This window comes from Mustelus asterias, chromosome 19 (genome assembly GCF_964213995.1).
Source record: "Mustelus asterias chromosome 19, sMusAst1.hap1.1, whole genome shotgun sequence".
In the NCBI taxonomy this organism is placed as follows: domain Eukaryota; kingdom Metazoa; phylum Chordata; class Chondrichthyes; order Carcharhiniformes; family Triakidae; genus Mustelus; species Mustelus asterias.
Genome location: NC_135819.1, coordinates 22,736,084 through 22,808,172, shown reverse-complemented (window position 1 = coordinate 22,808,172; position 72,089 = coordinate 22,736,084).

The window sequence follows — 72,089 nt, the reverse complement described above, 5'->3', positions numbered from 1 at the left end:
GTGGATTAGCCATGCTAAATTGCCCCTTCATGTCCAAAGATGTGCAGGTTAGGTGGATTGGCCATGCTAAATTGCCCCTTAGTGTTCAAAGATGTGTAGGTTGGGTGGATTGGCCATGCTAAATTGCCATTTAGTGTCCAAATTATGTAGGTTAGGGGCATTAGTGGGGTAAAAAAGTGGGGTTATGGGATCGGGCCTGGGTAAGATAAAAAGGTGGTTTGGTACAGACGCAATGGGCCGAATCACCTCCTTCTGCACTGTAGGGATTCTATGATTCTATAAATTTTAATGTAACATGCATGACAATTCCTGCCAGACAAATTGAAAATCCAGTTTGCATTCCCAAAAAACATCAGAGGCAGTCCAAAGGAGTTAATTCTGGGGATGAGGGGGTTGTCCTATCAAGAGAGACTAAATCGTCTGGGTCTGTGTTCCTTGGAGTTTCGATGAGTGAGGGGTGAACTCATTCAAACATATTGGGCCTGGGTGGGATTGTTGTCAGCGCAGGTTCGATGGGCTGAATGGTCTTCTTCTGTAGGTAGGTCCATTCAAAAGTCTGATGGCAGCAGGGAAGAAGCTGTTCTTGAGTCGGTTGGTCCGTGACCTCAGACTTTTGTCACTTTTTCCCGATGGAAGAAGGTGGAAGAGAGAATGTCCGGGGTGCGTGGGGTCCTTGATTATGCCGGCTGCTTTGCCGAGGCAGCGGGAAGTGTAGACAGAGTCAATGGATGGGAGGCTGGTTCGCGTGATGGACTGGGCTGCGTTCACAACCTTTTGTAGTTTCTTGCAGTCTTGGGCAGAGCAGGAGCCCATACCAAGCTGTGATACAACCAGAAAGAATGCTTTCTATGGTGCATCTGTAAAAACTGATGAGAGTTGTAGCGGACATGCTGAATTTCCTTAGTCTTCTGAGAAAGTAGAAGCATTGGTGGGCTTTCTTAACTATAGTGTCAGCATGGGGGGACCAGGACAGGCTGTTGGTGATCTGGACACCTAGGAAGTTGAAGCTCTCGACCCATTCTACTTCGTCCCCGTTGATGTAGATTTTTTGCTATTCCTTAAAAAGAACAGGTGAGCGCGATTGGAAAACCGAGGCCAAGCCTAAGCATCTTGCTCAACCTCAGCACCTCTCAAAACTCACTGCAATTCTTCGGAGCAAGCCCTGAGTTAAAGTTCAAAGTTTATTCATTAGTGTCACAAATAGGCTTACATTAACTGCAATGAAGTTACTGTGAACATCCCCTTGTCGCCACACTCTGGCGCCTGTTCGGGTACACTGAGGGAGAATTTAGCACGGCCAATGCACCCAACCAGCACGTCTTTCAGACTGCGGGAGGAAACTGGAGCACCCGGAGGGAACCCACACAGACACGGGGAGAACGTGCAAACTCCACACAGACAGTGACCCAAGTTAGGAATCGAACCTTGGTCCCTGGCGCTGTGAGGCAGCAGTGCTAACCACTGTGCCACCATGCCACCTACATAGGAATAGATAGGAATGTAGCAAATGCAAGGTGAAGGGTTAACATCAGGAGCACCCGATACCGATGCCACGACTGATATTACGAGGATGCAATGTCGTATGGATAAGTAATTGGGATCTGGTGGGAAGCAGAAGTACAATTGTTATCGTGGTACTGGCACGTACATGAATCTATAAATAAGCAAGGTTGACATTTACAAATGGGAATGTGTACTTAGGGTAACAGGACAAGCCCCAGACACGAGCTCAAACCCACGAGCAAACAGCATTGGGGCGGCATGGTGGCACAGTGGTTAACACCGCTGCTTCACAGGGCCAGGGGCCTGGGTTCAATTCCCGGCTTGGTCACTGTCTATGTGGAGTTTGCACGTTCTCCCCGTGTCTGCATGGGTTTCCTCCGGGTGCTCCGGTTTCCTCCCACAGTCCAAAGATGTGCGGGTTAGGTTGATTGACCGTGCTAAAATTGCCCCTTAGTGTCAGCGGGATTAGTAGGGTAAATACATGGGATTGTGGGGATCGGGCCTGGGTGGGATTGTTGTGGATGCAGGCTTGATGGGCCAAATGGCCTCCTTCTGTACTGTCGGGATTCCAAGAAACATAGTCAACAGTCCAGTGTTAAACCTATTCCATTTCTCAGTGCCCCTGAGTATCTGGGCAGTCAGGCTCCATCACAGGCAGGATCACTGGCCTGAACCTGTCAGCTGTCACAGTATAACGCGTTTCACAGCTTTCAACCAGAGCCTTGGCGGGGAGCTCTATTCGGTTTCCTTCCCCTCACACTTTCGCCTGATCTAATCCCGAGCGTAAGTCATTCTATCAACTTTTACCAGGGAGTTTGGGATGAAACACAATTATTTAATAATCCAACACACACACAAAAAATGGGGACATAATCTCATTCTGGAGCTCGAAGGCAATGGACCTCAGAGGAACTCTGGAGAAATGTGCCGACAGAATTTAACCCCGTTGGCGCCTTGAATGCGTAACGCTCTGAATTATTGGGTAGCTGTTGTCAGATTCCTGCTGCCATCCCTTCACACAAGGGCACTGCTTGTGGTTAATGTCATTGGACTAGTAATCTAGGAGTCCAGAAACAAAACTGGGTGGAATTGTGAGTTGTGGGGAGGTCTCAAGGTGATTTAGGCAAGTTGAGTGAGTGGGCAAACACATGGCTGATGCAGCACAGCGTGACCCCAATGTGAAGCGGTACACTTCACTGTGAAAGCAGAAAGGAATTGTGTTACTTAAATGATGTTATTAAAGTTTATTTATTAGTCACAAGTAGTCTTACATTAACACTGCAATGAAGTGACTGTGACAATCCCCTGGTTGCCACACTCCGGCGCCTGTTCGGGTACACTGAGGGAGAATTTAGCACGGCCAATGCACCTAACCAGCACGTCTTTCAGACTGTGGGAGGAAACCGGAGCACTTGGAGGAAACCCACAGCTGGGAATCGAACCCGGGTCCCTGGTACTGTGAGGCAGCAGTGCTAACCACTGTGCCACCGTGCCTCCCATTATTTAAATTGTGTCATTTTGGGAAGTGCGGCTATCCAAAGGGATCTGGATGTCCTTGTACACCAGTCAATGGAAGTGGAAAGGGAGGTGCAGCAAGCAATTGAGAAGGCAAATGGTACTTTGGCCTTCATTGCAAGAGGATTTGAGTTCAAAAGTGGACAGCACTGTTGTCTCAGAGTGCCAGGGACCCGGGTTCGATTCCGGCCTCGGGTCACTCTCTGTGTTGAGTTTGTATGTTCTCCCCATGTCTGTGTGGGTTTCCTCCGGGTGATCCAGTTTCCTTCCACACTCCAAAGATGTGCGAGTGAGGTGGATTGGCCATGCTAAATTGCCCCTTAATGTCCAAACATGTATGGTTTAGGTGGATTGGCCATGCTGAATTACCCTTTTGTGTCCAAAGATGTTTAACTCAGGGCAATTGTCCTTGCTAAATTGCACTTTAGTGTCCAAAGATGTTTGGGTTGGGTGGATTGTCCATGCTAAATTGCTCCTTAGTGTCCAAAGAGATGCAGGTTAGGTGGATTGGCCATTCTAAATTGCTCCTTAGAGTCAGGGGGATTAGGTGGATAAATATAGGGGGTTATGGGGATAGGGCTGGGTGGGATTGTTGACAGTTCTTCTGCACTGTAGGGACTCTATAAGTCGGGACTGCAGTTGTATGGGTGCTTGGTAAGACCAAACCTGGAATATTGTGTGCAGTTTTGGTCTCCCTACCTAAGAAAGGATATCATTGCTGTAGAGGGAGTGCAGTGGAGGTTCACAGGCTGATACTGGGGTTGGCGGGACTGTCCTATGAGGAGAGATTGGTTCAACTGGGCCTGTATTCACTGAAGTTCAGAAGGATGAGAGGAGACCTGATTGAAATGTATAAAATTTGAACAGGGCTGGACAGACTAGCTGCAGGAAGGATGTTTTCCCTGGTTGGGGACATCTAGAACCAGGGGTCACAGTCAGAAGGCTGTTGGGACCAAGTCACTGAATGTATTCAAGAAAGAGATCGACAGATTTTGACAGCATCAAGGTGTATGGGGAAGGCAGGAATATGGCGTTGTGATCTCAGATCAGCGACGATCACATTGAATCGGGGAAACAGGCTCGAAGGGCCAAATGGTCTACTCCTGCTTTCTATGTAATGCTCTGCAGGCAATGGGTTCAAATCCCACCACGGCAGCTGGTAGAATCTGAACTTAATTAATAAATTCAATGAATTAATAAGTCTGGAATACAAAGCTAGTCCCAGTCAAAGTGACCATGAAATATCCTTCAAGCAAGCAGGCCACTTTCTCGCTTCACTCAGGATTTAGTTGGCAAGTGGTTTAAGGAAAGATTCTCCATTGTTAGATTGTGATTTATCAATTCCTTTGCTGGGGTGATGTAAAGGACGATCCCCTGTTTTTTTACAGGAACTACCTTACGTTAGAGGATATACCATACCCTATTCCACAAGATGTTGGTGTCTTTGAGCACAGAATTATGCACCAATGTATTTATAAAGTTCTCTTTGTCCATTGGGTGAATTCTGCTTTTTATTTTTTTTTATCTCATAGAATCATAGAATCCCTACAGTGCAGAAAGATGCCAAGGAGATTGTCATCGACTTCAGGAAGAGGAGAACATGCCCCTGTCTACATCAACGGGGACAAAGTAGAAAGGGTCAAGAGCTTCAGGTTTTTAGGTGTCCAGATCACCAACAACCTGTCCTGGTCCCCCCATGCCAACACTATTGTTAAGAAAACCCACCAACGCCTCTACTTTCTCAGAAGACTAAGGAAATTTGATATGTCAGCTACGACTCTCACCGATTTTTACAGATGTACCATAGAAAGCATTCTTTCTGGTTGTATCACAGCTTGGTATGGCTCCTGCTCTGCCCAAGACTGCAAGAAACTACAAAAGGTCGTGAATGTAGCCCAATCCATCACGCAAACCAACCTCCCATCCATTGACTCTGTCTACACTTCCCACTGCCTCGGCAAAGCAGCCAGCATAATCAAAGATCCCACACACCCCGGACATTCTCTATTCCACCTTCTTCCGTCGGGAAAAAGATACAAAAGTCTGACCCATTAATTTCAGATTCTACCAGCTGCCGTGGTGGGATTTGAACCCATTGCCTGCAAAGCATTACATAGAAAGCAGGAGTAGACCATTTGGCCCTTCGAATTGACAACTGACTCAAGAACAGCTTCTTCCCTGCTGCCATCAGACTTTTGAATGGACCTACCTCGCATTAAGTTGATCTTTCTCTACACCCTAGCTATGACTGTAACACTACATTCTGCACTCTCTCCTTTCCTTCTCTATGAACGGTGTGTATAGTGCGCAAGAAACAATATTTTTCACCATATACTAATACATGTGACAATAATAAATCAAATCAAATCAAATCAATTGGCCCATCAAGTCTACACTGACCACAACCCCACCCAGGCCCTATCCCTGTAACCCAATGTATTTACCCTGCTAATTCCCCTGATACGAAGGGAGAATTTAGCATGGCCAACCAACCTAATCTGCACATCATTGTACTGTGGGAGGAAACCCACGCGACACAGGGAGAACGTGCAAACTCCTCAGAAACAGTGACCCAAGCCGGGAATCGAACCTGGGTCGCTGGCGCTGTGAGGCAGCAGTGCTAACCATTGTGCCACCGTGCCGCCCCACTGTAATTTAGTTTAATCTCCTTTAGAAGAATCATTATTCTTCTTATGATGTCACATCTAGCCAGTGTCTTCTGGAGGTCGGGGGATGGAGCACAAAGCTGAAATTTCTCTTGAGACAACAAATAACCTTGTGCCACCCCAAGTCTTTCAGTCATTCGTGGGCCAGCATTTATTGCCCCCAGCCCTAACTGCCCTTGAACTGAATGGCTTGTGAGGCCAAGAGGGCATCTAAGCATCAACAACATTGTTATGGCTCTAGAGGGACGTGATACCCAGATGAGGGTGGCTCCTTCCCTCAAGGACATTAGCGAACCAGATGGATTTTTATAACAATGGCCTCATCGTCATCACTAGCCTTCTAATTCCTTCTGCTGTAGTGGGATTTGAATCTGCGTCCCCTGAGCATTATCCTGGGTCCCTGTACTACTAGTCCAATGACAATACCATTGTGCCACTGCATCCACACAGTGAAAGTGAGAGTGAGGGCGGCATGGTGGCACAGTGGTTAGCGCTGCTGCCTCACAGCGCCAGGCACCCAGGTTCGATTCCCGGTTTGGGTCACTGACTGTATGGAGTCTGCACGTTCTCCCCATGTCTGCGTGGGTTTCCTCCCACAGTCCGAAAGATGTGCTGGTTAGGGTGCATTGGCCATGCTAAATTCTCCCTCAGTGTACCCGAACAGGCGCCAGAGTGTGGCAACTAGAGGATTTTCACAGTAACTTCATTGCAATGTCAATGTAAGCCTACTTGTGACACTAATAAGTAAATAAACAAGCTTAATTGGCCATGGTAAATTGACCATTAGTGTCAGGGTGTTAACAGGGTAAATGTGTGGGGTTATGGGGGTAGGGCCTGGGTGGGATTGTGGTCGGTGCAGACTCGATGGGCTGAATGGCCACATTCTGCATTGTGGGGATTCTATGAAAACAGCAAAAAGAGTCCCTCTTCACTGGAAGTCTGAATAACCAAAAGATGTGATATAGACAGCACCTCCCCACCCCTTACCCTCTCTTTGTGGCCTTCACATATTGGATGGGATTTCACAGCCTCACTCAGGCGAGACCAGAAATTCCTGCCTGGGGTCAATGGAGATTTCCATTGTCGGTACCTCACCCGCTCCGATTCCGCGACGGGCCAGGTGGTACAGTTCCGGCCATTATTTATTTCTTTGATAGGCAGAGGGATCTGGGTGTACAGGTACACAGGTCACTGAAAGTGGCAATGCAGGTGGAGAAGGTAGTCAAGAAGGCATACGGCATGCTTGCCTTCATCGGCCGGGGCATTGAGTTTAAAAATTGGCAAGTCATGTTGACGCTTTATAGAACCTTAGTGAGGCCGCACTTGGAATATAGTGTTCAATTCTGGTCGCCACACTACCAGAAGGATGTGGAGGCTTTAGAGAGGGTACAGAAAAGATTTACCAGGATGTTGCCTGGTATGGAGGGCATTATCTATGAGGAGAGGTTGGAGAAACTTGGTTTGTTCTCACTGGAACGACGGAGGTTGAGGGGAGACCTGATAGAAGTCTACAAGATTATGAGAGGCATGGACAGAGTGAATAGTCAGAAGCTTTTTCCCAGGGTGGAAGAGTCAATTACTCGGGGGCATAGGTTTAAGGTGCGAGGGGCAAGGTTTAAAGGAGATGTACGAGGCAGATTTTATACACAGAGAGTGGTGGGTGCCTGGAACTCGCTGCCGGGGGAGGCAGTGGAAGCAGATACGATAGTGGCTTTTAAGGGGCGTCTTGACAAATACATGAATAGGATGGGAATAGAGGGATATGGTCCCCGGAAGAGTAGGGGGCTTTAGTTCATTCGGGCAGCATGGTCGGTGCAGGCTTGGAGGGCCGAAGGGCCTGTTCCTGTGCTGTAATTTTCTTTGTTCTTTGTTCTCTCTCCCTCTCCCGTTCTCTCATTCTCAACTCTCTGGAACGCATCAGTTTTCCTTCACACAGGCTTTATTTTTTAAAACAAAAACCATTGCCACTCACGGTGAGCCAATGACTCTGTTAGCTTTTCTGCCTGTTTAAAAAAAAACATATTTGGTGCATTGGACGGATAAAAAATTTAACAACGCAGTCACCTCCCCACCTGCCTCCCCTACACCCCCTTCCCGCAGCCCACCACCCCCCCAACCACCCCCCCGTGGAGTTTGAGTGCCTTCCATACATAAACAATCAAGCACAAATTGGTGCTTTAGTTAAATTCCAGGGAAACTTGCATTAATTCACCGCCGATGCAATTGAGTGCGAACGTTTCAGTGCATTCAGCATTTCCCTGCAATACATCTCTCGCCGCTCAGCTGACGAACTCATTACCCCAACCTCTAACACCTCCAAAAAAAAAGGCCTAATGCGTTCATTTATTACCATCCCGTCGGAAAATAATTAAAAGTGAATGCGCGATTGGCTCCTCCGAGCTGCCATCAGGCTAACTACCCATTGCTCAATTTTCAGCGCGGTACAAATTGGAAGCGGGCAATTAACTGTGAACTCAAATGGTCCACGTACCCGCAAAACAAGGGAGGTCGGGGAGGGGGGGAGGGGGGCGGGGGGCGGCTTTGCAGTCTCAGGAGAGGGAGGCTGGAGACGGGAAGGGTCGGGTTTAAATGTTGCTGCTTACGAGTGGCTTTGGAGGAGCGTCCCTTATTTTAACAACAACCTCTGAAAGCCCTCGACCTGGATCTGCCGCTTTCACACCTTTCATGGAAAAGCAGTGAGCGATTTCGACTGAGTTTGCACACACGCAAACCTAATCAGCGCCGTACAGTCTGGAACATTACCGTCACAGTTCAACAGGGCTACAGTCTCTCTCTGTCTCTAATGTTTTATTTTAGTTTCTGTAATTATCTGATGTCTTATTTCACCCCCCGTCAGGCGGCAGTCAAATCTCTCTCTTGACGCCAATTTTTTTTTGGTCGTCGTTTCAAGGTCAGAGGGTTCAGAATATCTAAGAATGGTTTTCCAGTCACGTTTTGTTTTGTGACCGATTTGATCCAGTCAAAACAGCAATGTTACCACGCTCAGAATGCTGCAATGTATTGGTTTGTGTGTGACTCTATGGGTATGAGAGAGAGAGAGAGAAAATGATAAACATAGAATCATACAGTAAGATAGAGGGGTGAATTTTCCCGTTCTGCCCGTCATGGGAATCGTAGTGGGCGAGGGGGGGCAGACCTTGGAAAGGTCCGTTGACCTCAGGCGGGTTTTCCAGTTTTGGGGCCAGCACAGCCGGAAAATCCCGTCCAGAGAGAGAGAGAGCTCTCACAAAGGGTTGTGAATGTAGTCGATCTGTTGACCTCGGGCGGAACATTCCGGTCTCACCCGAACAAGGCTGTAAAATCCCACCCTTAGAGTCATAAAGCAATGCAACACGGAAACAGGCCCTTCGGCCCAACCGCTCCATGGTGCCCCCCCAGCGAGTCCCATCAGGCAAACCAGCCTCCCATCCATTGACTCTGTCTGCACTTCCCGCTGCCTCGGCAAAGCAGCCGGCATAATCAAACGTACCCCGGATATTCTCTCTTCCACCTTCTTCCATTGCGATGGTAGCACAGTACACAGTGGTTAGCACTGCTGCTTCACAGCTCCAGGGACCTGGGTTCGATTCCTGGCTTGGGTCACTGTCTGTGTGGAGTTTGCACATTCTCCTCGTGTCTGCGTGGGTTTCCTCCGGGTGCTCCGGTTTCCTCCCACAGTCCAAAGATGTGCAGGTTAGGTTGATTGACCATGCTAAAAAATTGCCCCTTAGTGTCCTGAGATGTGTAGGTTAGAGGGATTAGCCGGTAAAATATGTAGGGAAGTGGGGGTAGGGCCTGGGTGGGATTGTGGTCGGTGCAGACTCGATGGGCCGAATGGCCTCTTTCTGTACTGTAGGGTTTCTATGATTTCTATGATATGAAAAGTCTGAGAACACGTACCAACCGACTCAAGAACAGCTTCTTCCCCGCTGCTGTCAGACTTTTGAATGCACCTACCTTGCATTAAGTTGACCTTTCTCTACACCCTAGCTATGACTGTAACACTACATTCTGCACTCTCTCCTTTCCTTCTCTATGAACAGTATGCTTTGTCTGTATAGCGCGCAAGAAAAATATTTACTGTATGTTAATACATGTGACAATAATAAATCAAATCAAATCAAATCAGGAGAGATAGACTGAGAAAGCAAGGGTGAGACAGAGAGAGTGAGGCAAAGAGAGTAAGGCAGGGAGATTTAGACAGAAGGGGAAAGAGTTATGCAAAGAATGAGGGGGTAAAACAGTGACTGAGAGAGGAAGACAGAAATGGAAAAAGAGGAAGACAGTGAGGGTGAGACTCGGAACATGTGGGGAGACTGGGCAGACTTGCATTGTTTTCTCTCGAGCAGAGAAGGCTGAGGGGGGACAGGATTGAGGTGGAGAAGATTATGAGGAGTCTGGACAGGATGAGTAGGGAGAAGCTGTTCCCCTTAAAGTTTATTTATTAGTCACAAGTAAGGCTTACATTAACGCTGCAATGAAGTTACTGTGAAACTCCCCTCGTCGCCACAGTCTGGCGCCTGTTCGGGTCAATGCACCCTTACCAGCACGTCTTTCAGAATGTGGGAGGAAGCCGGAGCACCCGGAGGAAACCCACGCAGACATGGGGAGAACGTGCAGACTCCACACAGACAGTGACCCAAGCTGGGAATCGAACCCGGGTCATAGAATCATAGAATCCCTACAGTACAGAAAGAGGCCATTCGGCCCATCGAGTCTGCACCGACCACAATCCCACCCAGGCCCTACCCCCATATCCCTACATATTTACCCACTAATCCCTCTAATTTACGCATCTCAGGACACTAAGGGGCAATTTTAGCATGGACAATCAACCTAACCCGCACATCTTTGGACTGTGGGAGGAAACCGGAGCACCCGGAGGAAACCCACGCAGACACAAGGAGAATGTGCAAACTCCACACAGACAGTGACCCAAGCTAGGAATCAAACCCAGGTCCCTGGAGCTGTGAAGCAGCAGTGCTAACCACTGTGCTACCATGCCGCCCCCATGATTGAGGGATCAGTCACGAAGGGGCATAGTTTTACGGTGAGGGGCCAGAGATTCAGAGGGTTTTTGAGAAGACATTTCTTTCACTCAGAGGGTGGTGGGAATCTGGAATGCGCTGCCTGGGAAGGTAGTGGAGGCTGGAAACCTTACAACCCTTAAAAAATATTTGGATGAGTTTTAAATGTCATAACACTCAAGGATATGGGACAATAGCTGGAAAATGGGATTAGTGCGACTTTAGTGGTAGTTAATATTGATGGGCTGAAGGGCCTGTTCGGCACTGTGTGACTCTGTGGCTGGAACGTTACAGTCGTTCACATAGTCTGGATTTTCCCACCCTGCTGGAGTGAACGGAGATTTGGCTGGGAGCGTGGTATGAACAGCTGGTAAGATCGCACCCTTTGCCTCTATCAAACAGAGAGAGGGGAAATAAAACACAGGGAGAGAGTGAGCGGAGTAAGTCAGAGAGAAAAAGAACACGGGGAGAGGGTGAGTCAGTAAAAGAAAGAAAAAGAGACAGAAAGTGGGACAGAGAGAGTGAAACAGGGGCGGCATTTCCCCATCTTGCCGAATGGGCGGGACACGGACCTTGCAAATGACCTCGGGCAGGATTTTCCAGCATTGCGGCGAGAGCGGGGCTGGAAAATCCCATCCAGTGAGAGAGCGCAACAGAGTGGGAGGGGGAGAAAGAGAGAGAGAGACCGAGGGAGAGAAAGACATACAGATAGAGAGAATGCAGCGGGGTGAATGATTCTTAGGCCGGAACTCTACCACCTCGCCAGCCACGGAATCGGCGCGAGCGAGGGTCCAACAACGGAAACCTCCGTTGACCTCGGGTAGAAAATTCCGGTCTTGCCTGAGCAAGGCCGTAAAATCCCGCCCATAGAGTCATAAAGCAATGCAGCATGGAAACAGGCCCTTTGGCCCAACCAGTCCATGCCAACCGCGGTGACCTCCCAGCTAGTCCCAATTGCCCGCGTTTGGCCCATATCCCTCTAATCCATTCCCATCCATGTACTTACCCGAATGCTTTTTAAATGTTGCTATCGAACCTGCCTCAAGCACCCCCTCTGGCAGCTCATTCCCTGCGGGACCTTGTCAGTGAGAGGGAAAGGAGAGAGAGGCAGGAAGAGAGCGCAACTGAATGAGAAAGAATGTGTGAGAGACAGAGAGAGAGAGAGAGTGAATGTGACAGAGAGATTGTGACAGGAAGAGAGGGAAATAGTAGGGGAAAGAAATGGAGAGAAGAGAAAGTGAGAGATAGATAGATCGATGTTAAGCATGCACAGCTGTCAACTCATGAGCAGCTGACTCGGAGGATCATACGTTGATGCAAAGGGCTTTGTATCTATGATTTGATAGCACAATGAAATGAATTTCACTTGTCTTCATCTGGTAATAATGGGATGACAGTGGCCTCAAGTGGAGTTGATAACCTTACTACTGTGGTGAACCATTGTTGGTTACCACCAGGAGTGCTGAGCCATGGTTTGGCCAGTACTATGAGTCTGTAGATATAGAACATAGAACATAGAACATTACAGCGCAGAACAGGCCCTTCGGCCCACGATGTTGCACCGACCAGTTAAAAAAAAAAACTGTGACCCTCCAACCTAAACCAATTTCTTTTCGTCCATGAACCTATCTACGGATCTCTTAAACGCCCCCAAACTAGGCGCATTTACTACTGATGCTGGCAGGGCATTCCAATCCCTCACCACCCTCTGGGTAAAGAACCTACCCCTGACATCGGTTCTATAACTACCCCCCCTCAATTTAAAGCCATGCCCCCTCGTGCTGGATTTCTCCATCAGAGGAAAAAGGCTATCACTATCCACCCTATCTAAACCTCTAATCATCTTATATGTTTCAATAAGATCCCCTCTTAGCCGCCGCCTTTCCAGCGAAAACAATCCCAAATCCCTCAGCCTCTCCTCATAGGATCTCCCCTCCATACCAGGCAACATCCTGGTAAACCTCCTCTGCACCCTCTCCAAAGCCTCCACATCCTTCCTGTAATGTGGGGACCAGAACTGCACACAGTACTCCAAGTGCGGCCGCACCAGAGTTGTGTACAGTTGCAACATAACGCTACGACTCCTAAATTCAATCCCCCTACCAATAAACGCCAAGACACCATATGCCTTCTTAACAACCTTATCTACTTGATTCCCAACTTTCAGGGATCTATGCACACATACACCTAGATCCCTCTGCTCCTCCACACTATTCAAAGTCCTCCCGTTAGCCCTATACTCAACACATCTGTTATTCCTACCAAAGTGAATTACCTCACACTTCTCCGCATTAAACTCCATCCGCCACCTCTCGGCCCAACTTTGCAACCTGTCTAAGTCTTCCTGCAAACTACGACACCCTTCCTCACTGTCTACCACACCACCGACTTTGGTGTCATCAGCAAATTTGCTAATCCACCCAACTATACCCTCATCCAGATCATTAATAAATATTACAAACAGCAGTGGCCCCAAAACAGATCCTTGAGGTACACCACTTGTAACCGCACTCCATGATGAATATTTACTATCAACCACCACCCTCTGTTTCCTATCCGCTAGCCAATTCCTGATCCAATTTCCTAGATCACCCCCAATCCCATACATCTGCATTTTCTGCAGAAGCCTACCATGGTGAACCTTATCAAACGCCTTACTAAAATCCATATATACCACGTCCACTGCCTTGCCCCCATCCACCTCCTTGGTCACTTTCTCAAAAAACTCAATAAGGTTAGTAAGGCACGACCTACCTGCCACAAAACCATGCTGACTATCACCTATCAATTCATTACTCTCCAAATAACTATAAATCCTATCCCTTATAATTTTTTCCAACATCTTGCTGTTACTGTTGGGGTTAGGGTTGGGCTGTTCTACCTGTTAATATAGTCCTATGGTACACCCCAGTTGGCTCCGCCTCCTGGGAGAGGTATAAAGGTCACTGCTCTGCCTGGTGACCCTTTAGTCTGGGATCGTAGACTGTATATAGTAGCTCTGTTATTGTTGGCAATAAAAGCCTTTATTTCCCGAGTACATCCTGCCTCTCGTGTGTTATATCGCGCATCAACTACCTGCTTAACACTAGCAACAGGCAGTGGTACTGTCACTGGGCTTGTAATCCAGAGACGCGGGAAAATGTCCTGGTGCCCCTGTTTCACCATCCCAGATGGTGAAATTTGATTTCAATAATAATCAGGAATTAAAAGTCAAATGAAACCATTATCGACTGTCATAAAAACCCACCTGGTTCACGAATATTCCTTTCAGGAAGGAAGTCTACCGTCCTTACCTGGTCTGGCCGACATGTGACTCCAGATCCACAGCAATGTGGTCAACTCTTAACTGCCCCTCCAAAATGGCCGAGCGAGACACTCGACTCAAGGGAAATTAAGGATGGGTACCAATGTCATAGAATGTCATAGAAATGTCATAGAATCCTTACAGTGCAGAAGCAATCCATCAGATCTGCACCAGCTCTTGGACAGAGCATCTTATCCAGGCCCTCTCCCTGTAACCCCACATAAATACCCGAATAATTCCACTAACCTATGCATAATGGACAATTTATCATGGCCAACCCACCAAGTATACACATCTTGGGACATGAAGGGGCAATTTAGCATGGTCAATCCATCCAACCTACAAATCTTCAGGTATGAAGGGGTAATTTAGCATGGCCAATCCACCTAAACTACACATCTTTGGACACTAAGGGGCAATTTGGCATGGTTAAACCACCTAAACTACGCATCTTTGGACACTAAGGGGCAATTTAACATGGCCAATCTACCTAACCTGCACATCTTTGGAGTGTGGGAGGAAACTGAAGCACCCGGAGCTAACCCACGCAGACACGGGGAGAACGTGCAAACTCCACACAGGCAATGACTGGCCGTGCCAAAAAAGAGTTAAAAAAATCAAAAGGTTTGAAATGCAGAAATCATAAGGCAGTGATAATGGGTGGTAGCAAAGGAATAAAAGAGGTGTACAGGTAAGGCATGAATGACGACATCGCGACAGTACGCATGCAACATGACGGAATAAAAAAAAAGAAAAGGAAACCTGACCAACCCTGAAAATAACAGAAACATATCTCGCACGAGATGCGAGCTCGGATGTAAAATTGTTGAACTCAGTGTTGAGCCCAGAAAGTTGCAGAACGCCGTGTGGAAAGATGAAGGCCGAAAACTTTCATCCCCAACTGCGGCTGGAATTCTGCAGTGCCGATGGAGGTGGACGGAGTTTTGGCTAGAACACCAAATTCTCCGTTCCCGCTCGCCGCGGGGTGGTCATGGACGAGATCAGAGAATCCCGGCTGAGATGCTTTCCTCAGCATTGAAGAAACGTTGCAATGAGATGTAAGATCATCTCAACCTGAAATTTAACTTTGGGCGGGACCTTCTGGCCGCACCAAAAGCAGAACATCTTGCCCGAGGTCAATGGTCCACAGGCCCCCCCTTCCCCCGCCTGCTACAATTCCTGTGGTGGGCGTGACAGGAAAATCCTCTCCTCTGTCTCTCTCTCTCTTCACAGATGCTGCCTGACCTTGAGTGGCACGGTGGCACAGTGGTTAGCACTGCTGCCTCACAGCACCAGGGACCCAGGTTCAATTCTGGTCTTGGGTGACTGTGTGGAGTTTGCACGTTCTCCCTGTGTCTGCGTGGGTTTCCTCCGGGTGCTCCGGTTTCCTCCCACACTTCAAAGATGTGTGGGTTAGGTGGATTGGCTAAATTGCCCCTTAGCGTCAGGGGGACTAGCAGGGTAAATACATAAGATTATGGGAATAGGGACTGTTGTCGGTACAGGCTCGATGGGCTGAATGGCCTCCTTCTGCACAGTAGTGATTCTATGACCTGCCGAGAGTTCCCCACAATATTTTTTTTGTTGTGTTTTTATTTTGGAATTCCAGCAGCTGCAGAATTTTGCTTTTATATTACTGGAGAAGCTGAGATTGTTTTGCTTGGAAAAGACAAGGGTCGGAATTCCAACCACCCTCCCCCACCTCCCCCACCCACGACAGGTTCTCCGGCAGCAGAGGTGATCTGCCATTGGTTGGCAGGTATCCCGGCAGTGCAGTCGATTGCCTTTGGCGCTACTGGAAGATCCCGTCACTGGCCAATGGCGGGCTTCCTACAGCTCCTGGGAAAACCCGCCGCAGAGGGGCAGGAGTGTCAGGATTCCAATGCAATGTTAGCATTCATGTCGAGAGGACCAAAATACAAGAGCAGGGCTGCCCTGCAGAGGCTGCAGAAGGCTTTGGTCAGACCACATTTGGAATACTGTGAGCAGTTTTGGGCCCTGTATCTAAGGAAGGATGTGCTGGCCTTGGAGAGGGTCCAGAGGAAGTTCACAAAAATGATCCCTGGAATGAAGAGCTCATTGTACAAGGAACGTTTGAAGACTCTGGGTTTGTACTCGATGGAGTTTAAAAGGATGAGATTGGGGAGGGGGGTGGGATCTCATTAAAACTTACAGAATACTGAAAGGCCTGGATAAAGTGAACGAGGGGGAAGATGTTTCCATTAGTAGGAAAGGCTAGGACCTGAGGGCACAACCTCCGAGTAAAGGGACGACCCTTTAGAACCGAGGTGAGGAGGAATTTCTTCAGCCAGTGGGTGGTGAACCTGTGGAATTCATTGCCACAAAAGGCAGTGGAGGCCGGGTCATTGAGTGTATTTAAGACAGAGATAGATAGGTTCTTGATTGGTCAGGGGATCAAAGGTTACAGGGAAAAGGCGGGAGAATGGAGTTGAGAAATATATCAGCCATGGTTAAATGGCGGAGCAGAGTTGATGGGCCGAATGGCCTATTTCTTCTCCTCTTTCTCATGGTCTTATTGGGGTTCGGGGGTAATATATCCTCACCAAAGTTACTGAAAAGTGTTAAAATTCATGGAGAGGTTTAATAAAGTGAACAACTGATTTCAAAATAAAAGATTTGCATTTATATAGCACCTTTCATGCAAACCCGCAAAACATTTTACAGCCAATGAAACACGTTTGAAACACAGGGCAGGATTTTACAGCCTCGCTTGTCCTGAACCTGGAAAATTGGGCCCGAGGTCAACGGACCTTCCCATGCTCCGCTCCTCGCCCTCTCTGATTCCTGTGACAGGTGGGATGGGAAAATTCCAGCCACAGTGACTTGCCACTCAAGTTGACCCCCTTTACCTCACGTCGTAATCTGCTTAATTATCTGGGAAGGTGTTATCTGTCCTTCATTAACGTTTCGAGATTCGTTAACATAAAGGCTTGACACTTGCTTTAAATGAAGAATTAACCAGGTTGGGTATTTAAATAACCGGGAACTTTAACTAAATGGGTAACGCATTGACTGAGGTACAATTTGACTGAAATGCTGTTTGAATAACACAAGGGCCATTCATTACTCAAAGCGGAAATAAAGGACTTCTGGTAACTCTCAAAGAAATGATACAACCAGACTTGATGGAATTCGGAATCATTCTGGCGTTCTTCTATAGTTGTCCACTGTCCATAAGCGCTGCTGGAAATTTTGCCTTTCGCTGGTGAGAGGTTGAATTATTTTTGAGACCTATGTGAAACTGGTAGAGTTGAGAATTAACTGCTCCAGCTAATTTAACCGCCCTTAACTGCCTTTAACGGCTTCAGGTGGTCTGGCCCTGCTTCTGGTTGAACTTCTGGCACAACCCCTGATGGAACTTTTGGTTCAACTCCCCTCAAGGCAGTTGTGTTCCTCTTTTATAGTCCTTATGACCTATTAACATTCCTTACTCGGATTGGATTGAGAGTGACAACAATGGTAAATTCAAATTTGATCATCGATTGTCGAAAAAGCCCATCTGGTTCATGAATGTCCTTCAGAGAAGGAAATCTGCCGTCCTTACCCGGTCTGGCCTACATGTGACTCCAGAGCCACAGCAATGTGGTTGGCTCTCAACTGCCCTCTGAAATGGCCGAGCGAGACACTCAGTTCAAGGGTAACTAGGGATGGGCAATAAATGCTGGCCCAGCCAGTGACGCCCGTGTCCCATGAATGAATGAAACAAAGCATTGGGGCGGATGTGAGAAGAGAAGGATTTTATTTTGATGGAGTAAGCTATTATGGTCTGGAACAGACTTCTGGAAAGTGCGGCAGAATGTGACTTTCAAAAGGGGACTGGATAATAACCTGGAGTGGGTCTTTGGGCTGGGCAACGAAAGTGGGATTAGTCTCAAAGAGCTGTCATGAGCCCGATGGAGCGAATGGACTCTTGCACCACTGCACGATACTCGCTGACAGTGGGTGACACAATGGGTCCAAAATTAGTTCAAGTCGAGAATGAGTCGAGTCATCAACCATCTTACTCATCAATGTTGGCACCTTGCATTTATCAGTTGAGATTAAAGTCTGTAAATTTGAATTAAGAATGAAATTCATCAGGATCTCTCCCAGTTATTAAAAAAAGTTAATTATACCCTCTGCAACTACACACTGCATATATTTCTCTGCACTTGGTCACTCTACAGGTACAGGGCGAATAGATTCCGAACAGGGGAGATGGTGACATCGTGTAAAGAACAAAGAAAATTACAGAACAGGAACAGGCCCTTCAGCCCTCCAAGCCTGCACCGACCATGCTGCCTGACTGAACTAAAACCCCCTACCCTTCCGGGGACCATATCCCTCTATTCCCATCCTATTCATGTATTTGTCAAGACGCCCTTTAAAAGTCACTATCATATCTGCTTCCACTTCCTCCCCCGGCACCAAGTTCCAGGCACCCACGACTCTCTGTAAAAAACCTGCCTCGTACATCTCCTTTAAACCTTGTGATGCGCGACAATCAAGCACGAGGTACAAGGCTTCAGCGATTGAAGGCTTTTATTGACAAACAATGGAACTATCTAAACACGAGTACACCATTCCAGACTGGAGGGGTCCCGCCTGAGCAGAGGGTCTTATACCTCTCCCAGGAGGCGGGGCCCGACCGGGATGTGCCATAACAGCATCCACCACAGGTATATTAATCCCACAGTGTAAACACCCTAGCCCAACAACAACATTATAGCAACCCCACAGTGTCAACACCCTAACCCAACAGCAACATTGGAATAACCCCACAGTGGTAACCAACGATGGTTCACCACATTCACCCCTCCTTTGAAAACAAAGGCCGGCGGGGTGCGAAAACAGATTACATATATACAAAAAAAATCTACAAGTCCAGACGGTCTGGAGGACCGCACCATCGCTGTGATCTCCTCAACACCGGTTGTGACACCGGAGCAGGTGCTTGCGGTGGCGTTCTCTCCAAAACAGCGTCCGGCTGTCCCCTCGAGGACTCACGGGCCGGTTGACCCTGGTGAAGCGGTGGTGCAGGGGATCCCGGTACCTTCTGTGGTGGCGCCGATCTCCAAGTCTCAGGCAAGCTGTACATGGGAGTATAACTGTTATGCACTGGTCCCGGTGCTGACCGCGCCACGTCCGGGGAAGAAATAAGTGATAGGGGATTCGTGACAGGGGGTATGGGAGCGACAGGAGTTGCTACGTCCCCTGCGGGCGCCAGGTCTCGAATCGAGACTGTGTCCTCTCGCCCGTCAGGATATGCCACATAGGCATACTGAGGGTTGGCGTGGAGGAGTTGGACCGGTTCGACCAAGGGGTCGGACTTGCGGGCCCTTACATGTCGCCGCAGAAGGACGGGTCCTGGGTACGTCAACCAGGCTGGTAAAGATATCCCCGAGGACGACTTCCGAGGGAATGAGAACATCCTCTCGTGGGGAGTAGCATTGGTTGCCGTACACAGGAGGGAGCGAATGGAATGAAGCGCATTTGGAAGGACCTCCTGCCAACGGGAGACTGGAAGGCCCCTGGACTTCAGCGCCAATAGGACAGCCTTCCAGACTGTAGCATTCTCTCTCTCCACCTGTCCGTTGCCCCTAGGGTTGTAACTCGTGGTTCTACTAGAGGCAATCCCGTATGAGAGCAGGAATTGCCTCAAGTCGTTACTCATGAACGACGAGCCCCTGTCGCTATGTATGTAGCAGGGGTACCCGAACAGGGTAAAAAGATCACGGAATGCCTTGATCACCGTGGCAGTCGACGTGTCCGCACAGGGGACAACAAACGGGAACCGGGAGTATTCATCTATGATATTGAGAAAGTACACATTCCGGTTCGTTGAGGGAAGGGGGCCCTTAAAATCCACACTCAGCCTCTCGAAGGGGCGAGTGGCCTTGACCAATTGTGCCCGGTCAGGTCAGTAAAAGTGCGGTTTGCATTCCACGCAAATCCGACAGCTTCTCGTTACTGACCTGACATCCTCCACCGAGTAGGGCAGGTTGCGGGCTTTGATGAAGTGGTAGAGCCGAGTGACCCCAGGATGGCACAGGTCATTATGGAGGGCGTTCAAGCGGTCCTCCTGCATGGTAGCGCATGTTCCGCGCGAGAGGGCATCCGAGGGCTCATTGAGTTTCCCTGGACGATACATAATATCGTAATTATAGGTGGAGAGCTCAATTCTCCACCGCAAGATCTTGTCAGTCTTGATCTTGCCCCTCTGCGTATTACTGAACATAAACGCCACGGATCGCTGATCCGTGATCAGGGTGAACCGCTTCCCCGCCAGGTAATGGCGCCAGTGTCTGATGGCCTCCACAATAGCCTGGGCCTCCTTCTCCACCGCTGAATGCCGAATTTCGGGACCTTGAAGGGTGCGGGAAAAAAACGCGACGGGCCTGCCTGCCTGGTTTAGTGTGGTGGCCAGGGCGAAATCCGATGCATCACTTTCCACCTGAAAAGGGATGGATTCATCCACCGCGTGCATCGTGGCTTTCGCAATGTCGCTTTTCAAAGCCTTGAAGGCCAATTGGGCCTCCGGCGTGAGTGGGAAAGTCGTGGACTTGATGAGCGGACGGGCTTTGTCCGCGTAGTTGGGGACCCACTGCGCATAATAAGAGAAGAAGCCGAGGCATCTCCTCAGTGCTTTTGCGCTAGCGGGCAAGGGAAGTTCAGTAAGGGGGCGCATACGGATCAGGGCCGATGACCCTGTTTTCCACCACGTATCCCAGGATAGCTAACCTGCGCGTACAGAATACACACTTCTCCCTGTTATAGGTCAGATTCAGGCGAGACGCAGTGCGCAAAAAGTTCTGGAGGTTTGTGTCATGGTCCTGCTGGTCATGGCCGCAGATGGTGACATTATCCAGGTACGGGAAGGTAGCCCGCAACCCGTTCTGGTCCACCATTCGGTCCATAGCACGCTGGAAGACCGAGACCCCATTGGTGACACCAAATGGAACCCTAAGAAACTGATAGACGACCATCCGCCTCAAAAGCCGTGTATTGTCGGTCCTCTGGGCGGATGGGGAGTTGGTGGTAGGCGGACTTAAGGTCTATGGTGGAGAACACCCGGTACTGCGCAATCTGATTGACCATATCAGATATGCGCGGGAGAGGATACGCATCCAGCTGCGTATAACGATTAATGGTCTGACTGTAGTCGATGACCATCCGGGGTTTGTTCCCGCTTTTAACCACCACGACCTGTGCTCTCCACGGACTAGCGCTGGGCTGTATGATCCCTTCTTTGAGGAGCCGCTGAACCTCAGATCTGATGAAGATCCGGTCTTCAGCGCTGTAACGCCTACTTTTAGTAGCGATGGGCTTGCAGCCTGGTACCAGATTCTTAAATAAAGAGGGTGTGGTGATCTTTAGTGTGGAAAGATTGCATGCGGGGCGCTTTGGACGATTTGGAGGCTGCGGCTGATTCCCTACTGCCAGCGAAGGGAGTGGCCCACCGTACTGTAGGATCACACTCTTCATGTGGACCATAAAGTTTAGTCCGAGGAGAATTGGCGCGCAAAGATGCGGCAACACAAGGAGCCTGTATTGCTCGTAAATTGTGCCCTGCACCTCCAGAGTTACCACACAACGTCCTTGGATCGGTACAGACCGGGACCGTGATGCCATAGAAATTGTCTGTTTGGCAGGTAGAACCCGGAGTCCACACCTCTTTGCAGTGTCAGGGTGAATAAAACTCTCGGTGCTCCCACTGTCAAACAGACAATACACAGTACGACCATTTACCTTGATGTTCATCATTGAACAGTCAAGCCTGTGATGCTTTGCCTGGTCCAGGGTGATCGACGCCACCGTTGGCCCTTGGACGTCACTGCAGGCAGCCGAGGTTGATGCTGAGGACCCCTGCTGGTCGCTCCTGGTCGTCGTCGACCAAGATGGCCGCCCCCATGAATCGCACGTGGGTGAGGGCGCCAAGCGTAGCGACTCCTGGTGGTCATCCTCCTCCTCCGCCAGCCACAATGGCGTCGTCCTGGGCTCGCACGTGGTCGGACCTCGTGGGTACTGCGACGCCGATGGAGATTGTCTCCGTTCTGGAGGGTTACAGGCTGCACTGCCGTTCTTGGGCTTCGATCTGCAGACTTTCGCGTAGTGCCCCTTTTTACCGCACTGACTGCAGATCACCGTTTTAGCTGGACACTGTTGCCGTGGATGCTTGGCTCCTCCGCAAAAATAGCACCGCGGGCCGCCTGGGGCTGCCGCCGTCGTCGGGTCGATATGGGAGCGCGAGCCCGTGGGGCGAGGAGGGATTTGTGCCTGCTCCTGCCACGTTGTCTCCACGTGGTCTTCTGGATACAGAGCCAAGCTTTTCGACGCCGCCTCCAGCATCTCAGCCATCTCCATCGCTTGGGTCAGGTTGAGATTCCCTTTCTCCAACAGCTTGAGCCGGATGTACGAAGACCCTACCCCTGCCACAAACGCATCTCGGGCGAGGTCGTACATGTACTGCTCAGCCGACACAGCTTTGCAGTCGCAGCCCCTGGCAAGCTGCAAGAGCTCATTGGCGTAATCCTCCATGGTTTCGCCTGACTGCCGACGTCGTGTAGCGAGGAGGTAACGAGCGTGGATCTCGTTGGGTGGTCTCGTGTATCGCTTTTTCAAGAGCTCGATGGCCCTCGGGTAAGTGGTGGCCGCACGAATCGCGAGGTAGACCGTGTCGCTTACCCTCGCATGGAGGACCTGGAGTCTGTCGTTGTCCGTAGTAACTGCTGCAGAGGCTGCCAGGTAGTCCTCGAAACACTTCAGCCAGTGGTCGAAGGTGTTAGAGGCGCCGACCGCACGGTGGGTCCAGCATCAGACGCTCTGGTTTCAGCATTTGCTCCATACTCTCTTTACTGTCGAGAGTTTCGTGTTTGTCAATAAAATTGATGCGCGACAATCAAGCACGAGGTACAAGGCTTCAGCGATTGAAGGCTTTTATTGACAAACAATGGAACTATCTAAACACGAGTACACCAATCCAGACTGGAGGGGTCCCGCCTGAGCAGAGGGTCTTATACCTCTCCCAGGAGGCGGGGCCCGACCGGGATGTGCCATAACAGCATCCACCACAGGTATATTAATCCCACAGTGTAAACACCCTAGCCCAACAACAACATTATAACAACCCCACAGTGTCAACACCCTAACCCAACAGCAACATTGGAATAACCCCACAGTGGTAACCAATGATGGTTCACCACACCTTGCCCCTCGCACCTGAAGCCTCGTAATTGGCTCTTCCACCTGGGAAAAAGCTTCTGACTATCCACTCTGTCCATGCCCCTCATAATCTTGTCGACTTCTATCAGGTCGCCCCTCAACCTCCATCATTCCAGTGAGAACAAACTAAGTTTCTCCAACCTCTCCTCATAGCTAATGCCCTCCATACTAGGCAACATCCTGGTAAATAAAGAACAAAGAAAATTGTTGCTGGACTAGTAATCCAGATACACAGGGTACTGTTCTGGGGTCCTGGGTTCGAATCCCACCATGGCAGATGGTGAAATTTGATTTTTTTTAAAAATCTGAGATTAAAAGTCCAATAATGACCCTGAAACCATTGTCGATTGTTGTAAAAACCCATCTGGTTCACTCATGTCCTTTAGGGAAGGAAATCTGCCGTCCTTACCTGGTCTGGCCTACATGTGACTCCAGAGCCACAGCAATGTCCCCTTAAATGCCCTCAGTGATTGGGCAATAAATGCTGGCCCAGCCAGTGACGCCCACATCCCATGAACGAATTTTTAAAAAAAAGGGGCAATTTAGCATGGCCAATCCATCTATCCTGCACATCTTTGGACACTAAGGGGCAATCTAGCATGGCCAATCCACCAAACCTGCACATCTTTGGACACTTAAGGGGCAATTTAGCATGGCCAATCCACCTATCCTACACATCTTTGGACTGTGGGAAGAAACCAGAGCACCCGGAGGAAACCCATGCAGACACGGGGAGAATGTGCAAACTCCCCACAGACAGTGGCCCAAGCCAGGAATCAAACTTCGGTCCCTGACCCTGTGAGACAGCAGTGCTAACCACTGTGCCACCGTGCTGCCCTTAAATGATGCTGCATTGCAACAGTCACGACACTTCGGAGACATTTCATTGGGTATGAAGCAAGACTTCTGCGATGTCACGAAGTTGTGAAGGGCGCTATATGAATGCAATTTCTTTCATCCCTTAAAGCTGACATTGGAAATGATAGGATAAGATGGCAGCTGAGACTGGGCACTCCAGAAAGGGGGACTGAACATTCATATCCCAGTGGGCCACACTCTTGTCTCCTGAGTTCGAAAGTCATGGATTCAAATCCCTCCCACTCAAGATAACAAGTGTGCAATCCAGTTGGCACTCCCTTGCGGTACTGATGGAGTCCAGCATTGTCAGGGGTGCTGTCTTTTTGATGGGATGTTAAGCAAATGTTTGCCCTCTCAGGCGTACTCAGGAAGATCCCATGGCACTATTTGAAGAAGTACACTGATGTGACCTGGCGATTATACAGTCAGTGGACAGGGTTTTACAGCCTCGCTCGAGCGAGACCAGAAATTCCCACCCGAGGTCAACGGACATTCCTGTTGTCTGCCCCTCACCCGCTCCGGGTCCGTGGTGGGCGGGGCGGGGCGGTAGCATTCTGGCATATTTCTCCCTTGACCAATGGCTGATCTGGGCAATTTTCCCTTCGCTGTTTGTGGGATCTTGTTGTGCCCGCAGTGATCGCCACCTTTCCCAGAAGAGTACCCGTGCTTCGATTATGGCGAGAAAGTGCTTGGGGATGCCTCCGGGCCATGGAAGGCGCTCTGTAGCCACAAGTCTATTGAATTTAACTATCAGCGAACATTACCTGCTCCGAAGCTTTCAACAACAGCTCCTTCAATGGATGAGGCAGTTTCACATGGAGGTGATTCCTGGCTTGGCTCACACAGCCCGTACCTTCAGGCATTCACTTGACTTTTCTAAAAGTGGAACAGGAACAGAGCTGTCAGTGAAGGAACAAGTTTCACTACACTATCGTTAAGAAAGCCCACCAACGCCTCTACTTTCTCAGAAGACTAAGGAAATTTGGCATGTCAGCTACGACTCTCACCAACTTTTACAGATGCACCATAGAAAGCATTCTTTCTGGTTGTATCACAGCTTGGTATGGCTCCTGCTCTGCCCAAGACCGCAAGAAACTACAGAAAAGCGTGAATGCAGCCCAATCCATCACGCAAACCAGCCTCTCATCCATTGACTCTGTCTACACTTCCCGCTGCCTCGGCAAAGCCACCAGCATAATTAAGGACCCCACGCACCCCAGACATTCTCTCTTCCACCTTCTTCCATTGGGAAAAAGATGCAAAAGTCTGGGGTCACTTACCAAATGACTCAAGAATAGTTTTTCCCCTGCTGCGATCAGACGATCAAAGTTTCTTGCGATCTTGGGCAGAGCAGGAGCCATACCAAGCTGTGATACAACCAGACTTTTGAATGGACCTACCTCGCACTATGTTGATCTTTCTCTACACCTACATCATAGAGGTTTACAGCATGGAAGCAGGCCCTTTGACCCAACTTGTCCATGCTGCCACTTTTCTTTAACCACTAAGCTAATCCCAATTGCCCGCATTTGGCCCATATCCCTCAATACCCATCTTACCCATGTAATTGTCTAAACACTTTTTAAAAGACAAAATTGTACCCGCCTCTACTACTACCTCTGGCAGCTCGTTCCAGACACTCACCACCCTCTGTGTGAGCGAGAAATTATTTCTCTCAAAGGGTGGTGAGTTGGTGGAATTCGTTACCTAGAGCGCGGTGGATGCTGGGACATTGAGTAAATTTAAGGAGGGGATAGACAGATTTTTAATGAGTAACAGGTTTGAAGGGTTATGGAGAATGGGCAGGAAAGTGGAGTTGAGGCCAAGATGAGGTCAGCAATGATGGTATTGAATGGCGGAGCAGGCTCGAGGGGCTGAATGGCCTACTCCTGCTCCTAGCTCTTATGGTTCTTATGAAGGATCTTTTCCTGTAGATTGTTGCCGCATATGTTGGTGTTCAGCCAAACCCTTTCATCATCTCATAGATAGTTGTTCAGATCCTTAAGGATTGGATAAGTTCCAGTTTAATTCTTGCTTCTGGACAGTTATATCCTGTTTAGATTATTGTGGGGGAGGGTTTGGAGATTTGAGATTTATACATAAACCCCTCGAATCAGAGCAATGAGGCCATTTAGCCAGCAACTGGGCACAAACTAATGGAAGCATGGACTGCACCTCCGCACCCATCTAGCAAGGCAGCAGGATGCATGGCCTATGAGCCAATGGATGGGCCGAATGGCCTAAATCTGCTCCTATATCTTATGGTCTTAGAGCGGTACAATGATTAGCACCACTGCCTCACAGCACCAGGGACTCGGGTTCGATTCATGGCTTGGGTCACTGTCTATGCAGAGTCATAGATTCACAGAACCCCTACAGTGCAGAAAGAGGTCATTCGGCCCATCGAGCCTGCACCGACCACAATCCCACCCAAGCCCTGACCCCGTAACCCCATGTATTTACCCTGCTAATCCCACGGACACTAAGAAGCAATTTAGCATGGCCAATCCACCTAAGCCGCACATGATTGGAGCAGGGGAGGAAACCGGAGCACCCGGAGGAAACCCACGCAGACACGGGGAGAATGTGCAAACTCCGCTCAGATGGTGACGTGAGGCTGGAATGGAACCCGGGTCCCTTGCGCTGTAAGGCAAAAGTGCTAAACACTGTGCCACCGTGCCGCCTCAAAGTCTGCACGTTCTCCCCGTGTCTGCGTGGGTTTCCTCCGGGTGCTCCGGTTTCCTCCCACAGTCCAAACGACCTGCTGGTTAGTGCATCGACAATGTTAAATTCTCCCTCAGTGCAGCCGAACAGGCACCGGAGTGTGGCGACTCGGGGATTTTCACAGTAACTTCATTGCAGTGTTACTGTAAGTCTCGTTGTGACACAAATAAATAAATAAACTTCAAAATTGGTCCCGCTCCCCCCATACCCTTTCCCCATCGACCTGTGATCCTGTGAGAAAGCCCACAAGCGGGCGGCTGACTTTCAGATGTGTTGGGCTCCGAGGTAACAGGTAGTTACTGCAGTTACGTTTGCTGTAGTTTCCTGGGCTACAACTTGTTATCTGCCAGGACTCGGAGATGGGCCTGTCACCAGCCTGAAAGTACAACCTTGTAAAGTGAGACATCACCCCCTCCCCCCCCACGCCCCCCCCCCCGCCCCCCCCCGACCCCGACCCCACCCACCAAACTGCGCGGCAGCCACTGACCTTTCCGTCTGGTGCTCCGATCCGAGCGTTTTGGCTGCTCACACCAGTCTGACACGAGCCTCTCTCATTAGCCTGAAATGTGGTTGGAAAAGTGGAATTAGAATTCACGCAGGCCAGTTTCCCAAATTAACTCTGAGTTAGGGCTGCAGTTCAGCATCATTAACGCAGGAATGTTCCAGAAGGGCGAAACCATTACTTAAGAATTAACATCCATTCTGTGCAATATGTAACGCAGTTGGACATGAATGTCACTGATGAGCCAATGGCCAGGAAACATGCTGTTAACCCTTCAAGGGCAGCTCCACATCTCTCGATTGTTTGCTGAAAAGGATTGCGGTGCGGTGGCCCAGTGCTTAGCACAGCTGCCTCACAGTGCCAGGGACCGGGGTTCGATTCCGGTCTTGGGTAACTGCAGAGCTTGTACATTCTCCCCGTGTCTGCGTTGGTGTGCTCCGGTTTCCTCCCACACTCCAAAGACGTGCATGTTTGGTGGATTTGCGATGCTAAGTTGCCCCACAGTATCAAGGGGATTAGCAGGGTACATATTAGGGGTTATGGGTATAGGCCGAGGTGGGATTGTGGTCCATGCAGGCTCAATGGGCCAAATGGCCTCATTCTGCACTGGAGATTCAATGATATTCTTTATTTAGTTTCCTGACTATTTTATAATATTTAAGTGATTTTTATCAAGGATTTATTTTAATGCTAGCAAATGAATCAGTATCCATGAAGCGTTCCTGAGTCAGATACAGTGCAGCTAAATACAGAGTAAAGCTCCCTCTACTCTGTCCACATCAAATACTCCCAGGACAAATACAGCATGGGGTTAGATGCAGAGTAAAGCTCCCTCTACACTGTGGCTTTTGCTACCAAATCAGCCTGTTGGACTTTAACCTGGTGTTGTTAGACTTCTTACCATCAAGCACTCCCAGGACAGGTACAGCACGGGGTTAGATACAGAGTAAAGCTCCCTCCACACTGTCCCCATCAAACACAGTAAGAAGTCTCACAACACCAGGTTAAAGTCCAACAGGTTTATTTGGTAGCAAATACCATAAGCTTTCGGAGCACAGCTCCTTCGTCAGATAGGGTGGATATCTGTTCTCCAACAGTGCACAGACACAGAAATCAAGTTACAGAATACGAATTAGAATGCAAATCTCTACAGCCAGCTCATCAAACACTGCCAGGACAGGTACAGCATGGGGTTAGATACAGAGTAAAGCTCCCTCTACACTGTCCCCATCAAACACTCGCAGGACAGATACAGCATGGGGTTAGATACAGAGTAAAGCTCCCTCTACACTGTCCCGATATCCACTCCATCTGACGAAGGAGCTGTGCTCCGAAAGCTTATGGTATTTGCTACCAAATAAACCTGTTGGACTTCTTACCATCAAACACTCCCAGGACAGATACAGCACAGGGTTAGATACAGAGTAAAGCTCCCTCTACACTGTCCCCATCAAACACTCCCAGGACAGGTACAGCACGGGGTTAGATACAGAGTAAAGCTCCCTCTACACTGTCCTCATCAAAGGGCTCAACTTTTGCCCCACTACCAAAATAGACCCCATCAGTCTACACATCTCTTTAACCTGTACTTAATGCTCCCTCCACCCACATTGTCTGTACCTTTAAGACCTGGCTGGCTGTAGGGATTCGCATTCTAATCAGTATTCTGTAACTTGATTTTGTGCACTGTTTGAGAGCAGATATCCACTCCATCTGACGAAGGAGCAGCGCTCCGAAAGCTTATGGTATTTGCTACCAAATAAACCTGTTGGACTTTAACCTGGTGTTGTGAGACTTCTTACTGTGCCCATCAAACACTCCCAGGACAGGTACAGCACGGGGTTAGATGTAGTGTAAAGCTCCCTCTACAGGGATCAGTGCTGGGACCTTTGCTTAACCTTCACTTAGTAAGGAAGTTAAAACTAGAGGACACAGTCTCAAAATAAAGGGGGGTCGGTTTAAGGCAGAGTTGAGGAGGAACTTCTTCTCCCAGAGGGTGGTGAATCTCTGGAATTCTCTGCCCACTGAGGTGGTGGAGGCTACCTCGCTGAATATGTTTAAAGCGCAGATGGATGGATTCCTGATCGGTAAGGGAATTAAGGGTTATGGGGATCAGGCGGGTAAGTGGTACTGATCCACGTCAGATCAGCCATGATCTTATTGAATGGCGGGGCAGGCTCGAGGGGCTAGATGGCCTACTCCTGCTCCTATTTCTTATGTTCTTATGTTCTTATGTAATATATATAAATGATTTGGAGGAAAATGTAACTGCTTTGATTCGTAAGTTTGCGGATGACACAAAGATTAGTGGATTTGCGGATAGTGATGAGGACCATCAGAGGATACAGCAGAATATAGATCGGTTGGAGACTTGGGCGGAGAGGTGGCAGATGGAGTTTAATCCGGACAAATGTGAGATAAGGTCAAATAGAGGTAGAAAATATACAGTAAATGGCAGAACCCTTACGAGTATTGATAGGCAAAGGGATGTGGGTGTACAGGTACACAGGTCACTGAAAGTGGCAATGCAGGTGGAGAAGGTAGTCAAGAAGGCATACGGCTGCTTGCCTTCATCGGTCGGGGTATTGAGTTTAAAAATTGGCAAGTCATGTTGCAGCTTTATAGAACCTTAGTTAGGCCGCACTTGGAAAATAGTGTTCAATTCTGGTCGCCACACTACCAGAAGGATGTGGAGGCTTTGGAGAGGGTACAGAAAAGATTTACCAGGATGTTGCCTGGTATGGAGGGCATTAGCTATGAGGAGAGGTTGGAGATACTTGGTTTGTTCTCACTGGAACGATGGAGGTTGAGGGGAGACCTGATAGAAGTCTACAAGATTATGAGAGGCATGGACAGAGAGGATAGTCAAAACCTTTTTCCCAGAGTGGAAGAGTCAATTACTAGGGGGCATAGGTTTAAGGTGCGAGGGGCAAGCTTTAAAGGAGATGTACGAGGCAGAGTTTTTACACAGAGAGTAGTGGATGCCTGGAACCCGTTGCCCGGGAAGGTAGTGGAAGCGGATATGGTCGTGACTTTTAAGGAGCATCTTGACAAATACATGAATAGGATGGGAATAAAGTGATATGATCCCTGGAAGGGTAGGGGGTTTTAGTTAAGTCAGGCAGCATGGTCGGTGCAGGCTTGGAGGGCCGAAGGGCCTGTTCCTGTGCTGTAATTTTCTTTGTTCTTTGTACACTGTCCCCATCAAACACTCCCAGATCAGGCACAGCACGGGGTTAGATACAGAGTAAAACTCCCCATCAAACACAATGTGGAGATGCTGGCATTGGACTGGGGTAAGCACAGTAAGAAGTCTCATAACACCAGGTTGAAGTCCAACAGGTTTATTTGGCAGCACTAGCTTTCGGAGTCTGAAGCTCCTTCATCAGGTGAGTGAGGACTTGTGTCCATCAAACACTCCCAGGACAAATACAACACGGGATTAGATACAAAGTGAAGTTCCTTCTACACTATTCCATTAATGACACCCTGGCGTGTATAGTAAAACTCTGTTTACACTTTACCACACTCACACCACAGGTATAGCATAAGTTATTTGCAGAATAAAATCCCACTGTCCAACCAAACACTATGTGGAGATGCCGGCGTTGGACTGGGGTAACCACAGTAAGAAGTTTAACAACACCAGGTTAAAGTCCAACAGGTTTATTTGGTAGCAAAAGCCACTACCAGTCAAACACCAGGCAAACAAAACCAAACACCACCAGGAGAGGTACAGGACTGATTAGTTATCCAGTAATGCTCCCTCTAAACTGTTCCATCATGCACTCCAATATCACACACAGTAAATCTCCATCTACGTTGGCCCTGTCAAACACTCTCTGATCACATAAAGCTCAATTCTTGTACAATGTCCTAAATATCGTGCCTTCAACTGCGCTGGTGCAATATTTGTATCCTTGCTACACCCATCATTTATGACTTGTCTCAGTATAATGGATAAGTTACAGAGAATTGGTAATGGATTGTCAACTGTCTTCATTTGGGAATCGTTGATTCTGACACTCAAGGTTAGATCTTCATCCAGATTGGAATAGACTGTCAAGAATACATGGCAGGCAGGCCCGACCTTCTTCCCATTGCTGACAGCAGTGTGGGGTAAAAGGGTAAAGGCAGTGCCTGCCGTGGCCTCTTCCTATCTCCTTTCCCACTTCGGACTTGCTACCAGTGACACCAGATGCCCAAAAATGTCTGCCTGACGCTATTTCGAATTGGCTTAGCTTTTCAAGCATTCCTGAGGTCCAAATTCGGCCCTTTGCGTGCTTTTTCCAGCCGTGGGGAGGACAAATGTTCGCCCAGGATGTAAGTGCTTCACAAGTTGCTGAGCAGGATTTAATCACGCAGCCGCTACTTGGCACTTTTGAGAGATTGCTTCCCGAGGCAACAATGAAATACAGCCGGCGATGATTATTTTTTTCATTCTCTCTTGCCTGCTGAACTGAGAATTATTCGGAGAGAAATCGGGACGGATATTTCTTCTTCCCTCCCTCGGGAGATGGAAGACTCTACGCGTCCAACCTTCAAGGAGGCAGGTTCAGAAGATATCTCTTGAGGAAGGGGGCTGAAGAATAAGCAGCTTCCCTAAGAAAAGGAAGAGCTCAGATTCATATTGCACTTTCCCTGACCTCAGGATTTCACAGATCATCCTACAGCCAGTGAAGTACTTTCGAATTATCGTCACTGCATTGTTACAGGAGCAGCCAACCACTTTCAATTAAGCAACTTCTCGTGGCTGGCAGTGCGATAATGGGTCTGGCCATCTGTTTCCAGACTTTTTGGTTGAAGGGTAGTTTTCTCAGAAGACGAAGGAAATTTGGCGTGTCAGCTACGGCTCTCAGCAACTTTTACAGATGCATCATAGAGAGCATTCTTTCTGGTTGCATCACAGCTTGGTATGGCTCCTGCTCTGCCCAAGACCGCAAGAAACTACAAAAGGTTGTGAATGTAGCCCAATCCATCACGCAAACCAGCCTCCCATCCATTGACTCTGTCTGCACTTCCCGCTGTCTCGGCAAAGCAGCCAGCATAATCAAGGACCTCACGTACCCCGGACATTCTCTCTTCCACCTTCTTCCATCAGGAAAAAGATACAAAAGCCTGAGGACCCGTACCAACCGACTCAAGAACAACTTCTTCCCTGCTGCTGTCAGACTTTTGAATGGACTTACTTTGCATTAAACTGATCTTTCTCTAGACCCGAGCTATGACTGTAACACTACATTCTGCACTCTCTCGTTTCCTTCTCTATGAATGGTATGCTCTGTCTGTATAGCGTGCAAGAAACAAATCAAATCAGGACACTGTGGAAAACTCACCTGCTTATCTTTGAAGATGGCTGAGGGAGGCCTTAGTTTAAGTCTCGATGCATTTCTGGGTTGCATGATGGCACATAAGAACATAACATAAGAACATAAGAAATAGGAGCAGGAGTAGGCCATCTAGCCCCTCGAGCCTGCCCCGCCATTCAATAAGATCATGGCTGATCTGACGTGGATCAGTACCACTTACCCGCCTGATCCCCATAACCCTTAATTCCCTTACCGATCAGGAATCCATCCATCCGCGCTTTAAACATATTCAGCGAGGTAGCCTCCACCACCTCAGTGGGCAGAGAATTCCAGAGATTCACCACCCTCTGGGAGAAGAAGTTCCTCCTCAACTCTGTCTTAAACCGACCCCCCTTTATTTTGAGGCTGTGTCCTCTAGTTTTAACTTCCTTACTAAGTGGAAAGAATCTCTCCGCCTCCACCCTATCCAGCCCCCGCATTATCTTATAAGTCTCCATAAGATCCCCCCTCACCCTTCTAAACTCCAACGAGTACAAACCCAATCTCCTCAGCCTCTCCTCATAATCCAAACCCCTCATCTCCGGTATCAACCTGGTGAACCTTCTCTGCACTCCCTCCAATGCCAATATATCCTTCCTCATATAAGGGGACCAATACTGCACACAGTATTCCAGCTGCGGCCTCACCAATGCCCTGTACAGGTGCATCAAGACATCCCTGCTTTTATATTCTATCCCCCTCGCAATATAGGCCAACATCCCATTTGCCTTCTTGATCACCTGTTGTACCTGCAGACTGGGCTTTTGCGTCTCATGCACAAGGACCCCCAGGTCCCTTTGCACGGTAGCATGTTTTAATTTGTTTCCATTGAGATAGTAATCCCATTTGTTATTATTTCCTCCAAAGTGTATAACCTCGCATTTCTCAACGTTATACTCCATTTGCCATATCCTCGCCCACTCACTCAGCCTGTCCAAATCTCTCTGCAGATCTTCTCCGTCCTCCACACGATTCACTTTTCCACTTATCTTTGTGTCGTCTGCAAACTTCGTTACCCTACACTCCGTCCCCTCCTCCAGATCATCTATATAAATGGTAAACAGTTGCGGCCCGAGTACCGATCCCTGCAGCACGCCACTAGTTACCTTCTTCCAACCGGAAAAACACCCATTTATTCCGACAGTGGGTTAGCACTGCCACCTCACAGCGCCAGGGACCCAGGTTCGATTCCCAGCTTGGGTCACTGTCTGTGTGGAGTCTGCACGTTCTCCCCGTGTCTGCGTGGGTTTCCTCCGGGTGCTCCAGTTTCCTCCCATACTCCGAAAGATATGCTGGTTAGGTACACTGGCCATGCTAAATTCTCCCTCAGTGTACCCGACTAGGAGTGCGGCCAGTAGGGGGTTTTCACAATAACTTATTTGCAGTGTTAACGTCAGCCTACTTGTGACACTAATGAAGAAACTTTAAAATTGAACTCAATCAGGGAGCTCATACTCCAAGTGACCCACCTCACGGACTTTGCTGAGGTAATTACAGATCCGTTAAGCAACCCCCAGCAGTGAGGAAATGCATGGTCGATATTCTCCGACCTCACCTGCAGCTGGGATTCTGTGCAGTGAATGGAGATTAGGCTGAGCGCTGAAGTCTCCATCCTCGCCGGCAGCGACGGCGGGGCGTGAATGGCTGGAGAGTTCCAGCCGCAGTTTTGAGATTTCCTCAATCAAGGAGTAACCTTACCGCTCCAGAACAGGAAGTGTCGGAAAGGGTCCACCGATTGGACAGTAACAAAGAGAGAAACAGAGGGCAGGATTTTCCATCGTGCGATTCGCGGCGGCAGAGATGGCCTGCCATTGGTATGAAGAGGCAGCTCCTCACGTTTACCAGGATGCTACTGGGACTTGATGGTTTGAGTAACAAGGAGAGGCTGGATAGACTGGGACTTTTTTCTCTGGAGTGTAGGAGGCTGAGGGGTGATCTTATAGAGGTCTATGAAATAATGAGGGGCACAGATCAGCTAGATAGTCAATATCTTTTCCCAAAGGTAGGGGAGTCTAAAACTAGAGGGCATAGGTTGAAGGTGAGAGGGGAGAGATACAAAAGTGTCCAGAGGGGCAAAATTTTCACACAGAGGGTGGTGAGTGTCTGGAACAAGCTGCCAGAGGAGTAGTAGAGGCGGGTACAATTTTGTCTTTTAAAAAGCATTTAGACAGTTGCATGAGTACGATGGGAATAGAACATAGAACATTGTGGTGAACCATCGTTGGTTCCCACTGTGGGGTTGTTCTAATGTTGTTGTTGGGATAGGGTGTTCACACTGTGGGATTGTTCTAATGTTGTTGTTGGGCTAGGGTGGGATTAATACACCTGTGGTTGTTACTGTTGTGGCACATCCCAGTCGGGCTCCGCCTCTTGGGAGAGGTATAAGACCCCCTGCTCGGGCGGGACCTCGTCAGTCTGGGGTGGTGTACTTACGTTCTAGTAGTTCCATTGTTAGGCAATAAAAGCCTTCAGTTACCGAAGCCTTGTGTCTTGAGTTCAATTGACGTGCATCAAACAAAGAAAACATTTGAGCACAAACAGGCCCTTCGGCCCACAAGTTGTGCTGGTCATGTCCCTACCTACCTAGGCTTATATATAGGCTTACCTATAACCCTCAATCCTATTAAGTCCCATGTATTCATCCAGGAGTCTCTTAAAAGACCCTATCGAGTTTGCCTCCACCACCACTGACGACAGCCGATTCCACTCGCCCACTACCCTCTGAGTGAAAAACTTACCCCTGACATCTCCTCTGTACCTACTTCCCAGCACCTTAAACCTGTGTCCTCTCGTAGCATAGAGGGATATGGGCCAAATGTGGGCAATTGGGACTAGCTTAGTGGTTAAACAAAAGGGGCGGCATGGACAGGTTGGGCCGAAGGGCCTGTTTCCATGCTGTAAACCTCGATGACTCCATGACTTCCCCTGGGAGAGGATAAAATCCAGATTAAAAGCCTGTGTCCAGTTTGAGAGATGAAGAGAAAGGGCTCCGATTGCTCTCTGACCCAGACCTGAACTGGAAGATGACACATTCAGGGGAGAATACTTCCTCTGATAATGGAGTCCCAAACAAAGGGAGGAGGTGGGGAGAGGGAGGGAGGTGAAAGGGGGTGGTAGGTTGAGGCAGGAATGAGCAGTGGAAACTTAAAAATAAAGATTGGCCATTCAGGATAGAAAGAAATTGCAATCTGCAAATCCCTCAGAAATCTGTAGAGACTTAGGGGGTGGGGCCAACTAAGATTGTAAAACTAAGAATAATACATTTCTGTTTGGTAAAGGTATTAGTGGTTAGCACTGCTGCCTCACAGTGCCAGAGACCTGGGTTCAATTCCCAGCTTGGGTCACTGTCGATGTGGAGTTTGCACGTTCTCCCCATGTCTGCGTGGGTTTCCTCCAGGTGCTCCGGTTTCCTCCCACAGTCCAAAGATGTGCTGGTTAGGTGGATTGGCCGTGACAAATTAACCTTAGTGCCAGGGAGATTGGAAATGCAGATATGTGGGATTACGGGAATAGGGCCTGGGTGAGATGTGGTCAGTGCAGACTCGATGGGCTGAACGACCTCCTTCTGCACTGTATGGATTCTATGATTCTCTGATATGGAAACAAGGCTTGAGGGGCTGAATGACCTCCTCCTGTTCACAGTGTTCCCATGAGTGACTTGTTTCCCCAGCTGCATTGCCTGAGGATTCCCGTCTTTGATCTGTTTGACCCTTTTTGAGAATTGATGTGTTTGGTCTGCCTGAGGATCGAGGCACATCTCGAGGCAGTTGCCACGGCAATAGAGTCGGCAGGGGATGGGAGAGGGTTGGGTGTGTTCCAGTCACCCTACATCAGGTTAATTTACCCTCGAAGCTCAGGTGTCAACGCCCCAACTTACAGCAGGTCCTGCTCAACAACCAACCTCAGGCTCACTGACCAACATTCCCTCCGAACGAAGCAACATCCTTGTTTTTAAATCCTTCCAGATCTTTTTCTATTCCGACCTCTGTAACCTCCTCCAGCCCCGAACCCCTACAAGATATCTGTGCCCCACTAACTCCGGCCTCTTGAGCACCGTTCCACTGTGCCTGGGCCCAAGGCACCTTCTTCAACTCCTCCATCTATCTCCCCTTCCTCACCACCCATCACCTGCTCCCACACCACCTCCTCTTTTACAACACACCTTAAAACATATCTCTCCGAACAATGGTGGCACGGTGCCACAGTGATTAGCACTGCTGCCTCACAGCACTAGGTATCATCGAATCATAGAATCCCTACAGTGCAGAAGGAGACCATTCGGCCCATCGAGTCTGCACCGACCACAATCCCACCCAGGCCCTATTCCCGTAACCCCACACATTTACCCTGCTAATCCCCCTGACACTAGTGTCAGTTTAGCATGGCCAGTCAACCTAACCTGCCAATCTTTGGACTGTGGGAGGAAACCGGAGCACCCGGAGGAAACCCACGCAGACATGGGGGGAATGTGCAAACTCCACACAGGCAGTGACCCAAGCTGGGAATCGAACTCAGGTCCCTGGCACTGTGAGGCAGCAATGCTAACCACTGTGCCACCATGCTGCCCCATACCCCAGTTTGATTCCCGGCTTGGGTCACTGTCTATGCAGAGTTTGCTGTGGGGGAAGGGGGGGGGGGGGGGGGGTCTGCTGCCACTCTACCTATGATCGGTGGGGGGGAAGGGGGAGGTGCCCCCAATTGATCTGGGTGGTGGAGGAGTGGGGGGATAAGGGGGTCCGTAATGTTGTGGGGGTGGGGCACTGTCTGTGGGGACCGGGGGAGGCGTTATCCTGGAGGGATGTGGCAGGGGAGTGAAGTCTATCATTTTATTTCTGCGCATGCGCAGTAGGAGGCTCCGATCGGAGCAGCGGGGCTTCAGGTGGGTTAAGCCCCGCCCACAGGCTTGCGCAGCGCGATTCAGAATCGCTGATATTATTTCAGGCAGAGTGCGTGTGGGGGCGCCTGAGAATGGGGCTAAAAGTCGGATCTGAAACACTCCCAGTTTCATGTCCGCCCAGCACTTAGAATCAGGATGGGAAAATCGGACCCTCACTTTAAGTGAGCAATCAACAATTCATTTATTTAACCAACTATCTGTGTGGAGTCTGCACATTCTCCCCGTGTCTGCGTGGGTTTCCTCTGGGTGCTCCGGTTTCCTCCAACAGGTGTGCTGATTAAGTGCATTGGCCATGTTACATTGCTCTTAATGTACCTGAACAGGCTCCGGAGTGTGGCGACTTGGGGATTTTCACAGTAACTTCATTGCAGTGTTAATGTATAGAATCATAGAAACCCTACAGTACAGAAAGAGGCCATTTGGCCCATCGAGTCTGCAACAACCACAATCCCACCCAGGCCCTACCTCCATATCCCTAAATATTTACCCTCTAATCCCTCTAAACCTACGCATCTCAGGACTCGAAGGGGCAATTTTTAGCATGGCCAATCAACCCAACCCGCACATCTTTGGACTGTGGGAGGAAACCGGAGCACCCGGAGGAAACCCACGCAGACACAAGGAGAATGTGCAGACTCCACACAGACAGTGACCCAAGCCAGGAATCGAACACAGATCCTTGGAACTGTGAAGCAGCAGTGCTAACCACTGTGCTACCGTGCCGCCCATGTAAGCCTGTTTGTGACACTAATAAACAAACTTTAAACTTTAACTTGAAACTTTTAAACTTTAATTCCAGATATTTTTTATTGAATTCAAATTTGCTTTTAAGCGGAGTGAGGGGTCTAAGGGAGGGGGAATCAACATGGGGATAGTTGGAAAAAAGGAGAAAGAGCTGTGGGAAAGATCTGGAAAACATACTTCCAAAATGAAAGGGTTACCCATAAAAATTCTCAAGAGGACAGGGCGTGCCTCTGTGTCAAATTTTAGTTGCTAACTTCCCTGTGAAGTGTACCCGGATGTTTTATTGGGTGAGGTGTATATAAATGCAAGTTATTGTTGTTTCCCAGTGAGAGGGGGGTAGTTTTCTATTTTCTCTCTTCATGCCTTCCCCACATGTTTATATTCTGAGCCCCAGTGGCCAGCGTGCAATTCTTTTTTAAAATTCATTTGTGTGACATGGGCATCGATGGCTAGGCCAGCATTTATTGCCCATCCCCGAGAGAAGGTGGTGGTGAGTTGCCTTCTTGAGCGATTGATACAGCTGAGTGGCTCACTAGACCATTTCAGAATGCAGTTGAGAGTCAGCCACATTGCTGTGGCTCTGGAGTCACATGTAGGCCAGACCGGGTAAGGACGGCAGATTTCCTTCCCTAAAGGACATTAGTGAACCAGATGGGTTTTTCCGACAATCGTTTCATGATCATCAGAAGATTCTAAATTCCAGATGTTTTTTTATTGAATTCAAATTCCGCCATCTGCTATTGCGGGATTCGATCCCGGGTCCCCAGAACATGAGCTGAGTTTCTGGGTTAATAGTCCAGTGATAATACCACTGGGCCATTGTCTCACTTTTGAATTGGCGGTTGGGGAAAGCATTTCATTGGTGGAACCCAGCCCCAGCTGTCAATGCAGGTGGGCTATTAAAGGGTGTCCTGGTGAAACTGGGAGGATCAGAGCCCCAGTATTGCTGCCCAACTCCATCACCATTGACATAGAGAGGATGATGGGGTCTTCTCAAAGTGAAACTCCACTTGTAAACATTTCTGATTACATTGGTCTCACTTTGTTCATGTGTGCGTCATTGCTATTTGTTGAACAAAGAACAAAGAACAGTACAGCACAGGAAACAGGCCCTTCGGCCCTCCAAGCCTGTGCCGCTCCTTGGTCCAACTAGACCAATCGTTTGTATCCCTCCATTCCCAGGCTGCTCATGTGACTATCCAGGTAAGTCTTAAACGATGTCAGCGTGCCTGCCTCCACCACCTTACTTGGCAGCGCATTCCAGGCCCCCACCACCCTCTGTGTAAAAAACGTCCCTCTGATGTCTGAGTTATACTTCGCCCCTCTCAGCTTGAGCCCGTGACCCCTCGTGATCGTCACCTCCGACCTGGGAAAGAGCTTCCCACTGTTCACCCTATCTATACCCTTCATAATCTTGTACACCTCTATTAGATCTCCCCTCATTCTCCGTCTTTCCAAGGAGAACAACCCCAGTCTACCCAATCTCTCCTCATAGCTAAGACCCTCCATACCAGGCAACATCCTGCTAAACCTTCTCTGCACTCTCTCCAATGCCTCCACGTCCTTCTGGTAGTGCGGCGACCAGAACTGGACGCAGTACTCCAAATGTGGCCTAACCAGCATTCTATACAGCTGCATCATCAGACTCCAGCTTTTATACTCTATACCCCGTCCTATAAAGGCAAGCATACCATATGCCTTCTTCACCACCTTCTCCACCTGTGTTGCCACCTTCAAGGATTTGTGGACTTGCACACCTAGGTCCCTCTGTGTTTCTATACTCCTGATGACTCTGCCATTTATTGTATAACTCCTCCCTACATTATTTCTTCCAAAATGCATCACTTCGCATTTATCCAGATTAAACTCCATCTGCCACCTCTCCGCCCAATTTTCCAGCCTATCTATATCCTGCTGTATTGCCCGACAATGCTCTTCGCTATCCGCAATTCCAGCCATCTTCGTGTCATCCGCAAACTTGCTGATTACAGCAGTTACACCTTCTTCCAAATCATTTATATATATCACAAATAGCAGAGGTCCCAGTACAGAGCCCTGCGGAACACCACTGGTCACAGACCTCCAGCCGGAAAAAGACCCTTCGACCACTACCCTCTGTCTCCTATGGCCAAGCCAGTTCTCCACCCATCCAGCCACGTCCCCTTGTATCCTGTGAGCCTTAACCTTCTTACCCAACCTGCCATGTGGGACTTTGTCAAATGCCTTACTGAAATCCATATAGACGACATCCACGGCCCTTCCTTCATCAACCGTTTTTGTCACTTCCTCAAAAAACTCCACCAAATTTGTAAGGCACGATCTCCCTCTTACAAAACCATGCTGTCTGTCACTAATGAGACTAGGCTCAGTCAGAGAGATTATATGTACTGGCAAGGCTCATGGTTGGCACACATTGATGGTTACAGGGACATTTCTTTGATGGTGGAGGAAACAATATTGTGTTTTTGTCTTCACTCTTCATTGAATGTTCACATTCGTGCCCAGTGTTGTGCCCACCACTCTTTGGGGCATGGCTGAACTTGCAGGCTCAGCTGGCCTTCCCGACTCTGGATTACAAAGGACATTATCATAGATTTCATATCATAAATCCTACAGTGCAGAAGGCGGCCATTCGGCCCATTGAGCCTGCACCAACCACAATCCCACCCAGGCCCTATCCCCATAGATTTACCCTAACTAGTCCCCCTGACGCTAAGAGGCAATTTAGCATGGCCAATCCACCTAACCTGCACATCTTTGGAGCGTGGGAGGAAACTGGAGCACCCGAAGGAAACCCACGCAGACGCGGGGAGAATGTGCACACTCCACACAGACTGACCAAAGGCTGGAATCAAACCCGGGCCCCTGGCGCTGTGAGGCAGCAGTGCTAACACCGTGCTGCACATTGTTTGTGATCACCCTCAGCGAGGGGCAATTGAAATGTTGTCGGAGAACTCCTGGAAGCACTCTGTCAGCCAACATCCTGTTGAGCACACATTTGGACAGTACTTTTTTTTTACTCTTTCTTGGGATGTGGGCATCGCTGGCTGGGGCAATATTTATTGATGTGGAGATGCCGGCGTTGGATATTCGGGTAAGCGTTCTCCAAGGCGGCCTTCACGACACATGACGGCGCAGAGTCGCTGAGCAGAAACTGATAGCCAAGTTCCGCACACACGAGGACGGCCGCAACCGGAATATTGGGTTCATGTCACACTATCTGTAATCCCCACAGCTTGCCTGGACTTGCAGAGTCTCACTGTCTGTCCTGTCTGGAGACAATACACATCTCTTTAACCTGTCTTAATGCTCTCTCCACTCACATTGCTTGTATTTTAAAGACTTGATTAGCTGTAAGTATTCGCATTCCACCCATTATTCTGTAAATTGAGTTTGTGTCTTTATATGCCCTGTTTGTGAACAGAATTCCCACTCACCTGAAGAAGGGGCTTAAGGGTCCGAAATCTTGTGTGGCTTTTGCTACCAAATAAACCTGTTGGACTTTAACCTGGTGTTGTTAAACTTCTTCCAATATTTATTGCCCATCCCTGAGGGTGTTTAAGAGTCAACCACATGGCAAGGCCACCTGTTCCTAATTGCCCTTGAACTGAGTTGCTTGCTCAGCCATTTCAGAGGGGCAGTTTAGAGTCACTCACATTGCTGTGGCTCTGGAGTCACATGTAGGCCAGACCGGGTAAGGACTGCAAATTTCCTTCCCTAAAGGACGTGAGTGATCCAGATCATAGAAATCATAGAAACCCTACAGTACAGAAAGAGGCCATTCGGCCCATCGAGTCTGCACCGACCACAATCCCAACCAGGCCCTACCCCCATATCCCTACGTATTTTACCCACTAGTCCCTCTAACCTACGCACCTCAGGACACTAAGGGGCAATTTTTTTTTAGCATAGCCAATCAACCTAAACCGCACATATTTGGACTGTGGGAGGAAACCGGAGCACCCGGAGAAAACCCACGCAGACACGAGGAGAATGTGCAAACTCCACACAGACAGTGACCCAAGCCGGGAATCGAAACCAGGTCTCTGGAGCTGTGAAGCAGCAGTGCTAACCACTGTGCTACTGTGCCACCCACGTTTTTCCAAAAATCGACAATGGTTTTAATGGTCATCAGTAGATTCTTATTTCCAGATTTTTATTGAATGCCAGTTTCACCATCAGCCATGGTGGTATTTGAATCTAAGTTCCCAGTGCATTACCCTGGGTCTCTGGATTCCTCGTCCAATAATAATACCACGACGCCACCACCTCCCCAAACAGGAGCCTTTAGGTCCCTCATTTTCCGACCTTGACAGACTGTCTCCATCAGCCCCCTACCACGCGCAGGTCCCAAGCCCATCCCACCTCACTCCTCCATATCACTAAACCCACCCATTATCCCCCTCTGGGATTCCAATCCTCCATGCCCCCAACACTCCACAACCCCCACCCACTCACCCTTGCCAGTTCCAAACTCCAAGGCACGCTGCCATCCAGCTGCTACGCCCGCTCCCTTGTGCCACAGACAAGGGAAATGGTTGCCCTTTCACACAACCGTACGTGACTGACAGATTCCCACCACATTTAGATGACGAGTAAACCGGCGCCATGAGGTTTTGAGACTTGCTGGGACTTTACTGAAAACATGTTCCTGTCAACAAGCATTCGTGACCTGCAAATGATCCGCGGGTGAACCTGGCACAGGCTGATATAATGCTTAATCCCGGCCTGGGACACTGTCTGTGCGGAGTTTGAACGTTCTCCCCGTGTCTGTGTCAGTTTCCTCCGGGTGCTCCGGTTTCCTCCCACAGTCCGAAGATGTTTTGTGGATTGGCCAAGCTAAATTGCCCCTTACAGTCCCAAGATATGCGGGTTAGGTGGATTGGACATGCTAAATTGCCTCTTAGTGTCCAAAGATGTGTGCATTAGATGGATTTGCCTTGCTAAATTGCCCCTTATTGTCCCAAGATGTATAATTTAGGTAGATTAGCCATGCTAAATTTCCCGTTCGTGTCCAAAAATGTGTAGATTAGGAGGATTAGCAGGGTAAATGCGTGGGGTTATGGAGATAGGGCGGGGGTGAGGGCCTGAGTATGACACTCAGTTGGTGTCGGTGGAGAGTCGATGGGCTGAATGGCCTCCTTCTGCACTGTCGGGATTCCATGAGGCACGGCACTGAACCTTCTTGCCGCATCTCGACCTGCCGCCTGGAAATCCAAATTCTGCATCCCACCTCACAATGCCATCCCTACCACCCAGGCCACATTTCCCACCCTCCCACCATCCCGCACCACCGTCATCCTCACCAACCCCCACCCCTCCCCTCCCCCCCTCCCCACATTGTACCATGAGGTAATTCCTCTGAGGCAACTGAACAGAAAGGGGTAAAAGGGGGTTGCGGGGTCAAAGTGGAGCAGCCGGAGAGAAGTGGAACTGAACCTCCAGTGACCGCTTGCTCTGTGGCCTGCGCTCACCGGGGTAGCCATGCATGGCTTCTATGTGCTTTTAGTGCAGTTGACTGCTGCATCATTGTTATGAATTAAACAGCATCCCAATGCCATTAAAGCAAGTGACGCCAGGAGCCACGGGAAGCATGTTCTCAGGCCCCTTGCGTTTGGACGGGAATCGAGTTCTGAAAGGAATATTAATATTACATGGTGCCAGTCTCCTGCACATTGCAAAGACACCAGGCAGCAGATTAAGGTTGAATAGCAAAAATGAAATGGATCTAATCAGTTAGTTACCTGAGATTCCTTTCAGATAGTAGCTACCAAAGTGCGAGGGGAGGATTAATAATGCACAACTCTCGTGCTGACTGAATCGCTCTGAGTCTTTTCTTTGCTCTCAAATCCAAAGGTTTGCTGTGTTTGATTTTGCTTCAGGTTTTGCACCTGAGTGTTTTTTTTCACCTGCAGACGGGAGCGTCAGAATTCCTGAATGGTCAACTGTGGAGTCTCAGCGGGCTTTCCCCCCCCCCCCTTTTCCCAGTGGTCACATGACCCGCGATCGGGTTATTCATTACTCAATCTATTTTTTTAAAGTTTATTTATTGCTTTCACAAGCAGGCTTACATTAACACTGCAATGAAGTCACTGTGAAAATCCCTCTAGTCGCCACACTCCGGTGCCCGTTCGGGTACACTGAGGGAGAATTTAGCACATGGGAAAAGTAGAGTGGCACGGTGGCACAGTGGTGAGCACTGCTGCCTCACAGCGCCAGAGACCCGGGTTCAATTCCCGGCTTGGGTCACTGTCTGCGTGGAGCCTGCACGTTCTCCCCGTATCCACATGGGTTTTCTTCCGGAGATCCAGTTTCCCCCCCCCACAGTCCGAAAGGTGTGCGAGTTAGGTGGATTGGCCATGCTAAATTGCCCCTTAGTGTCAGGGGGACTAGCTAGGGTAAATGCATGGGGTTATGGGGATAGGGCCTGGGTGGGATTGTTGTCGGTGCAGACTCGATGGGCCGAATGGCCTCCTTCTGCACTGTAAGATTCTGTGATTCAACACACCTTTACCAGCATGTTTTTTGGAGTGTGGGAGGAAACCCACGCAGACACGGGGACAACGTGCAGACTCCGCACAGACAGTGACCCAAGCCGGGGATGGAACCCGGGTCCCTGGCGCTGTGAGGCAGCAGTGCTAACCACTGCGCCGCCATATGTGAATGAGATGAGGCAATCTCCACTCCCGCCCTGTCGCCATGGCCCCCCCAGCACATCTTTCCAGGGTGCATTCACCTCATGTCATAGAATCATGCAACGGAATTCTACCACCCTGCCCGCCACAGATTTGGAGCGGGCGAGGAAATGTCCGTTGACCTCGAATGGGAATTTCCGGTCTCGCTCGGGCGAGGCTTTAAAATCCCACCCATAGAATTCTTCCAGTGCAGAAGGAGGCCATCGGCCCATCGAGTCTGTACCGACCACAATCCCACCCAGGCCCTTTCCCTGTAACCCCACGTATTTATCCTACTAATCCACCTAACCTCCATATCTTTGGAGTGTGGGAGGAAACCGGAGCGCCCGGGGAAAACCCACGCAGACACAAGGAGACCGTGCAGACTCCGCACCGACAGTGACCCAAGGCCGGAATCGAACCTGGGTCCCTGGAGATGTGAGGCAGCAGTGCTAACCACTGTGCCACCGTGCTGCGAGTGGGAGTTTCATATTGGAACATAAGTCGGGCTGCTTATCCGAGTTTGGGAACCCATCATGCTCCTGGAGTGGTGAGTGAGCAGCGTTTGGCTCTTCCGACTCCAATCGGAGGGGTGAAACCTGGTTAATAGGCTCCTCTCATGCCCACTCATGCCCCCCCTCCCTGCTCACTCATACCCACATGCCCCTTCCATGCCCTCTTTCAGCCACTATGATCCCTCCATGCCCCCCTCTCCCTCACTGTCTGCGGTACAACCACTCACCTAATTGGAAGGGTAACACTGCTCACTGTCGAAACAATCCCTTGCAACTGCAAACAATTAAGCCTTTTCAGTTTGCAAAAAGAGGTGGCCCTGTTTTCTTCACTACATCAGATGGTCTGTCAATCAAAGCAGTCCAGGAGCAAGTGGCTGTTTTATTTTCTTTAAAGAAATATGCAGCCAACCACATTTCCTTTCAAACCTAAAGCACTGTGGACATTAAAATTACTTTAGATCATGCCTCCAAAGCTCTGCCCACATCAGCTCTGAGTGCATAATAGCACTTGTTTCCAATGGAAATGTACTCGAATGGATCTCAGAACTTACAATATACTGGTCAATGTAATGCTTAATCTCCCTTTGCAGGACAGAGCCTTGTGATCAATCACTGCAATAAAAAAAATTCTAATTATAATGCAGCATCTAACAATAATATTTAATGTTGTGAAAATATTTAAAATCTGCCTGCCAGAATGTTTACAACTCCTCAAAATGCCTGGCCCAAGGTTTTAGAGCTCTCAAACAAAGGCAGATGTTCAGAAACTTACCAAAACCTGTTGGAAACAAAAAGGGGAGGGGAAAACCTTTCCCGACGGCTGTCATGTCAACCTCAAGGTCAAAGGGCATGTATACGAGCTTGTGGTTCAACCTTAAATCTTAACTCCTTCCTGTAATGGGAAGAGTGCGTTTGTGCATTTTTATGCGGGAAATTTTGGTGATTCCCAACACCATTCCTGACTCCAGGAGGTCACCGAAGAATGTAGCCCCACATCACAAGGCCACATCCCGAAATGCCTTTGATGTTGAAAGGAATCATTCCAAGTTGCTGATCTCTCAGTGGCTGGGGTTCCACAGGGGGTGGTGGATATCTCCAGTGCGCTGTCCAAAGAGGTCCTTGTTCACATTAACAGGTCAATTGAAGAATCAAATTGATGTGGGTGTCGCCGGCAAGGGCGTTGCCCATCACCTGTTACCCTCAGAAAACAGTGGTGGGGCTTCCCTTTAAGCTGAGGGCATTAAACAATGGTCTTAAAATCACTGGCATTCCGACTTCCTGCCACCCTGAAATGCCCGAATTTCAAAATTACCCATAGAATTGCCAAAGCTTTTCTGAAGGTGATAGGGCTCAACATGTATCTTGGACTGAATAGATTCAACCCAGGGAGGACGGATGTGATGGACTTCTATGAATTGATCACCCGGAGGTTCAGTTACAGGTCATGGTTGTTTATTCAAAGAATACAGGGAGTGCTCTGTCCTAATACGGCACTCTGCCAGATCACAAATGTTCACCTTATTTATACATCGGTGGTCACGTTCACAGAACATTGCTTATATTCCAATGTTGTTTTAATATCGGTTTATATTAAACCGGTGTCTCCAATTCCAGGTACACACCTCACCTAGCTAGATACTATTATTCATTTCCTTATTGTATCCCGTGACGGCACTTAATGAGCGCGAACTTGCCGCGGGTTTACGCCTCGCTCCTGCAGCAGCGAAGACAGAGATTTGGACGCCAAGCGAAATCTCCGGTCACTGCAGCGGAGTGGGATGGGAAAACCCCGGCGGTGCGAACGGTTGGAAAATTCCAGCCAATCTTATTAGTCTTAGCTCCTCACAGTGGCACAGTGGTTAGCACTGCCGCCTCACAGTGCCAGGGATACAGGTTCGATTCCCGGCTCGGGTCACTGACTGTGTGGAGTTTGCACGTTCTCGCCGTGTCTGCCAGGTGATCCGGTTTTCTCCCACATTCTAAAGATGTGCGGGTTGGGTGGATTGGCCATGGTAAATTGCCCATCAGTGTCTAAAGATGTGCGGGTTAGGGAGATTAGCTATGATAAATTGTCCCTTAGTGTCCAAAGATGTGCAGGTTAGGGGGATTAGCCATGCTAAATTGCCCCTTCGTGTCTCAAGATGGGCAGGTTAGGGAGATTAGCTATAATAAATTGCCCCTTCGTGTCTCAAGATGTGCAGGTTAGGGGGATTGATGGGGGAAATACATGGAGTTATTGTGGTGGGGCCTGATTGGGATGCTCGGTCAGACAGTTGGTGCAGACTCGATGGGCCGAATGGCCTCCTTCTACACTATGGGGATTCTTTGATTCTATGATAATAAGATGGATGTTGAAGCAGCTTCGGGTGCACTAAGGGCACAATAGTCTCCACACAAATGCAAATTAATTCTTTTTTCTTTCCACCCAGACACTGACTTTGCCGACGTTCCGCGCTGAGGGAATTCTCCGGAGCTTTGTAATTCCAAGGCCATCCGAGATTCCTTCAAGGGTAGGCCAGAAAGTGAAGATTAACCTTCTCCCGCAGTTTGGAACATTGCATTGCTCCAAACAGTGGTGGATCTTATCGCTGTGACACTTGCGTTATTGCTGTTCAGCTTTTGTCCATCCGTGAGTCTCAGGACATCAGTCCGTGTTGGAGGGGTAGATTCACGGTGCAGGGAGAACCAGAAATAGACTGAGGGAAAAGATAAAATAAGTATATTTAATTTGATTTGATTTATTGTGGTCGCATAGAGTCATAGAGGTTTACAGTTTTTACCACAAAGCTATTCCCAATTGCTCCCGTTTGGCCCATATCCCTCTATACCCATCGTACCCATGTAACTGTCTAAATCTTTCTAAAAGACAAAATTGTACCCGCCTCTACTACTACCTCTGGCAGCTTCTTCCAAACACTCACCACCCTCTGTGTGAAAGAATTGCCCCTCTGAACCTGATTGTAAGTTAATTTATTTGTCACAAGTAAGGCTTACATTAACGCTGCAATGAAGTTACTGAGAAATTCCCCCAGTCGCCACATTCCGACGCCTGTTTGGGTCAATGCACCCTAACCAGCACGTCTTTCAGACTGAGGGAGGAAACCGGAGCACCCGGAGGAAACCCATGCAGACACGGGGAGAACGTGCAGACTCCACACAGACAGTGACCCAAGCTGGGATTTGAGTCCAGGTCCCTGGCGCTGTGAGGCAGCAGTGCTAACCACTGTGCCACCATGCTACCCAGAATTGTCCCTCTGAACCCTTTTGTATCTCTCCCCTCTCACCTTAAACATATGCCTTTTAGTTTTAGGCTCCCCTACCTTTGGGAAAAGATGTTGAGTTATCTACATGTATTAGTATACAATGAAAAGTATTGTTTCTTGTGCGCTATGCAGACAAAGCATACCGTTCATAGAGTACATTGGGGAGAAGGAAATGAGAGGGTGCAGAATGTAATGTTACGGTCATCGCGAGAGTGTAGAGAAAGATCAGCTTAATATATGGTAGGACCATTGTAAAGTCTGACGGCAGCAGGGAAAAAGCTGTTCTTGAGTCGGTTGGTACGTGACCTCAGAATTTTTTTTTTCCTGACGGAAGAAGGTGGAAGAGAGTATGTCCGGGGAGTGTGAGATTCTTGATTAAGCTGGCTGCTTTCCCAAGGCAGCGGGAAGTGCAGACAGAGTCAATGGCTGGGAGACTGGACTGGGCTACGTTCACAACCTTTTGTAGTTTCTTGTGGTCAGAGCAGGAGCCACACCAAGCTGCGATACATCTGGAAAGAAATCAATTCAAAGTGAAGTGGCAAATGTGATATATGTATTATATTGTATGTTAGGATTTGGGGTGTGGATTGCCCCTTTAAGTGTGCCTGTCAGGTGATCCCTGGGCTTTTAGGTCCGCCCAGTAGGGACCCTGTTGGACTGTCTTAGACCTGAATGTGAATGAGTGCACACCTTCAAGAACCAGTTCCCAGTGTTCAAGTTATTAAGCCTACCTCCTGATTCACGTGCACCTTTAGTCCATAGGGGCATATTGTAATAAAGCCCTCCACCAAAATCCCTTTATTCACATGTCTGACAACAGCGTACAGAGTGCTTTCAGTTAGCTGTCTACACCTTTAACCTGGTGTTGTTAAAACTCTTACTGTGTACACTCAGAGTGCCACAGGAACTGACACTCCTACTTAAGTACAAAGCCAGAGACTCTCTGATTGGCCCATCAATTTGGCCCTTAATTAGGGAGTTCATATTCTAACAGGCCCACCTCTATTGCCTGATTAAAGTCATTGCATGGCACGGTGGCACAGTGGTTAGCACTGCTCCCTCACAGCGCCAGGGACCCGGGTTCGATTCCCGGCTTGGGTCTCTGTCTGTGTGGAGTCTGCATGTTCTCCCCGTGTCTGCGTGGGTTTCCTCCGGGTGCTCCGGTTTCCTCCCACTGTCTGAAAGACGTGCTGGTTAGGTGCATTGACCTGAGCAGGCACCGGAGTGTGGCGACTAGGGGGATTTCACAGTAACTTCATTGCAGTGTTAATGTAAGACTTACTTGTGACTAATAATAAATAAACTTTAAACTTTTAAACGTACATAAAAGCTAACATTTTGAGGGAGGGTTTAACCTCAAAAATTGGGGAGATGGTGGCCTAGTATTAGTGTCACTGGATTAATAATCTCAAGGTCCAGGTTCATACTCTGGGGACAGGTGTTCAAATCCCACAACAGCAGCTGGTGTAACTTAAATTCTATAATCAAACCTGGAATATAAAGCTAGTATCAGGAATGGTAACCATGACAGCTATTGTTAAATCTTTATTGGGTGGCACAGTGGCACAGTGGTTCGCACTGCTGCTTCACAGCACCAGGGACCCGGGTTCAATTCCCAACTCGAGTGTCTGTTTGTGTGGAGTTTGCACATTCTCCCCGTGTTGGCGTGGGTTTTCTCCGGGTGCTCCAGTTTCCTGCCACAGTTCATAGGTTAGGTGGATTGGCCAAGCTAAATTGCCCTTTAACGTCCAAAGATGTGTCGGTTAGATGGATTGGCCATGCTAAATTTTTCCTTAGTGCCCCAAGGGTGAGGGGGATTAGCAGGGTAAATACATGGGGTTATGGAGATAGGGCAGGGGCTGGGTAGGCCTGGAAAAGATGCTCTGTTGGAGAGTTGGTACAGACCCGATGGGCTAAGTGGCCTCCTTCTGCTCTGTGGGGATTCTATGATTCTATAGAACCCATCTGGTTCACTAATGTCCCTTTCGGGAAGGAAATCTGCCATTCTTCCCTACGTGTGACTCCAGGCGCCCACAGCGGTGCGATTAACTCTCACCCATCCTCAAGGGATGGGCAATAAATGTTGGCCTTGCCTGCGACACCCGCGTCTGACGTAAAACAGGGACGGTTTCGAGTCGGGAGAGGGAATCACAGAAACCTGAATCTCAAGCCAAACTCACCTCCACATCATCCACTTCACCCACAAGAGGTTTGACAATGAACAGGTGGGGGACAGAGTAAAATTCCCAGGGGTTTCGATACACAGAGGGCAGAGCGACTCTGTGATTTAATCCCTCAAAAGGCTCTGAGTTTTGTCAAAGGTTGTCCAGAGTAATGTCAGGTCAAGGTAGCAAGGGATAAAGAGTAAAGGTGGGGAAATCAATTTGGGGGATAGATCTGGCCTGAGTAAGTGGAATGCTGGGAAGGCCCCAGGGGCTAAATGGCCTGCTTCTGTCTCTATAGGCTTTAGAGTCAGTAGATTTTACCAGTCTCTCAGGCCTCTTTCCCAACTCTACTGCCATCTTATTTATTCATATTTTTTAAAAAAGGAATTATCAGTTATCTGTGGTGAACAGTAAACTCTTTCTTCAAACGCTCTCAGAAGTAGATTTGTGAAAAGTGTGCTGATGAGGGACCTGCCCCTGTGTAATAGGTCCTCGGAGGCCGAAGTCCTTTCAGCAAAGTCCCTTTATTTACAAGCCTGACAACAGCACACCGAGTGCTTTCACTTGGCAGTCGACACTCGGAGTGCCAGAGGGACTGACACTCCTGGTTAAATACAAAGCAAGAGGCTCCCATCAATTTGGCCCTTATTCAGGGAGTTCATAGTCGAACAGGCCCACCTCAATTGCCTGATTAAAGTCGCTACCACCCCGCCACCCCCCCCCGCCGCCCCCCCCCCCCCCCCCCCCCCCCGCCCCACCTTGTCAAAATGGCGGACAGGGAGTTGTTTCTCAATGCTTGATACCAAAAAAGAGGGCCTTCTTTTTACACGGAGGGTGGGTGAATGTCTGGAACGCGCCGTCTGGGGACGTGGTGGGAGCAGGTACGATAGCGGCATTTAAGGTGCAAGTAGATGAATACATGGGCGGCATGGTGGCACAGTGGTTAGCACTGCTGCCTCACAGCGTCAGGGACCAGGGTTCAATTCCCGGCTTGGATCACTGCCTGTGTGGAGTCTGCACGTCCTCCCCGTCTCTGCGCGGGTTTCCTCCGGGTGCTCCGGTTTCCTCCCACAGTCCAAAGATGTGCGGGTGAGGTGGATTAGCCGTGCCAAATTGTCTCTTAATGTCAGGGGGGCTAGCTAGGGTAAATACATGGTGTTAGGGGGATAGGGCCTGGGTGGGACTGTGGTCGGTGCAGACTCAATGAGTTTGAATGGCCTCCTTCTGCACTGTAGGGATTCTATGATACTAAGATATGAATAGGATGGGAATGGAAGGATACGGTCTCTGTAAGTGCATACGGTTTTAGTTGAGGCAGGCATTATGTTCGGCGTAGCCTTGGAGGGCCTCTTAATGTGCTGTACTGTTCTTTGTTCTTTGTTGCCCAGAACCAAAGGGACAGGCTCCGGGAGGACAAGGTAGGCCGCACACGAGCGTGTTCAGCACTGACGGGGTTAAGAGAACTGGGTTGCACCAGGGAAAATCAGCTCACTGTCACCTCCACAACCGTTCTGCAGTCTCACTAAATCCCAGAGAGCTTCCAGTGAATTATTTCCAGGGAGTATTTATTATTTATTGTGCTGGTAATGATTTTAGCGCTTCCGTTGATCTGTTAGACGGTGCCCTGTTGTTGAACTGCAGCTGATGAATATGTATGGCTCTCCCCACCCCCCACCCCCCCCTCACTCCCCCCACCCACCCACCCCCTCTCCCAACCACCCCTTTCACATTCCCTCAGCTACTTCCCAGAAGTAGACAAGAATAATAGGATCAAGTTCTCAGTGGTGTAGAAACAAGGCAGAGACAGAGAGAGAGAGCGCGAGCGAGCGAGTGAGGTAACATGGAAGCAGCGAAGGTGAGGCGGGGGGTGGGGGGGGAAGTTGGAAAGCGCTGAACAATACGAAACAGGGAATTGTAAGGAGCAGCTGGAGGTCAGAGGAGAAGGCATTCACGGGCAATGCAAAATTAATTTGGGGGGAGGTAGTGCAAACGGCCAAGAACAAATAAAATCGCAAGCGGATCACTAAACTGGGAGCATTCATGAATATTTTGAATCTGTGCTGTTGGTTAGCTCATCACCGAGAAAACAATCTGCATTTCTATAGCACCTTTCTTATCATTCCAGGACCACACAAGGCGCTTTAGACCCAATGAAATACCATAGAATCCCTACAGTGCAGAAGAAGGCCATTTGGCCCATCGAGTCTGCACCAGCAACAATCCCACCCAGGCCCTATCCCCATAACCCCACACATTTACCCCACTAATCCCCCTGACACTAAGGATCAATTTAGCATGGCCAATTCCCCCTAACCTGCACATCTTTGAACACTAAGGGGCAACTTAGCATGGCCAATCCACCTAACCTGCACATCTTTGGACACTAAGGGGCAATTTAGCATGGCCAATCCACCTAACCTGCACATCTTTGGACACTAAGGGGCAATTTAGCATGGCCAATCCACCTAACCTGCACATCTTTGGACACTAAGGGGCAATTTAGCATGGCCAATCCACCTAACCTGCACAGCTTAGGACACTAAGGGGCAATTTAGCATGGCCAATTCCCCCTAACCTGCACATCTTTGGACACTAAGGGGCAATTTAGCATGGCCAATCCACTTAACCTACACATCTTTGGACACTAAGGGGCAATTTAGCATGGCCAATCCACCTAACCTGCACATCTTTGGACACTAAGGGGCAATTTAGCATGGCCAATCCACCTAACCTACACTCTATGGGAGGTGGGAGGAAACCGGAGCACCCAGAGGAAACCCATGCAGACATGGGGAGAATGTGCAAACTCCACACAGACAGTGACCCAAGGCCGGAATCGAACCCAGGTCCCTGGAGCTGTGAGACAGCAGTGCTAACCACTGTGCCACCGTGCAGCCCAGCATCTGCAGTGTTTTGGTTTGAGGAAGATAGGAGCATAGGAATTAGGAGCGAGAGCAGGCCATCCAGCCCCTTGAGCCCACTCCGCCATTCTATATGATCATGGCTGATCTCCATCTCATCCTAACTCCACTTCCCTGCCTTTTCCCCATTGACCTTTATCCCGCTTTTGATCAAATATTTATCTATCTCTTTTAATATTTAGTTGGTTGAGGGGTAACGGTGGCACAGTGGTTAGCATTGCTGCCTCAGAGCGCCAGGGACCGGGGCTCGATTCCCGGCTTGGGTCACTGTCTGTGTGGAGTCTGCACGTTCTCCCCATGTCTGTGTGGGTTTCCTCCGGGTGCTCCGATTTCCTCCCACAGTCCGAAAGATGTGCTGGTTAGGGTGAATTGGCCGTGCTAAATTCTCCCTCAGTGTAACCCGAACAGGCACCGGAGTGTGGCGACTAGGGGATTTTCACAGTAACTTCATTGCAGTGTTAATGTAAGTCTTACTTGTGACAATAATAAATAAACTTAAAAAACTTAAATAGCGGCCGGGACACCAGGGGATCACCCGGCCCCTTCTTCGGAGATGTGCGGTGGGATCTCTAACCTTCACCTGAGCAGGCACCCCGACCTCGGTTTGGAGTCTCGCCTGATAGACGGCCGACCTCCGACAGAGCAGCTCTCCCTCGGTACTGCGCTGGGGATGGGAGGCAACAGTCAGTGTAACATGCTGTACCCTCGAGGATGGGACTGCAGTGAAGCCCAGGCTCTCCTTGCTCGGATAGCCGCAGCTGACACTCGGGGGCCGGGTTTCACAAAAATAAACACACGAGGGAAAGGTTAAAAAGAAGCCGTCCGTACATCAAGAGGAGTCTCCAGGTAGACGGGGAAAGGAGACTGACCTTTCATTTCTTTTCTGCTGTGCAGTTACTTTTCGAACCCTCACCCGGGGACTATCTCACGTTCACTCTGAAGTTGTTGATTGTGAGAGGGAGCAACTGGGGCCTAGCAACCGTGTGCCGGTACTTCTGCAATCTTAGATAAGACAATAAGACATAGGAACAGAATTAGGCCACTCGGCCCATCGAGTCTGCTCCTCCATTCAAACTGATATTTTTCTCATCCCCATTCTCCTGCCTTTTCCCCATAACCCCGGATCCCCTTATTAATCAAGAACCTATCTATCTCTGTCTTAAAGACACTCAATGACCCGGCCTCCACAGCCTTCTGCGGCAAAGAGTTCCACAGATTCACCACTCTCTGGCTGAAGAAATTCCTCCTCATCTCTGTTTTAAAGGATCGTCCCTTTAGCCTGAGGTTGTGCCCTCTGGTTCTAGTTTTTCCTACGAGTGGAAACATCCTCTCCACGTCTGCACAATCCAGGCCTCGCAGTATCCTGTAAGTTTCAATAAGATTCCCCCCCGCCCATCCTTCTAAACTCCAATGAGTACAGACCCAGAGTCCTCAACTGTTCCTCATACAACAAGCTCTTCATTCCAGGGATCATTCTTGTGAACCTGCTCTGGACCCTTTCCAACGGCAGCACATCTTTCCTTAGATATGGGGCTCAAAACTGCTCACAATACTCCAAATGGGGTCTGACCAGAGCCTTATACAGCCGAAAGGACAGATTGTCCTTTATTATTGTTATGGTCAGGTGCGGAAAGGGGAGGTTCATAAGAACATAAGAAATAGGAGCAGGAGTAGGCCATCTAGCCCCTCGAGCCTGCCCCGCCATTCAATAAGATCATGGCTGATCTAATAGTCGTTTAGTTCCACTTACCCGCCCGCTCCCCATAACCCTCAATTCCCTTATTGATCAGAAATCTATCTACCTGTGACTTAAACATATTTAACGAGGTAGCCTCCACTGCTTCAATGGGCAGAGAATTCCAGAGATTCACTACCCTCTGAGAGAAGAAGTTCCTCCTCAACTCTGTCCTAAACTGACTCCCCCTTATTTTGAGGCTGTGTCCTCTAGTTCTTGTTTCCTTTCTAAGTGGAAAGAATCTCTCTGCCTCTACCTTGTCCAGCCCCTTCATTATCTTATATGTCTCTATAAGATCTCCCTTCAGCCTTCTAAACTCCAACGAGTACAGGCCCAATCTACTCAATCTGTCCTCATAAGCTAACCCCCTCATCTCCGGTATCAACCTGGTGAACCTTCTCTGTACTCCTTCCAAGGCCAATACATCCTTCCGCAAATAAGGGGACCAAAATTGCACACAGTACTCCAGTTGCGGCCTCACCAGTACCTTGTACAATTGCAGCAAGACCTCCCTGCTTTTATATTCCATCCCCCTCGCGATAAAGGCCAACATTCCATTTGCCTTCTTGATCACCTGCTGCACCTGCAAGCTGAGTTTTTGCGATTCATGCACAAGGACCCCATTTAAGCTGCACTTATTTCTCCTCTCACCAATCGGCTATAAACAAAAAGATGTTCTGATTTGCTCATAAGTGGTGGAGTGTCCCCCAGTATTTTGGTGTGGTCGAATTTTCTACTGTTAATTTACACCAAACTCTGGCGGGATGAACTCGAAGGGTTAGTTTATTTTCATAGTGGGAAGACGATGAAAGCGTTGCCTTCTTTGCATTCATACAGTAAAAGAGAGGGATAAAGAAAAAGGGCAGAATTTTATCAGCACGTCCCCCAAGGTCCATACAATCCCACCCGAGGCCGAATGCTGTTCTCCGAGCCTCGCCCGCCCCCGAATTGGGGCGGATGTGCCTGTAAAACCCCAGCCATAGGTTTTCAGTGAAGAGACCACAGAAATAAAGTGTTGGGTAGAATTTTAGCTTGTTTTATTCCAGAGTGGGGAAAGCGTTGTCGACCACCAACATTTATGACGGCTTTCTCTTATTGCTCGGAACTTTGTATATGAAGGTTGAGAGGAACAGATCTCCTGACACTATGCTGATGGGGGGATGATGGATCTGCTTGAGTCCGTTTAGGGGCAGCAGTGTAGTACAGCGGTTAGCACTGCTGCCTCACAGTGCCAGGGTTCAATTCCCAGCTTGGGTTGCTATCTGTGTGGAGTGTGCACGTTCTCCCTATGTCTGTGCGGGTTTCCTCCAGGTTTTCTGGTTTCCTCCCAAATAGGCACCATCGGGGATTTTCATGGTAACTTCATTGCAGTGCTAATGTAAGCCTACTTGCCATATAAACCTACATCTTTAGATGTGCAGGTTAGGTGGATTGGCCACGCTAAACTGAAACCTACCTCTTCACTCACCTGATGAAGGAGCGGCCTCTGAAAGCTCGTGATTCCAAATAAACCTGTTGGACTTTAACCTGGTGTTGTGAGACTACTTACAGAATAAATCCGCCACCCCATACCCCCCCCTCTTCCCCCCAACTGAGTGGTAAAACATTCAAATATAGAACATAGAAGAATACAGCACAGGAACAGGCCCTTCGGCCCACGATGTTGTGCCGATCATGACACCAAATTAAACTAATCCCTTCTGCCTGCCCTTGCTCTGTATCCCTCTATTCCTTGTTGACCTTAGTGTGCCTTTAAGAGATGTTTTCTTTTTCAAGATCATGCAGGCCTTTCATTTGTTTTTACATGATGTTACCAGCTTGACTGGGGATGTCCTTTTTTTGCTGCTTAAACAGGGGTTTGTTTATTTTTACGGGGCTGTTTGTGACTCTGCATTGTTAGGAGTAAAGCTGGTTGGCAGGTCGGGTGGCAGGAGTTCTTTCACTTTCAGTTTGGAGTTGCAGGTTTGAGTTTTAGAAGGGGCATCAAGCTGAAAAGAAGTCTCTCTCTCTCTCTCTAGTTTTGGAAATACTGGGGCTTAGCTGAAAGCCTTCCTGGAGTAGAATATCTGCTCTTGGTGCCTTGACCAGAGTCTACCTGGGGTTCTGGGAAGCTGTTCTGACTTCAAACTGTTCTGAGTGTAATCCAGGGAACTGCAGACTTCATCTAAAGGACTCAAGTCCAGTATCACGTGAGCATTAGTCTTTGCTGTGTTAAACCTGTGAAAAGAGTCTTTTGTCCATGGGATTGGTTTGATTGGAACACATTCGATATATTTGTTAAGGGTTATGCATTACTGTGGTTGTTTTGTCTTTTGTTTGCAATTGATAAAAGTTCTTGCCAATTTTCTTACTACACATGTTAACTTAAATAAACTTTGTTTGATAACAGCTCCCTCGTGGGTCATTTGAATCATCCCTGAAGTGAACTAACTCATGCTTATCCGAGCCAAATTCAAGGTGCAGAACTGATGATCCAGGTGGGCTCCATAAAACACTTTGGAGTTTCTGAAGTAAACTTGCATGTTCATGTGCTTATCTCAAAGCCCTTTAAACGCCCCGATCGTATCTGCCTCCACCGCCAGTCCTGGCAGTGCTCCAGACACCTACCACTCTCTGTGCAAAATATTTGCCCCTCACATCTCCTTTGAACTCCCCCCGCCCCCCTCACCTTAAGCGCGTGCTCCCCAGTATTAAACATTTCAGGTGGAATTCTCTGGCCGCGTTGGTCTGAAAGCTGAAAATTCCCACCCGATGGTAATGGTGTTTCACATTCTCCGCAACCCACCCACTAAAATCCCAGTGGTGGGTGGGGGCTGGGAGAATTCCGGCATTCAACTCAAAAATTAATTGTTCCCAGCAGTGCAACCCATAGCTGTACAACAATGGTTTGAACATCACCTTCTGGTCCTCCCCATTAACAAGCTCCTCAGTGAGTTCCATTGAAGATGAGCAGGATTCTGATTATTATCCCACACCCCCCCACCCCCAACCTGTGCTCACTTTGCTAATGCCACCAACACACCTCCATGGGCGGAAGAACGTCCTGGCTATCAATTCTGTGTTTCTGTTGAGGAACATACAAATTAGGCCATCCGGCCCCTTGTGTCTAGTCCAGCGCCATTCAGTAAGATTCAGGCTGGTCCAATTTTAACCAGAACACCACATACCTGCCTACTCCGCCCTCCCGTCAACCTACTAATCAGAATCTAGCTGTCAAGGGCTATGAGCATTGTTTCATCAACAGCTTTTTGAGCAGTTAATATGATTAAAGTGTTTTAAAGGGTTGCTTTAATGGTTCTTTGTTTCTTTTGACAGATTTCTGAGCACTCGAGTGGAGTTAGTGTTCTTTTTGACATGAATTTTTAATGGCCGTGTATTTGATATAGTAAGAAGTCTCACAACACCAGGTTAAAGTCCGACAGGTTTATTTGGAATCACGAGCTTTCGGCGAACTGCTCCTTCATCAGGTGAGTTATTCCAAAGAAGCCTGTTGGACTTAAACCTGGAGTTGTGAGACTTCTCACTGTGTCCACCCTACTCCAACGCCGGCATTTCCACATTGTGTGTTTGACTGACATTGCCTCCCATCCATTGACTCCGTCTACACTTCCCGCTGCCTCAGAAAAGCAGCCAGCATAATTAAGGACCCCACGCACCCCGGACATTCCCTCTTCCATCTTCTTCCATCGGGAAAAAGATACCAAAATCTGAGGTGAGGTCACGTACCAAGTTGCTCAAGAACAGTTTCTTCCCTGCTGCCATCAGACTTTTGAATGGAATTACCTTGCATTAAGTTGATCTTTCTCGACACCCTAGCTATGACTGTAACACTACATTTTGCACTCTCTCATTTCCTTCTCTATGAACGGTAAGCTTTGTCTATATAGTGTGCAAGAAACAATACTTTTCACTGTATGTTACTACATGTGACAATAATAATTCAAATCAAATCAGTTTTATGAGCTCTTCAAAGGAACAAATCTTTTCAAGTGATTTTGAATGAGTTATTTATTTCATGAGCATTTCAAAGACTTTGAAGTCTTGTTATGAGGCTCCATAGTGGGTATGGGAGATGAATGGAGATGTGGAGGGGGTATGGGGCCATGCGGGGATAGGGAGTGGGATATACATCTGTATGGAGGGTGTATCAGGGGCATGGAGGAGACGTGGGAGATTTGAGGCGTTATGGGGGGCTGTGGTGAACATTGAGGGGTCATGGAAGATATGAGGTTAAATGGAGGGTAGATGCAGGCAAAGAGAGAGCCTGGCTGTACATTGGGTCATTGGAGGGGTGTGGGTGGGGTGATGGCTGCGGGGGGGATGCATAGCAATCATCCACAGAACTGATCCAATGTCCCAGTAAGGAATGGGCCTTCTAGCCTGCTGACATTGGCCTTCGTTCCCACCTCAAGCCTGCCTCTGGAGGTGACAACCCTGACTCCAAACTGATCCTGACTCCTCGGGGGGAAAAGAACTTGCGTACGTCGGTTCACCCAGAACTCAGGAATGTGGGCCTTGATTCTCCCTTTGCGACCCGCAACTTTTCTGGCAGGTCGCGGTGGGAGACGCGCGTCGCCGCCTTGAATCGGGATTTGTGCATGCACCGGGAACACAAGTGCATCTCCCAGAGCTGGTGAACAGTCGCCGGTTAGACCGCACTGGAAACCAACGGAAAGACACGTAAGTAATTTGAATATTTTTAAATGTATATTAAATATGTTTCAAATGTGATTATCGGGAACTTTCAGGCCCTGACTGAATCTCCCACCCCGCCAAGAGTACTTCATTCTGGCAAGCTTTAGAGTAACTCCCCACGTTCGGGGAACTAGCTGGAGACCCCGCAGGAATGAAGGGGGGGCAATCGGGGCCCCCAGGGGATTGGGTGATGGGGGGGATGGTGCTGCCTGGGCATGGGCACCCTGGCAGTGTCAGCCTGTGCACCTTGGCACTGCCGAAGGGACAAAGTGCCCATGCCCAGGGGGCACCTTGCCATTGCCCATCAACCGTCGGGCAGTGCCAAGGGGATGGGGCCTACTGTGGGTGGAGTCTAGGGGCGATTCGGTGGGGGTGGGGGTTCCCGCTGCCAATCTGCATAGGGATCGGTCTGGGGTGGAGGGAGGGCAATGATTGGGCTGGGCTGGGGAGGGAGGTGGTGTGCCACGGGGGGGGGGGGGAGGGTGGGATCTGCCTCCAGGGGGTCTGACCCTGGGGGGAGGGGGTCAGCGGGAGGGGGGGAGAGTCTGCCAGGGTGAGGGAGGGGTGGGGGGATAGCCACTGCTGTGGGGGGTGGGCTGGACATTGGGGCACTGTGGGGGGAGTCAGGGCTGGCCCGGGAATTGCTGCGGGGGCCGCAATCGGCCCATGGGGGGTCGGGGGGGGGGAGCTGGAGGGGCAGCACTGTGAGGGTCCCGGGCTGGGCAGTGATCGAGCTGTCCAGCAAATGAGGAAACTGACAGTTCAGGACCACTGTGCATGCGCAGAGTTCCTGAACTGTCAAACTCCGCCGTGAATAGGCCCCGTCCCCCTGGGTTTTCAATGAGATTCACGACTGGGACCTCTGCAGTGCGCAGAGTGCGGAGATTCGAGTCTGAAGTTGAACTGAAAAAACAATCGTGATCTAGAACAGTTTTCCCGCCAATTCAGCACTTTTGGGAGAATCGCGGCCATGGTGCGGGGAAGCGACTCGTAGATGCCCACATTGATGAGGTGTGACCTCTTCGATGTTACCTTCTCAATATCTAGACCCCATTCAGACTTCCAGTGCTATTTCCTTGAAACAACAACCCCGGAAAGGGCATGGGAAAACATGACTAGGCTTCTGTTTGATTTTAGTGCCCTCTGTTTAAGTTTCTGCTCAGACCTCAGGTGTGAGGCCCAGGAAGGCTCAGTTTGTAACCAAGGTCAGGAGGTCAGGGCAGAGGCGGGGCGAGGGGGGTGGGGGGGGAGGGGCAGGAGGTGGTGAAAGGAAGGGTAAATGGATAAAATGAACCACAAAGGACAACGTCCCAAGCCAGATCTTCCCTTGGGGCGAGCACAGTCAGGCTGGAGGTTTACTGGCACGGAGGCTTGGAGAACGGCATTCTCCGCTGGCCTGGGACGGAACCGTACGAACTCCAGGCGCTAAAATTCCGCCCTCAGTCTTGTGTGTGGGCCATTGCAACCTGGAACCCTAACGACCAGAGTTCACGCCCATCCCCATCTGATGTACACACCCTTAAGACAGTAGCCAAGAAAGGCAAACCCACCTGATCTGATTCCCCTCCAGTCTGGGGACAGGGATGCCAATTTCAGCCTTCTGACTGCCAATCTTGGCTCCCAATGCCAACATGGATTCCAACTGCCAATTCAGACTGTGACCAATTGATGCAGCACAGACTGGAAATGGAAGCTGTGTCGTTCTGGGGGAGGACAGCAAAGGTTTACCAGGCTGATTTCTGGGATAGCCAGTCCGTCATATGAGGAGAGGCTAAGTTGGTTCGGATTGTATTCACTGGAGTTCAGAAGAGTGAGAGGGGATCTCATAGAAACTCATAAAATTCCAACAGCGTTAGGCAGGGTAGATTCAGAAAGAATGTTCCTGATGCGGGGGGAGTCCACAACTAGGGGTCACAGTTTGAGGATAAGGGGTAAACCTTTTAGGACAGAGGTGAGGAGAAATTTCTTCACCCAGAGTGTGGTGAATGTGTGGAATTCACTCCCACAGAAAGTAGTTGAGGCCAAAACGTTGTGTGATTTCAAGAAGAAATTAGACATAGCTCTTGGGGCTAAAGGGATCAAGGGATATGGGGGAGGGAAGGGGGAAAGTCAGGAAATTGAATTTGATGATCAGCCATGATCAAAATGAATGGCGGAGCAGGCTTGAAGGGCCGAATGGCCTACTCTTGATTCTATCTGCTCTGTTTCTATGTTTGTAGAATGATCCAGTTCCACTTGACATTTAAGCAGTGGCATCTTCAGGGGAGCTTAGAGTGCCTTTCTTGAAATAAGTCACGGCAGTCCCACTGCAGTCAATACTGCCGAATTGATCTGTACATCATTGCGACCGACCTAAATTTATTTTGTAAAGATTGTCAACTCATTGCTATTTATTAAGCTGACTGCGGAATAGAGAGAAACACAAAGGAGAAAACAGATTAGATGAAGATCAGAAATTCTCCCGTCTGTCAGAAGTGTGAATGGGGCCTGTTCTGAGCTCAATATTCAGGGTGGGCTTGGTGGGAATGGGTTAACATGCCAGCTCCACCTGGAGGGAACATGTCACAGGGGTGGCAGCGTGGATTGGGTCAGTGAATTGAAAATGTCAATGTGTGTCGGGGTGGGGCAGGGGTGGGGAGGGGGGGTGGGGGGGGGGGGCATGTGAGAGATTGAGATAACGCACGCCAAGAGGGTCTCCATTCAAGGTTGCGGCCTAGCCCTGGAAGAGCTGGCGGAACATAGGGGCAGCTAAAAGAACCTAAAAATGCCAGGAATGGGGCGCCACGGTAGCCCAGTGATTAGCACTGCTGCCTCACAGCGCCAGGGACCTGGGTTCGATTCCCGACGCGGGTCACTGTCTGTGTGGAGTCTGCCCGTTCTCCCTGTGTCTGCGTGGGTTTCCTCCGGATGCTCCAGTTTCTTCCCACACTCCAACGATGTGCGGGTTAGGTGGATTGGCCATGGTAAATTGCCCCTTAGTGTCAGGGGTGATTAGCAGGTTAAATACATAGGGTTGTGGGGATAGGGCCCTGGTTGGGATTGAGGTTGGTGCAGGCTCGATGGGCTGAATGGCCTCCTTCTGCACTACAGGGATTCTATGATTGTAAGTCACTTTAGCCCTGAAAGCCTGTGAGAAACCTTAGCGTTATCAGAGGCCTCGGCCACTCTTTTTACTTACCGCCTGGCCACAAGCTCCTGATTGCCCGAACTATTGACCAGGGAGCGTATGAATATTTCATGCGTGTGTCTTTAATTCAAATGTCTTGCTGTGAACCTCACAAAAACCCAATGTTCTCAGCTTATGTGCCTAAACTCACAATTCTGATTTAATATTTAACAGCTCCTAAATTATTCACAATCTGTCCGCGGCTTTGACAGACTGGGGAAGGGTAGCTGATATTCTCCCAGAGCCGCGGTTGAATGGAGTTTAATTTGTTTGGGCCGTGGAACTGGAGCCGCGCTTCATCATCAAGAAGGAAGCTAGCGGCCGCACGCTGCGTCTCTTCGCCCTGGGCAAGCACGGCAGGGGGTCGTCGACAAGAACACTCGCTTTGGGCAATTGTGGTTGACTGAGTCTGTTCCTCGCCCACCCCCACTTACTCTCCCTACCAGCGCCCCCACCCCCCCCACCAGCACCCCCCTCTCCCCCCTCCCCCCCAGCACCCCCTCCCCCCTTTGCAGGCGTTTACATTTTGAGCGTGCTTCTCACGTCGCGATGTCGGTTGAAGTTAGCAGGTAGTCGGTTTAATCAGTGGGCCTGGGGCCAGGGGCACAGATCACAACAAAGGCACCCTTCTCCAGCTGTGTCGACCCACCTGGCCTGACAAGCGTGCATCCTTTTCCGCCAATCGTTCCCGAGTTGGGCTCCTGTCCATGTATGCGTGGCATCGTTCATTTCCACCTCCGTCACGTCGCCCGTTGCCACCACCCCCCCCTCCCGCCCCACCCCCACAAACTTCGACTGGGGCCGATTAGCTGTTGAAACCCTCACCAGGGCCTTTGATCCCGTTGGTGTTGGCAATTCCAATCAGCGCTCGGCTGGTCTCCCACCGCCTGCCCTCTACAAAACGTAAGCTCAACCAACACTCTGCCAAATCGGCGGCACAGTGGTTTGCGCTGCTGCCTCACAGTGCCAGGGATCTGGGTTCGATTCCCGGCTTGGGTCACCGTCTGTGTGGAGTTTGCACGTTCTCCCCGTGTCTGCGGTGGGTTTCCTCCAGGTGCTCCGGTTTCCTCCCACATTCCACAGCAGGTTAGGTTGATTGGCCATGCTTAATTATCCCTTGGTGTCCGAAGATCTGCAGGTTAGGTGGATTGGTCATGCTAAATTGCCCCTTAGTGTCCGAAGATGTGCAGGTTAGGTGGATTGGTCATGCTAAATTGCCCCTTAGTGTCCGAAGATGTGCAGGTTAGGTGGATTGGCCATGCTAAATTGCCCCTTAGTATCACAAAGATGTGTAGGATGGCAAATGCATAGGGTCACAGGGCTAGGGCTGTGGGAGTGGGCCTGGGTAAGATGCTCTTTCGAAGAGTTGGTGCAGACATGATGGGCCGAATGGCCTCCTTCTGCACTTTAGGGATTCTCTGTGGATATATCTGCTCGTTGACCAAAATTGGCCCGCAGTCAAGCAACACCCAAATTTCAAATTCTCATCTAGGTTTTCAATTCCTTCCATGGCCTCATTTGTAATCTCCTGGAGCCCCCGAACCCCCTAAGCTGTCTGCCTCCCTCCAAACGTGATATATTGAGCGCAATTTATTTCCAAATTCTTTGTCAGGCTAGGTCAACATTTGTTGTCCATCGCTAATTGCCCTTGAGCTCCAAAGATGTGTGAGTTAGGTTGATTGACCATGCAAAATTGCCCCTTAATGTTGGGGATTAGCAGGGTAAATATGTGGGGTTGCTAGGAAAGGGTCTGGGTGGGAATGTTGCCGGCCTAGGCTTGATGCACCGAATGGCCTCCTAATGCACTTCAGAAATTCTATGATTCTATCATAGAAGTATCATAGAATCCCTACAGCACAGAAGGAGGCCATTCAGCCCATGGAATCTGCACTGACAATAATCCCACTCCAGGTCCTACCCCACAACCCCACACATTTACCCCGCTAATCCCTCTAACCTACACATCCCGGGACACTAAGGAGCAATTTAACATGGCCAATGCACCTAACCCGCACATCTTTGAACTGTGGGAGGAAACCGGAGCACCCGGAGGAAACCCAAACAGACACGGGGAGAACGTGCAAACTCCACACAGACATCGACCCAAGCCGGGAATCAAACCCAGGCCCGTGGAGCTCCCCTGAGGCAGCAGTGCTAATCACTGTTCCACCATGCCACCTTTCTGTGGTTCTTTGAACTGAGTGTCTCAGTTGGCCATTTCAGAGGGCAGTGAAGAATCAACCAGATTGCTCTGGTTCTGGAGTCACATGTCGGCCAGACCGGCTAAGGATGGCAGATTTCCCTCCCGAAAAGACATTAGTGACCCAGATGGGTTTTTTACAACAATCGATGACCGTTACTGAGATGAACGAGCTTTACATTCCAGATTTTATTAATTGAATTTAAATTCAAGTTGCCATGGTGCGATTAAAATCCATGTCTCCAGGGCATTAACTGGGCCTCTGGATTACTGGTGCAGTGATATTACAACCACAAGGAACAGCAGAGATGAAGGCCTTTCGGCCCATCATGGCTGGGCCAGCCCTTTGGAAGGGCGAACCAATTTGTCTCTCTGCCTTACCCTATAGAAGGAAAAACCAGTTAAAAATTGTCAATAATTGCCATAATAGAGTGTTGTTGTTTATTGAAAGAGGAATTGATTACAAAAGTAGGGAGGTTATGCTTCAGTTGTGCAGGACATTGGTGAGGCCACATCAGGTGTATTATGTACAATATTGGCCACCTTATTTAAGGAAAGATATAAATGCTTTGGAAGCAGTTCCGAGGTTTACGAGGCTAATACCAGGATTAGGCGGGTTGCCCTATGAGGGATTGTTGGACAGGTTGGGTTTGTATCCACTAGAGTTTAGAAGAATAAGAGGCGACTTGACCAAAACCTTTAAGATGCTGAGAGGTGTTGACAGGGTGGATGTGGAGAGGATGTTTCCTCTTGTAGAAGAATCTAGAACTAGGGGTCACAGTTCAATATTAAGGTGTCGCCCATTTAAGACAGAGATGACGGGCAGGGTATAACGGCCTTGCTCATCCCAAAACCATGAAATCACGCCCAAAGTTAATGGACCTTCCCATGTTCTGCCACTCACCCGCTCCGATTCCCATGGCAGACGGGCCAGTAAAATTCCGGCTGGGGAGAATTGTTTTCCCTCGGAGGGTGGTGAGTCTCTGGAACTCTCTTCCTCAAAAAGCAGCGGGAGCAGAGTCGTTTAATATTTTTAAGTCAGAGCTCGGCAGGTTCTTGATGAATGAGGGGGGGTGAAAGGATATTGGGGGTTGGGCGGGAATGTGGTGTTGAAGCTACAACTAGATATTATTGAATGGTGGAGCAGGCTCGAGGGGCCGAATGGCCTACTCCTGCTGCTAATTTGCATGTCCATATGTTAAAAGCCAGCACCATTGGCTACTGGAGTTCCATGTTCAGCTGTACAAGGCGAGGGCATACCAGTCCTTCCCATGTTTTACTGTTTTATTGGTCTTTTCTTCCCCGTTCAAATGTTTATTCAGTTCCCTTGTTGAAAGTTTTCATCGTATCTGCTCCCACCAGGCAGTGCGTTCCAAACCACAATAACTTGCTGTGCTTGGAAAAAAAACTCTCCCCTACCCCACTCTGTTTCTCTTTTGTTAATAACCCTGTCGGTGAACTTTGATTCACAACCCTCCTGCCAATGGCAATAGTTTGGCCTCAATTATTCCACCCAAATCCCTCATAATTGCCCCGATGAAATCTCCCTCTCACCTTCCCTACTCTGCGGGAGACACAGTAACATAGACACTAGAAGCGGGAGGAGGCCATTCAGCCCTTCGAGCCTGTTCCGCCATTCATTATGATCATGGCTGATCATCGAATTCAATATCCTGATCTCTCCTTCACTTTAGCCCCAGGCGCTATATCTTATTTCTTCTCCACATGAGCGATTAATAGCGAGGGACAACTGGAGGGATGTTAGAGTGAAAGTTTTTAAGTTTATTTATTAGTATGACAAGTAGTCTGACATTAACACTGCAATGAAGTTACTGTGAAAATCCCCCAGCCGCCGCACTCCGGCGCCTGTTCGGGTTACACTGAGGGAGAATTTAGCACCAAACCAGCACGTCTTTCAGACTGTGGGAGGAAACCGGAGCACCCGGAGGAAACCCACGCAGACACGGGGAGAACGTGCAAACCCCACACAGACAGTGACCCGAGCCGGGAATCGAACCCAGGTCCCTGGCGCTGTGAGGCAGCGCTGCTAAACACTGTGCTCCTACTTGCTCTGCCGGCCTACGCAGGCTGCTGTAGCTTCAGCGGATCGAATGACCTCTCCCTGACCCGCAGGAGATGAGCCACGTCAACATTGCCACCGGCTTATTTTTTTCTTTCCCCGAGCCACTTTGACGAAAATAGACACTGATTCGGCAAGCTGCTTGCGACTAGCTGGGCGGACGATCTAATGCTTATTCCTCCCGGCCATTCCATATCAGCCAGGTCATCAATAAAAGAAAGCGTACACATGGGAGTCAATGTGAGCAAATAGACGCATGTTAAACTGTGCCTCATGAATTTCTTATTGAGTGCTGTTTGAAAGCAGGTGAACCAGAGTGCAGGACTGTCAGCCCCGCTGTTGTCTTGCTACACTTAACCATTTCGAGATAGGACAGTGAAGAGAAGATTGTTTTCCATGGCTGTCCCTTGCAGGCGGTGTCGGATCCTCGAGGTGTCCTTGAATGGGAGGTGACTGAGGTCAGAACCCCTCACTCTTCGTGGCGTGGGGCTCCATTTTGCACAGCGCCTCTCAAATGATGCCACATCTTAACCGCCCCTTAAAGGCCTCAAAGACGCCTCGCAAGAATGCCGATAAATAACAACTGACAGCCAGCCGAAGAAAGAGATATTAAAGAGGCGGATAAAAAGGCTTGGTCAAAGGAATAAGTTTTTAAGGAGTGTCTTGAAGGAGGTGAAAGGTGGTGGTGTTATGGGGTGACACGGTGGCACAGTGGTTGGCGCTGCTTCCTCACAGCACCAGGGACCCGAGTTCAATTCCGACCTCAGGTCACAGTCTGAGCGGAGTTTGCACATTCTCCCCGTGTCTGCGTGGGTTTCCTCCGGGTGCTCCGGTTTCTTCACACTGTCCAAAAGACATGCAAGTTAGGTGGATTGGCCGAGCTAAATTGCCCCCTTAGTGCACCAAGATGTGCAGGTTCGATGGATTGGCGCTGCTAAAATTGACCCTTACACCAGGATTTTACCAACCCGCCCACCATGGGAATCGGAACGGGTGTGGGGGCATGAACCGTGCAAAGGTCCATTGACCTTGGGCGGGATTTTCCGGTTTTGGGGCGGGCACGGATGGAGAATTCTGCCCTTAGTGTCCAAAGAAGTGCAAGTTAGATGGATTTGCCGTGCTAAATTGCCCCTTGGTGTCCAGGGATGCGCAGGTTAGATGGATTGGCGATGCTAAATTGCCCCTTAGTGTCGAGGGATGTCCAGGTTAGATGGATTGGCCATGTTAAATTGTCCCTTGGTGTCCAAAGATGTGCGGGTTAGGTGGATTGGCCATGCTAAATTGCCCCTTAGTGTCCAAAAAATGTGTAGGCGAGGGGGATTGAGCATGGTAAGTTACCCTTTAGAACAATGTGTAGGTTAGGTGGCTTGGCCATGGTAAATTACCCCTTGGTGTCCAAAGATGTGGAGATTCGATGGATTGACCATGCTAAATTGACCCTAGTGTCAGGGAGATTAACAGGGTAAATATGTGGGGTTGAGGGATAGGGCCTGGGTGGGACTATTGTCAGTGCAAACTTGATGGGCTAAATGGCCTCTTTGTGCACGATGACTCTATGACATTGATTCTATGGCACAGCCTGTGATTCGCTATGGGTTGTTGCCACAAGTCTTGTGGTAGTCATAAACAAGCTTGGCATGTGTGCATTCACCCAGTGCTCACAATTCACTCGTAAATCAATAGTGAAGAGGCGTGTCTCATTTGACAGTAAAGTGTGTAAAAGGTGGTCATTAATAATGTCAAGGAAATAACTCTCTGGGTGGAGAGTGTGCCAAAGCCAGAACATCTACAGGCTCTCAACCCTCCTTCCCACAAACAAAGTCAGAAATGTGTGCCAATTAATCTTTTAAGTCAATTCACCCAGTGTCTACTTAAAAGCTGCTTTTGCTTCACCCTTAATGGGGCACATTAGCAGAAGATGAGCGAGTTGTGTTTTACATGACTTAATGCCTTTGTCCTTAACACAGTATCCTGTGAATTACCATGAGCGCTGCCCAGGGATTCCCAATAATGTCACAAGATTTTTACATCCAGGATGTTTTCTATCTTTCCATGCCAGCGCCCGGCATCGCTCGGCTCACACGCAAGACTCTTCATCACACTTCAACTGAATGACTCAAATTCTCACGTAGCAACACACCAGGAAACCTATCACGGTGAAGGAAGAGAAAAATCAAAAGAATACCCCTAACAACATGAGACATTGAGCCAATCAAAGCACAGTGATGGCCCCCACGCCTCCCCCCCCGCCCCCCCCCCGCCTTCCCCCACCTTCCCTTTCTTTCAATAGCCGATTATACAAGTCATCCAGTCATTTATGACTCAGAAGCAGGCCCTCAACCATATGAACATAGAACATAGAACATAGAAAAAAATACAGCACAAACAGGCCCTTCGGCCCACAAGTTGCGCCGGTCATGTCCCTACCTACCTAGGCTTATATATAGGCTTACCTATAACCCTCAATCCCATTAAGTCCCATGTACTCATCCAGAAGTCTCTTAAAAGACCCTATCGAGTTTGCCTCCACCACCACTGACGGCAGCCGATTCCACTCACCCACCACCCTCTGAGTGAAAAACTTACCCCTGACATCTCCTCTGTACCTACTCCCCAGCACCTTAAACCTGTGTCCTCTCGTAGCAGCCATTTCAGCCCTGGGAAAAAGCCTCCGAGAATCCACCCGATCTATACCTCTCAACATCTTGCACACCTCTATCAGGTCACCTCTCATCCTTCGTCTCTCCAAGGAGAAAAGACCGAGCTCCCTCAGCCTTTCCTCATAAGGCATGCCAACCAATCCAGGCAACATTCTTGTAAATCTTCTCTGCGCCCTTTCAATCATTTCCACATCCCTCCTGTAATGAGGTGACCAGAACTGAGCACAGTACTCCAAGTGGGGTCTGACGAGGGTCTTATAAAGCTGCATCATTATCTCCCGACTCCTAAACTCAATCCCTCGATTGATGAAGGCCAACACACCATACGCCTTCTTAACCACCTCCTCCACCTGCGGGGCCGATTTTAGAGTCCTATGGACCCGGACCCCAAGGTCCTTCTGATCCTCTACAGTACTAAGAGTCTTACCCTTGATATTATACTCCTTCATCCCATTTGACCTGCCAAAATGGACCACTACACATTTATCCGGGTTGAAGTCCATCTGCCACTTCTCCGCCCAGTCTTGTATCCTATCTATGTCACGCTGCAGCTTCTGACATCCCTCCAACCTATCCACAACACCACCAACCTTTGTGTCATCGGCAAACTTACCAACCCATCCCTCCACTTCCTCATCCAGGTCATTTATGAAAATGACAAACATCAAGGGTCTCAGATCCCTGGGGCACTCCACTGGTGACCGACCTCCATTCAGAAAAAGACCCATCTACAACCACTCTCTGCCTTCTGTAGGCAAGCCAGTTCTGGATCCACAAGGCAACAGCCCCTTGGATCCCATGCCCTCTGTTCTTCTTGGGGCAAACAGTTAGGGCGGCATGGTTGCACAGTGGTTAGCACTGCTGCTTCACAGCGCCAGGGACCTAGGTTCGATTCCTGGCTTGGGTCGCTGTCTGTGCGGAGTTTGCACATTCTCCCCGTGTCTGCGTGGGTTTCCTCCGGGTGCTCCGGTTTCCTCCCACAGTCTGAGAGACGTGCTGGTTAGGTACATTGGCCACATTAAAGTCTCCCTCAGTGAACCCGAACAGCAGTGTGGCGACTGGAGGATTTTCACAGTGACTTCATTGCAGTGTTAATGTAAGCCAACTTGTGATTAATAAATAAACTTAGTCCCATTCCTGCCCCCTCTCCCCTTCCGCCTCCCCCCCCCCACCTATAGCCCTGCAAGTTTCTATTCTTCAAGGGCCTTGCTAAATTGCCCCTTAGTGTCAGGTAGACTAGCTAGGGTAAATGTATGGGGTTACGGGGATAGGGCCTGGGTTGGATTGTGGTCGGTGCAGACTCGATGGGCCGAATGGCCTCCTTCTGCAGTGTAGGATTCTATGATTCTATGAAGTATCCATCCACTTGTCGTTTGAAATTGTTCATCCACATTCACCATCCTCATGGGCAGCAACTTACAGTTCATTACCACTCACTGTGCAAAAGCTTTTACCTCACCTCACCCCTGAAACACTTGCCCATAACCGTAAATCTGTATCCCCATGCCACTGCTTTGAAACTTGGATATATATATGATTTTTTAATTCTTTCATGGGATGTGGGCTTCGCTGGCGAGTCCAGCATTCATTGCCCTACGCTAACTGCCCCTTGAAAAGGTGGTAGTGGGCTGCCTTCTTGAACTGCTGCAGCCCATGTGGTGGAGGTGCACCCACAATGCTATTAGGGAGGAGCTTCAGGATTTTG